The sequence below is a fragment of the Abramis brama genome (genome assembly GCF_963993115.1).
Source record: "Abramis brama genome assembly, chromosome: 6".
In the NCBI taxonomy this organism is placed as follows: Eukaryota; Metazoa; Chordata; class Actinopteri; order Cypriniformes; family Leuciscidae; genus Abramis; species Abramis brama.
In genome coordinates this window covers 35,190,340-35,262,428 of record NC_139968.1, presented here as the reverse complement: position 1 = coordinate 35,262,428, position 72,089 = coordinate 35,190,340, and the positions used below count along the sequence as shown (strand labels likewise).

The window sequence follows — 72,089 nt, the reverse complement described above, 5'->3', positions numbered from 1 at the left end:
TCACCACACCAGCAGTTACAGCTACAGCCACCGCCACCAGGATAACAACACCAACACATATTCCTGCTACAACACCTGAAGACAAACCTGAATCTGAAACAGATAAAGACATTCAGTCATCATTACGAGAGAGTGACTGATAATCCATCCAGTACGTAACATTGTAATAATATGTTTTTAACAACAGCAGTTAAAACAGCATTAGCACTGTGAACTCAACAGTAAACACTGTTCACAGGAAAAATAATATGATGTATTTGTTTCATGTAAACATTAGTCAATGTGTTATTAGGTCAAAGCTTGCTTTTTATAAACTGTCCATAAGCCAACATTTATTGGGTTGATTTCTAAATACTGAACTGTTTTTTTTAAGTTCTCAATGGAAATGCATTGATAACTGAATTATACACTCACCAATGACAGTAAGATTGAATCTCTTCACTCTAGTGATGCTGAAGCTGCTGTTGTTGATGATGAAAATCAGTAGTTTATATTCTCCAGAGTCTGTGTTTGTGATGTTCATGATGGTCAGAGATCCAGTCTGATGATCCAGCTTCAGTCTGTCTCTGAATCTCTCATCACTATCTTCACACTGAACATCTGTACAGGTTTTATTTGGATCTCCAGTGATTTCAGCGATGAGAGTATCATTAAAATACCAAGACATCACATCACTTGGTTTTCTTATTTCACCAGAATCTAAAGTGACAGATTCTCCCTCCTGTTTATTCACTTCATATAGTTCAGAAGCAGAAACTCCTGAAACACAAACCAACAGATGCTGGAGGATCTTTTTGGGGAAAACAAACTACAAAAGAACTGCACATGAATGTGATTGCACAAGCCCTTTCTTAACTATTGATCTGAAAAGAACCATTTATGCATGGTTTGTGCTTTTACACATTTTACATATTTTTATTCTCATTTAAACAGATAATAATCAGCAGATCAGAGGTGGTGTGATTAGACGATGTAATCTGAGCTCAACTGCAACTTCCTTGTTAAAATACTCTTAAAACCAATAGCTTGCAAATGGAAATTATTTAGTTTTAAATCAAAACGTTTAATTCTGTAAACTGAGATAATTCTAAAAACTGCCATTAAATAGCAAGTTTGTAAAGAGATTAACTGTATAATATATGCAAATTAATATACAGGTAAAGAAAATAACTTAATACGTTTAATTTTATTTGAAAAAATAAATAAATAAACATATTAACAATGTGATTTATACTACAGTTTAGTTTATATATAAACTAAAATAATAAACATTAATGACTCACCATGAACAGTAACATTGAAGATCTTATTACTGTTTCTGCTGCTGCTGATGATTAGTTGTTGATATTCTCCAGAGTCTGTGTTTCTGGTGTTTGTGATGGTCAGAGATCCAGTCTGATGATCCAGCTTCAGTCTGTCTCTGAATCTCTCAGTGCCTTCATTACACTGAACATCTGTACAGATCTTACTGAGATCTCCACTGATATGAGCAATGCGAATGTTTTTAAAATACCATTTAATATCTTCTTGTTGGTTTGTTTGAACACCAGTGTTTAGAGTGACTGAATCTCCCTCCATCACTGTCACTGACACTCTGTCTGATCCAACACCGAAAACACCTAGAGAAAAAATCAGTTAAATAAGTCAAACAAAAACATATAAAAGTGTTGTGATTTCAACAATGCCCCCTTTCCCTATATGCCTACATAGCTACATTTGTTCAATCATACAACCAAGTATTTTCATATCTCATTACGAATATTGACTATGGAATATTGATAATTTTATCGGTGACCCGGAAGAGAGATTAGTAACAAATCAAAGTCTTACCACGGTCGAGAAAAAACAAGATCATTGAGAACAAATGAATGAAAAGTTTCATTTTCAACACTTTTCCATTTTCAACACGGAAAAAAATGACCGCAAATTCCGATCCATACAAATGTTCTGTTCTTCTGCTTTAATGGAGACGGAGTTGTTTAAAGTGAAAGGGAGCATTTCGAACTTCCCTGAGGAGCGCGCGATGACGAGGAAATGGGGGTGTGGCGTTTTCTATCATGCAGCCTAGGCTTTTCGTCGCGTTCTGTTTGTAAAACATCGTATCATTTTATTGAATTAATACTATTAAATTAGACTACTGTCTGGTAAAGAGTTTTGAACACTACATTATAGTATTTTAATAAAAAAAACAAAGTCAGCAATAATCACTTAAACTAAATATGTCATAAGTTTAAGGGTTAGGTTATTTTAACTAACTGTATTTAAAAAAAAAAACAATGTCCCCATCAAGATAGCTATGCACATGAGTATGGACGTGTATTTAAAGTGCAGCGACTAAAATATTGTAGTAGCCTATGTTCATCTGTCATTGATTAATAAATTAATACAAGGGTAAACAAAGTTTATCTTTAGACTGCGTATCATGTAATGTTTGATTAAATTTATGTTAGATTTGGGGGAAAAAATACATAGAGAGCATATAAAATAAGACATAACATTGAGAATTTCAGATAACCATCAAACACATGATGCAAGTTTTGAAGCCGCAAGAAAGATAATTACATTCTGGATGAATTTAAACATTAAGCTTTCACAGACAGAGTTCTGTAACTTTACATTTACTATCATTAGTTAATACTGCCTGTCAAACAAAGTTATTTATTCAGTGTAATTGAGAACTTGAGTCTGACCTAATGGCCTTTCAGACAGAGCTCAGAGTACAATCCTCTTTAATATTTTTTTTATCACATTAGCACCTGCTGGTAGATGTTGTAACTACACACACTGCAATGAGCAGCTCTAATCATGATGTCTGGGCTATAGAAATATGACTTCTCAAAAAAGTTGCATAACAATGACCGCAGTCGCTAGCACGCCTCTCATCAGGGGAATGAGGTTTACACTCTTTTATTAGCCTACATCCGTTACACTCACCCCCCTAAACCTCACTCCCATCCGGGTCACAGCACCAAATGTAACCGTTCCTATTTGACATGCTCCAGGTGGGATACGAACCCAGGTCTTCAGCATGGGAGGAGGGCAATGCTAACCAGGATGCTGAAGACCACACCCAGCATCAGCTGCTAGGCTGCTATAGCACGCCTCTAGAGATCAGGGTTTCAATGTCTTACCAAAAGACGACACAGAGGACTAACATACAAACCACAAATTTACTGCTTTTTTTCTGGTGTATTATTTAGTGTTTTGTTTAGCTGTCAACATGTGTACGTTATCAAAGATGCATGATGGATAAGTGTGCAGTTGGACCTGTAGCTCTGATTTGACTGTTTTTGAAACATTATTAGGCTGTAAAGCTGTTCTTTGAGGGTATCAACTGTAAGTTTCATAAACAGCAGGACAGGAAGAAACTCTTTGCTTACACACTATACGCACATGCACTGAATAGCCAAGATTGTTGTCCACTCAAAAGATAAAAGTATGTTTCTATAGAAATCAGATTGCATCAGGTTTCAGTTTGACTCAGTTGAGCTGCTAGTGTCTCAAACTGATAAGACCGGCAATGTGAAATGGCAGATTGTTTGATCTATTTTGTCCCCCCACCCCCCATTTTGAAGTGAATTAAAAAATATATTTTAAAATCAACTTTATAATAGGCTCTCTAAACATGAAACTTAGGAAGATTCATTTAATAATCCATTCTAATTTTACATATTTATCATAGTAAGGAAACTACGTTTGAATAATTATCATAATTATCAGTGTTAAATGATCAAATGAAGACTGTTTTCCACTATTAGGTATAGTTTACGTCTTAAGAGACAGAAGAACATGTATATGTTATATATAAAATCATAACACACTTTCGGTGAGTGCATGTGTGAACTAGAAGGGTCAAGCGCTGTCGTGGGAGGATTCATATGCATGCAAGATTAATAAATTGATGGTTATCAGCGGATTGTTTAACTAGATCTGACTGTTCACTGAGCAGCTGAAGAAAATGTTTCACATGTTTGTTTTGTTCTGTTTGTGCTTCTGCCGTTTGATTGGTAAGTTTTAAATATGTATTTTGACTTAATAACAGTAGCATTCTTCACAGATGTTAAATCATTGAAAATAATGGACATTACCATAGTAATTTCAACCAGTGGAAGCTCAGAAAGAGAATCCTCCAGTGAGCTACTTTCAAATCTTCAGTATTTAAATGAATTTGTGTTTTAAAATATCCCCAGCCATCTCTAAAAATGATAACCATGACAAACAACAAAAGTAATATAAAATTAATTAATCAAAATGTGCAAGAAACATGTTTTATGCACTGATATATATGTTCACATATCCACAAGGTGTTAAAAATATCAATATGTTGTAACTGACTTTGTAGTGTCATTCATTTTGCTCTATGCCAGATGACTTTTAAAAACACCATAAAAATAATTTTATTACTTCACACACATCTGTCTGTTCATGTATCCCACCTTTCATTTTCTTTTGTCTGTTTGCTGCTGTTGTGAGTTTTTTTTAAATTCACATTTAAAAACTTCAGCTGATTTCAGGCTTTGTAAACCATCAGAGGCCGTAATCTGTGTAAAATCTGTTTGTTCATCAGGTGAGTTTGGTGCTGATGAAGTGAAGTCAGTGTCAGTGATGGAGGGAGATTCTGTTACTCTAAACACTGATGTTACTGAAATACATGAAGACGACGACATACTGTGGACATTTGGAGCTAACAACTGTCTCATAGCTAAAATGAAAAAGAAGAAGGAAATCTTTTCCACATGTGATGATGTTCCTGATGGGAGATTCAGAGACAGACTGAAGCTGGACGATCAAACTGGATCTCTGATCATCACAAACACCAGAACTAAACATGCTGGAGTTTATGAAGTAAAGATAAGTGGAAATATACTGACAACAAAAACATTCAGTGTTTCTGTCTATGGTGAGTAAAAAGTTCATTTGTCCTGTCCACATATTAGTTTTATTATACATCAAAAATGAAAATTCTGTCATTAATTACTCATCCTGGCCTGTCACACACTTCAACGGCACTACGGGTAGAAATGTTGAGAGATATAGGAAATGTTTCTGATCCAAGCTACCTGATGATGGCAGTAATGCACTGTTAAGTGCGATTGCCAATAAAAGGAAAAGAAGAAGTAGTTCAGCATCCGGTATTGTGCATATACCACACTGTTGTGTGTTGTTGGCTTTTTTTTTTAGTAGTACTTGTTTAATAAATCTTGGAATCGTCTTCGTCTTCTGTGAATTTTAGCGTTACAGAATACCGGACTTTAAACACAAAATATGGGCATTTCCCGCACCCATCAAAACCCAACCGTCTACTAACCTGTTTTCAGAATGGCTGCTCGATTGAAGAATATGTGAAGGAGTTTCTAGATATTTCACACCAGCTCTCCTGGACAGATGACATCCTAAAGAACGTGTTTGGACTTGGACTGGATGTTCCTCTGTACCAGCCAGTTTCAGCCACTAAACCATGTTCATTCATACAATACCTGGATCATGTGCTGTTGTTGAACGGTTCAGCCTTCACCGTGGGTGAGGCTGATAATTAGTCACTCAACCACCATCACCAGCCATCTTCCTTGCCACACAGCCTGAATGTCTTCAAGTCATACCTGCTGCCTCACCGCCTGAGCCCTCGGCAAAGATGGCCGCTGCCTCACCGCCTGAACCCTCGGCTAAGATGGCCGCTGCCTCACCGCCTGAGCCCTTGGCTAAGATGGCCGCCGCCTCACCGCCTGAGCCCTCGGCAAAGATGGCCGCTGCCTCACTGCCTGAACCCTCGGCTAAGATGGCAACTGCCTCACCGCCTGAGCCCTTGGCTAAGATGGCCGCCGCCTCACCGCCTGAGCCCTTGGCAAAGATGGCTGCTGCCTCACCGCCAAAGTCCTAAGCCACGATGGCCGCTAATGCCACGCCGCTACCATGTCTGAGCCTGTATCTGTTCCTGAGCCTGTATCTGTTTCTGAACTCCCATCCAGCCTCCCTCTCCCGCCTCCTCCAATCATCCATCACTCATCCCTGCCTCCACTGCTTCCTGTCAGCCCCTCAGCTCACCCTCAGTCCATCTTCGGTGACGTATGTTTGCCGCAGGTCTGCCAGTCGCCAACTCCATCAGGGTCGGTGGATCCCCAGTCTCCGCCTCCGACCTCCGCAACCAGGACTCCACTTCGGCCTGTCGGTCCATTAGCTCCACCTTGGCTCCTACCTCCCTCATTTCCACCGTGGCCCAACAGTCCACCAGCTCCGTCAGGCTTCCTCGTCCCCCGGCTTCGCCTTGGTCGTTCGTCGGCCTGCCCTTGCCTCGGGACTACACTCCTCTGGCTTCGACTCATCCCTTCGTTCCTCTGGCTCCATTGGGCTCCTCACTCCCTCCAGCTCCACCTTGGTCCTCTGTCGCTCCGGCTCCACCGCGGCCTTCTGGATCCCAGCCTGCGTCTCGGTTGCCAGAGCCGTCGGCATCGCCATGTCCCTCGGAATCCTCACCATTGCCTTGGCTCGTCTGCTCTCTGGCTTCATCCGGGTGTCCTCTTCCACCTGCTCCGCCTCCGCAGCCGCAGTCTCCCGAGATGCCGGCACCAGAATCTACATACCCTGCTCACCCTCCTGCCTTCTGTCTGCTCTTCACCTGCTCTTCGTCCTCCTCCTGAGTCCCCTCCCTCTGCAGTTGGTCCAAACTCTGCTTCTTTTTTTTTTTAAGTAGGGACGGATAGAAATTATTTGTTTTAATTAACATTATGCCACAAATACTGCCGTTTGAGCTTCAGATCGTTCCTTTAACTATAGTTTGAGATGACAGAAACACTGACACGCTACACTAAAACAAGATGGTTGTTTAGAATTATCCATATTTCTCTATATTTTCTTATATTTTCCAGCTCATCTGCCTGTTCCAGTCATCAGTAGAGACTATTCATCATCATCATCAAATTGTTCATTGGTGTGTTCATCAGTGTTGAATGTGAGTGATGTGACTCTCTCCTGGTACGCAGGAATCAGTGTATTGTCCAGCATCAGTGTGTGTGATCTCAGCATCAGTCTCTCTCTACCTCTGGAGGTGGAATATCAGGATAAAAACACCTACAGCTGTGTGCTGAACAATCCCATCAGCAACCAGACCACACATCTGGACATCAACACACTCTGTCACACATGTGCAGGTAGGCCTACCTTTGTGGTGATGTTATTTGCAAAGCTCAGCTCTGTCTTCTGTTGTACTGACACATTCACTCACAATAATGACTGTCTCTCTTTTCCTCTCCTTCAGTTCCTCCAGTCTCAGTGTCTCTGATAGTGTTGGTCTCTGCTGCTGCTGGATCTCTGATGATTGTTGCTATAATCGGGATCTGCTTTATCTATAAGAAAGGTAGAAAAACAGGTCAGGAGAGCAATAAATTAATGCATGTCAATGTTATTTATACAGTCCAGACCCAGGAGGAAGACAGAACCGATTCAGCAGTGTGTGATCCAACAACACCAAAAACGGTAAGATCATTTATTACTGTTGCAGTCAGTCTGATTGAAACTTGCTGATTGAAGTTTAGTATGCATCAGACGGTCAGTGAACATTCGTGTGTCGTCTTGGTCATTACCTTCAGTAAGGGAGGCTCATGTGTATGTATTGTTTGCAACTCAAGGTAAACACCAACATACAATATTTCCATTTTACAGACCTATACATTCCTTTACACAAATAAAAATGTATAAGCAGTCCGAAAACACAATGTCCATTACAATTAAACTTTCTGACTACTTGATGTTGGTGTCATAGATTTCATCATCTGAAAGCACGCTTAAAATTCTTTTTTAAAAATTTGGCTTATAAAGTTTCAAATTCCTACTATTAGAATAAAATCGAAGTGTTGAGCTATATTTCACAACAAGAATCAAATAGCAAAAGGATTGTGTTATTTAAATAGTCCTACACTATGTCTTATTTCATGTGCCATGTTGTGCCTCACGTTCACACTCTGATTATAATCAGATTAGATCAGCGTGTGAATGTGACATTATGTTAGTTATATTCGAATCGTATGAGATTGTGTGAGATTTGTTATCTACATTATTTGTTATCTAAGAGTATACTCTGACACTTCAATGATATTTCTCATCAAAACGCTAAAGCACTCAGTGTTTGAATAAAAAAAAAAGATTTTCACAAGCGGTAGCGTACATTTTAAAAATCGAATTAAAAATTTCAACATATGAGATGCACATTTAAAAAAAAATTCAGCATTTTATTTATTAGGTTGGTACAATATCAAATCCACAAAGTATTGGGCTGCAAACATTTATCCGCCTGATGCAGTTACAGCGTCAGGTTTAAGACATCTGCTAGAAAATACAGACTCTATAACGGGTGCAAAACTCAGTTTCTGTAAGGCCACAGTGTAATTGAACGCACCTGATCCAGCTAATTATAGTTATATACTCTTACATAATATATAGTTATACTCTTTATTATGGTGGACATATTTAGACAGTTTGTGAAACCTGTTTTGTTTTCAGACAGTTTAATGTAAAAAACTCTACAAATGTCCTGCCACTCATCAACAGAAGATGTTACAGTCGCAAGGCAACAACAAAAACAATCCTCCGTAGGCTAGACCGCCCCATTTTAAAAATGCTCAGTCTGACCTTCGCGTCCTTCGAGGGATGCAGCGTCTGAATTGGGACCAAGCTCGGCTCCAGCTTTCAGATGTAAGGGGGGCCAAGTGACAATCCTGGTGGACCGGGGTTTTAACATTATTATTATTATTTTTATTTTTTTCACTGTAACAAATGTTGTAACTTTATTTTATCACAAAAGTAGCAGGTCTTAAGGGACTCAATATAAACACAGAGCTCAACGCTAAGGAATTTATGGCGAGGCCTACTTGCCCTTCCAGAATTTTCACTAGCCCCACTAAATAAGTTAATAAATGAATAAAATAGCACGCAATACAACAGAACAAATAAGGTCAGAACAGGAATGTCTAACAGTATTCAGGTACAAAATACTATATGCATTAAAAATAATCGTTATTGAAGCTAAATAAGTTATTCAGTCAAGGTCAGCAGCAGGTGTATTAAGCTACTGTCACTTTAAGATCAAATGCACTGTTTTGACACATTTCAGATATTCTCCCAACTGTTTACATTCATTAAGACTTTTTATTTTACATCAGTTAAAATTGTTTACTTGGATACAAGCCAAAATGGGCATTTTGACGTAATCATTCGTTTAAGCACGATAAGACACAAAGATCTCAGTTCAGTAGTGCTGACTTGTGAGTATGTGCAGTGAAAACAAAGCGCGGTTACCAAGTTTCTTTCAAGTCTTCTTGCACGTGAATTGTTTAAAATCATTTGAATGTTTATGAAGACCATGGTCACGTTCTAATACTGCTTTCTAAATAACAAGTGGAATTTTGATATCAAGCAGCGAAAACCCAATCTCATTCAAAATCTGGAGCTGAATTGAACATCACACCAATTTTACAATCAGTCCTTGTTTGGCGTGGGGCCAGGGTGGGCCAAACTGCTGATTGGGTGGGCCATGCCAACTCTTGCCCCCCTGTGGAGCCGGGCCTGATTGAGACACAGCCTATATGTGTTTTGGAGCAGGGCTGGAACTAAACTCTGCAAGGCTGGGGCCCACCAGGAATTGGGTTTTGCACCACTGCTCTTTATCCTTGCTATTTTTAGCAAATCACTTATTTTACAGACACTTTAATAAGGTCTTGTTTTAAAGGTTGGTCTGCAATTAATGTTCACTTTGCATCAGCAGTTCCTGATTGTGTTTTTGTTTCCTTGCAGAAATCAAAGAAAGAGGTCATGTACGAAAATGTCCCTAAAAATTGATGATCAAAAACTGGATCTACTGGATCTGATGTTAGAGCTCGTACGGGCCCTGACTCACAACCTTTGGTTTCTCACAGAATCTCTGTTTTGCTTTTGATCTTTCTATGACATTGTTTGATCACATCTGTTTTATTTTTTATAAGTTGTTATTGTGATGTCTGATATTTTGTTGCTCTGTATTAGTACTGTAATGTAGTGGTTCACAAATAGTACAGCATCCAGAAACAAAATTTTGAAACAAAAACAAACATAACATGGAAATTTACTAACTTTATTGAATATTCACTTCACTTTGAGCTTACGTTTGTCACTTCTTTTTAAATTGAATACTGAATGCGTTGCATAGTGCTGTACAGTAGTCTGTAAAGGCGAGATTTTTTTTTTACCCCAAAAAAACAGTGGAAACTCGGCCCGCAGCCGATTCGAAAGATTTAATTGGCCATGTCAATCACAGTGCCGATCGCCTAATCAACACCTAACGCTTATTTGAGGCCTTGATATACTTAAAGTGAAATTGAAGAACGAACTGATGTGATGTCAATTCGAACAAAATCAGGCTTAAAAACAAATTTCGTTTTGGGAGTTCGAAACAGCTTGCCAAATGACCAATCGCCATTGGTCCGTGGCGATTATGTAATTGGTGTGCGCTGAAGCTCCTTTTACATAAAAAATGTACATATCTCCTGTTCAGTCTGTCTAGGTCAGACGTCTGCGAGTGAAAACATCAGCGCACTGGAACGCTGCCATAGAAAATTAAGTTGTATTTCCGATGAAAGACACTGACACTGTTTTTCATTATAATATGGTAAAGCTGCTTGATTTTAAGCAGTCTATTGTATAAAGTGATATATAAATAAATGTGACGAGACTTTAGTGGAGTGTAGAATTGCAGAGCTTGTAACATATCCATGTTTCTATGATTAGATGTTTTTCTTATGCTTTATTAAAATGCTCGCTGTTTTCTCAATTTTGTTGTGTTTATTTTGTTATTGAGAGGAAAGCTCACAGCACATATTTACATATTCATCTAACCCTTGCTCTCAGCAGTGTGAGCGGTGTCAGATGTTCAATTACAGTATATCACTCACGTATTCTGAACGTCCTTTTACCCCTGAATGAAGAATGAGAATAAATTACCTTTATTCTTTAAAGGTAAAAGTCTTTCTAATAGGAAAACATGATTTAACTTGAACATTAACAAAAGTTACAATCACTTTAGCTTTCAACATTATCAGTGTAAAAGAAAAGATTCTCAAAGCCTTTAAAGCAAGTAAAGTTGTTTATTAAGTTACATGTTTAAATACAGACAGAAGAATGAAACAACTTACTGTATATAAAGAGTTAGCTGAAAAAAATGATGCACTGTTTTACAGAAGAGGCCTTAAAAGCCTTTCTCATAGTGTGAGTTTACGTGTGTGGGAGAGACTGGGTTAAAGCCTTTCTCCCAGATCAACAGTTATCTTTCCTTCATATACCCTGAGTAAAGCATTGTTAAATATGAGTGAAATAACCACACCGAAACCGACCGACAGGAAACCAAAAGATACCCAGACAGCAATGGATCTGGGCCGACAGTATGTTGCTGTCTAGGTATGGCAAATGTGTGGTGATCAAGAGAGGAAGAAGAACATTAACATATTCTCCTCAATGCATGTTTAAACAATGTTACCTAGATTTTACCTTAGGATACTTTAATATTTCTATTAAATTCACTACTAAGGGCTGCACGATGTTAAAGAAAATGCGATATCTCATTAATAATGCAATATTCAATATGCGATATGATAATGTTTAAAGTGTGTAAAATAAACTTAAATTATCTTAAAAAATATATTTAAAATTATATAACCTACATACGTGTTTCACATTCTTTTTGTGACAAGAAAACATGCCTACAACTTCTGAAAGTGTCATCAGTGCTTTACTATAGCATAAGAAGTGTTATTTTAACATCAGTGTAAACCACAGGGTTTAGGGTTTCAGGTAGGCCTATTGTGCAGCCCTATTCACCACCATTCAGTTCAGTTTATAAGATGTCAGATGAGACTAAACATGGCATAGTTGCATGTTAGAACACACTAGTAGATAAACAGTATGTAGTTGAAAGCACATGTGTCCTGTGAAGCACCTGGTACAGAAATGGTCCAATCATTGATGTGCAAACTGTCTCTCCCGACAGAACCATCCTGTGCCTGGAGTGTCCCGTCAGTCCTCTATCAGCATATTGATGAATCCCTTGCATTAGATATAGGCATTAGTAAACTGTGATGATGAAGGTCATTGTGGCACATTTAATTCAAATATACACCTTTAAAAATTCTGAAATTTCACTTTCACAGGTATTGGTACCAACCACTGAAATCTTGGAATCGTGACAATTAGAGAGTTTCATCTGATCTTCTCTCCATCATTTCCAAATCCATTTCAAAATATCAAAATAATAAATGTTACATTGTTTTATTGGGAGCCTCAGGCTGAGTCTGATTTAAGGATGTTCCATGTCCTCCAAAGGAATGACATTTGGATCATGTGGGTTATCAGCATCACCCTCCTGTAAGAAAACACAGATTCACAGAAGGTAAAAGTAATGAAGAGGATTGATATTTCAGTTACACAAACACACAAATACCACAGACTTGGAATTGTGTTTTTTGTTCAGAGGTTTTCAGTTCCTAAATATTAAACTCTGTCTTTAAACTGCATGAAACTGTCATATCCTGTACTTCAGTATTACAAAATGTAAGTATTATAATTTCAATATCACATCTAAAATGCTTAAACTGTTGTATTGTTGTTTTCTAAAGCCGGGGACACACTGAACGACTAGCTGAAACATTCTAAGACTGAACTGGACACACTTACAGACTGTTTCCAATGACTGGAGCAGATTTTAAACATCAACTGTGAACACCGACTGAACACAACTCAAGTGTCCCTGACTGATGTAAGTATCAAATTACATTTATAATCAGCCTTACAGTTGTTTAGTGTGTTCCCGGCTTAACAAGAAACTTGCTATCTGACAAAGGTTACACTACGTTTTTATATGAATTGTTATTTAGTTATTTGTGTTTTTGATAGTTTTGACTGCCTCACTGGTGAACTGTGTTAAAAATAAAGGACACAAAATTACATTCTGTTGTATTGGCAAATGCATCTTGTGGCGATACTTAATCACACCAGCAGTTACAACTGCAGAAACCAGCAGAACACCAACAACTATTCCTGCTACAGCTCCTGAAGACAGACCTGAACCTGGAACAGATACAGACAGACAGTCAATGTCAACAGCTCGACTGAAAATACACCCAGTATTTAACAATATATTTGACTCATATTTACACCTTTCTACCTTCTACATACAGCTTTCTGGTCATAATTTGTATGATATTGATTTAACTTATAAATGGCACCGGCAGTTAAAATCACTAAAACACTCAACAGAAAACAATATTCACAGGAAAACTGCATTTTTCAAGTTAATAACTTTAGTCAAAGTGTCACTGAGTCAAAGTTCGCTTTTTTAAACTGTCCATACCCATCAGTTATTGGGTTGATTTAAAAATATTGAACTTTTTTTTGTATTCATAAAAGAAAATGCATTTAATGGCTGAATTATACACTCACCATGAGATAAACACTGAATCTCTTCACTCTTATGATACCAAAGCTGTTGTTGATGATGATCTGTTGTTTATAAAGATCCAGTCTGATGATCCAGCTTCAGTCTGTCTCTGAATCTCTCTTTACACTGAACATCTGTACAGATCTTACTCTGATCTCCAGTGATTTCAGCGATGAGAGTGTTGTTAAAATACCACATAATCACATCATTTGTGTTTTTTATTACACCAGGATCTAAAGTAACAGATTCTTCTTCCTTCACTTCATCTCATTCAGCAGCAGAAACACCTGAAACAACAAACCAACAGATGATTAAATTCTAGATGAAAACAATAAATGCCACAACACGAGAGAACGAATGAAATTGCATAAACCATTTCTTAACTTTCGATCTGAAAAGAAACCATTTGTTTTGCACTCAAACCCATTTTACATATTTTACATTAAATCCTCATTTAAACAGATAATAACAGAAGCTGATCAGAGATGGTGTGATTATACGTTGTCATCTCCCTCTGAGCTCAACTGCAGCTTCCTATGAACAAAATTAACTGTTAAAACTAACAACTTGTCAATGGAAAAACTGTACGAGATCTGAATACTATAAAATTAAAGCTGCAAGCAGCAATGAAAAGGGCCTCGCACCCGTGCCATCGTCACCTGGCGCCTTTAGGAAAACAGAGCATTGTGGGCAGTATGTAAATATAGGAGGACTATGTTAAGGTAATTTGTACTTGCCATACTTCCTGCTACCAGCAGGTGGCGCTATTAATATAACCAAATATGAGCAGTTCAGGACAGGACTCTTATCAAACAAGTGTAGTTAGGGGCAGATTGGACATTGTATGCCTGAGTTACTGCAGGCTGTTTGTTGTTGCCTAGCAAATTCAGAACTGTAAGCAATTTTAATATAGAACTTATCTGATGATGCATATATCACCCAAAGGCTGAAATTGGGTGTGCACATCTACATTTGTCAGGCCGCCGAGGACACGACATTCGACAAAAACTCAAGATCTTCGCAATTTAACGTCGCAAAGGCCTTAAGATTACACTCACCAAATTTGAAGAGGATCAGACAAAACTGTAGAAGTTCGTTAAAGTACAACATCAGGAAATGGCAAAAACTGCTCAAAATCTGACAGGAAGTTAAAAATAGCTGACTTCCTGTTGTGTTTAGGGCTACGCTCCAAGAGCACCTGTTTTTAAAAATGGCTTATCTCACACCGTACCAATCGGGCCCCGACTGTTATATATCATATTACCAGTCTTAAACTGGGAACGGAATGCCCGGTTACGCAGGGTCTGGAGTTATGTACGGAGGCGGTTTTGCATCAGGAATCGGTGGATTGTTTAGAGGTCTTTACTGAATGGCTATACCTTTTCTTAGAAGAGGATTCAGAATAGCAAAACCCCACATAAAAATAAAAATTGCGCTCCTATTCTATTGCGCTCCGTCTGTTCGGCGCATGTACGCGGCGGCGCTCGTTCACGGAAGTTTAGCTTGCAGAAAGCTCGCCCACTCATGACAGCAAACTGGAAATATTGACAGACTCATCACCGGTTGAATTTTTCATAGCAGGGACTGGTGATGACTACACAGATCTGAATAACACGTTGTTATATACCCGTGTCAAAATAACTAATCCGGATGGATCAGACATTGCAGACGGTGCACCTGTGGGTCTTATCAATTATCCTGGAGCGTCTATATTCTCACAGGTTGATGTATCTTTAGGAGATCGTCTAGTGTCACAGTCGTCCAACACGTATCCCTATAGATGCATTATCGAAGCGCTCAATTATGGGAAAGATACCCTAGAGGGTAACTTTTCTGCTGGACTTTTTTACAAAGATACAGCGGGGCATATGGATGCCACAGATCCTACTGGCGCTAACTCAGGATTAGCAAAGAGGGCCGTGTTCACCAATGCCAGCAGCGTTGTGGAGCTACTAGCACCAATACACAGCGATATATTCTTTCAGCCAAAATTATTATTGAACGGCGTTGATATTCGTCTTCGTTTAACTAGAGCAAAAGATGCATTCTGTCTTATGCGTGGTGACGCAGTCGATTATAAGCTAAAATGAATCTCTGCCTCACTGTTTGTGAAAAGAGTCAGCGTTATCGCCAGCCATGCGTCTGGGGCACGCACAAGCGTTTCTCTCGGCCACGGCCAAATATTCTATAGATCGGGTCTGTGTTAAACATTTCTCCATACCAGCAGAGGCGCGAGTCTCCAACCATGAAAATCTTTTCCTCAGAACGTTGCCAAAATATTTCATTTTAGCAATGACTGATAACTCAGCGTTTACAGGAGCCTACGACAAATCCGTTCGCCTTTAAACATTTTCATCTAGAATATCTGAATCTCACCTCTGATGGGGTTCATATGGGGACACTCCCCTTTCAGCCACAATATAATTTGGGGAATGCCGTAAGAGAATTTTATCAACTGGTGTCCGCAACAGGCAGACAACTAAAGAATCAATCTATCGCCATTGACAGAGAGGATTTTCTCAAAGGCTACACCCTCTACACATTTAATCGTACACCCGACGAAGAATGCGGACAGCATGTGTTGCTGATTAGATAGGGAAATATTAGATTAGAAGCCCATTTTCGAGAGCCTCTAGAGCACACCGTTAATTTTTTAACTTACTCAATTTACGATTCTCTTCTTGAAATATCAAACCGGCAACAGGTGTTAGCGGAGTACTACTGAACGGCTTGAAAATGAACACGGTGCAGCTGACATTATAGATAGCATTTCCTGTAATGTAAATTTTTAGGGGAGCTCGCCTCAGATTTCCTCCCCAAAGAACCTTTGATAGATGTACGGCCTTATTAATTTGTAATACGGACGAATCGGATGAACCGAGACAACACTGGCTAGCCGTATACATAGATCGAAAAGGTTTCGGTTGTTTTTTTGACAGCTTCGGTAATCCACCGATTGTTTCCCGCCGACCATTCTCGATTTTTTAAAAAACAATTCTACACAAGTTCATTATTCTACCTGACAAGTCCAAGATTATACTTCAGTCACCTGTGGACAGCATTGTGTCTTTTTTCTGTATTATATATCGCAAGGTTTTGAGTATGAAATTATAATGAAATTTTACCATAATCTGTTGCTTAGCATCACCAAAATGATGCTATGGTGTCTCTTTTTGTGAAAAAAATTAAACCCATTGTCTGTGATAGTAAAACATTTAAATGTATCCAGTGTGTACAATCAGGTAAAATGTTCCAGTTGTATTAATTTATGTGTAACAAATAAAAGAATATGTATGTACATGTATGTATGTATTGTTACATTCCGGCTCAAGGAAGTAACAAAATAAAGGGATCAGAGTTCAAAAATGAATTAGACAAAATATTTATTTACGTCTAGGGATTACGTAATAAAGAAAGTAGATGTTCAACAGAAAATAAGCAAACAATAAAGAAAAAAACAATATGAAGGTCCAGCTCCTGAGCACAACTGCAGGATAGGGGTCAGCACTCCCTCCCACAAAGGACAGCCATCTTAAATACTGCTTTCCAAATTCAACACAGGTGTGGATCCTTATCTGGCAACCTATAAGAAAAAGAGAAAACAACAGAACAAACCCAAAACAAAACTGAGCCGTAACAATGCTATGTTGTATTATTTATGTGTCAATGTAACGAATAAAACGACTCTTAAACAGATGAAACATTGCATTCTTTTTTTATTTTGACATCAGAAAACAATAACACAATATACATCTTTTAAAAAATAATTTAAAAAAAAACACAAATCGCACAAAACACAAAAAGATTTTATGAAATACACTAAAATCTCACACATGGTAATATTTGTAAAACAGATAAACATATCCCATCATCACATATTTTTGTTAAAAATTTAACCATTGACTTGCATCTAGTATAGGCAGAGAATGTCTAATAAGGGGAGAACTTCCACTCTCAGTAAACTTACGGCTTCTGAACTGGTTGCAGTTCCACTCTGATTCCATATGAGGGCGCTCACAGGACGAGTGCAGAATGAATGGAGGTCTATGGCGCTATACCTCTCAAAATCCACTTTTCTCAAGATATCATTTTTTGTCTAGTAATTTGAATGTTGTATAAGGAGATGCAAAGAAATTACACATTGCTGGGTGTTAGATTTTTTAGAGTCACTTATTTGCTTTAAAAAGTCTTTTAAAATGTCAATGACATCAAACACATCGTACGACCAGAGATACTGCTTTACGGCAATCCTTCAGTCACTTTGGTGCTTTCGCGCTCTGCACTTTCTTTTCTCTCGAGGCATCGACAACACAGCTGACACAGGTAAAATACACGTGCTAGAAGAGCTTTTGTTTTGTTGTTTTAAAAGACCACGCCGAAAATAAATAAAATGCCACGATGCCATCAAGCGGTATCTCTGGTCATAATCAGTCCTTCACTGACCAATCAGCGTTCATGCTGAATGCTAGCCTGTTATGGGCAACAACAACTCAACCTGTAAAAAAATCGAAAGGACATAAGTCGTAATCAGTCCTTCACTGACCAATCAGCGTTCATTAGCTGAATGCTAGCCTGTTATGGGCAACAACAACTCAACCTGTAAAAAAATCGAAAGGACATAAGTACTCGTTCATTCAACTTTCGACCTATAACCCATGTTGAACTTGCAAAACCTACAGTCACATCTGAGATTTCGCAACGGCAATCGGGTGAAAGAGACAAATTTAGCCGTCTAGCTCCATAGACTCCCATTCATTTTGCACTCATTGGCGATCGCCCCTAGTGGAACTCTGGTGGAACTACAACCAAAATTCGGTACAATAGGACTTAATAGGGAGTGGCCAGGCTGATTAAAAACATTAGGCTTGTTCAACTTCATGCAGCTCTGCGCAGACCGATCGGCGGCTGACTTGAAGCAGTGCATGCCGGTTAGAAATTTTGTCCGACTTTCTCAAGTCGGACAAGAGCTTCTCAAGAGCGGCTGCACGAGGGCGGATGACGACAGAGCTGTTCCACGATTGGCCAGATCCATTGCATGACAACGATCACATGTGTTGCGTGTTTATTCAAACACCTTTAGTTCCTCTAAATCTCACAAATCAGTTTTTTATAACAGTAAACACTCTTTTCATGTAGTTGCGATGTTATATTGTGACATGTTTATCAAAATAAAACTGATTAAAAAACGTAGACTCCACTTCATTGATAGTAGCTTATGTTGAACTTTATTCTTGTTCAAACAGACGCTGTGTGAAGCAGTACATAAAGTATTGAATGAAAATGTCTCTGAAACATTATTTGGCAAATATTGCATTTATTTCACTTCAGCTGTGGCAAAGTATGCAAACACCACGTGAGCGGTCACCACAGGAAATCAGAAAGTGTCCGACTTCACGTCTCCGTTTGCAGCTCCTCCCCTCCTGCACGCGGCTACTCTTGCCGATCGGGTGCATCCAGCCGCAGCCGATGTCGAACACACCTAACATCATCACTGGTGTGAGGTGTTTTTTCAAAGTTTTCGTAGCTACACTGCCAAAACCATCCCCGGTTGTTTTTCATTTAAGCGATTCAATTGTGCGTCTAACTTGCCGATTGGTCACGGTCGAGTAAGGTATGTTTTATCCTGCAAAGCATCCAGAAATTCACGCCAACCTATCGGACGTCGGTCGACATGTATCATCTGAGGCAATGTTACGCTTTTCAGCAGATCAAACACGTGGGATCCCGGAATGATTACTTCCAAATCTCTTTTGCCGTAATTTTGTTCTAGGAGTAACATAATAATAATTAATTATACAAATGATTTAATAGATAAAATATGATAGAGCAAAAAAAAAAAAAAAAATGCATTGTATCTTACCGGTATCTTCCAAAGAGTTTACACATGAGCTGAAACACGAATAATCTCTTGCGTGTAAATCCGAGAATCGCTTCTTGTATGGTCCGCTGGCTGACTCTTGACAATCCGTCGTAGATATACACTCATCCGGAAAGTTTTGTTCTGGAAAATAACATTTATTATTTAAAAAATTCAACAACTAAAAATTATGATGAGACAAAAAAAACAAAAACAAAAGTTAGCCATCACACACCCTCGCCAGGAAAGCTTATTTGCTCCCCATTGAGTGTATCATATCCCCCGTAAACTTCTCTGAGGCGCTTTATCCCTCTTCCGGTAGCACAGTGTTGTGTTCGCGCGGTAGAAAACGTAGCTCTGTCACTGGTTGGAGGTTCCTGATTCGCTTCGCATATGTCAGACACACTGCATTCAACAGCTGGAGAAGTTTCTGTGTGTATGCAGACATACTGTTCAGGCGTACTCCAAGGTGTGATGTCATCGTATGTGTCATTGGACAATTCTGGTGACGCATCGGGGGTGCTGTCCAATGGTCGTGTAGATACCTCTACTGTGTGGATAGGCGTCTGTGATGGGGGGGCTTCTGGAATATCTGCCGAATTATTGTTACGACTGTTAGGTCTTTTTCTTTTTAAAGTAAAAAAAAAAAAAAAAAAAAAAAAAAAACGATATAACAAAATATATCACTCACCTTGAAAAAAATCCACCGGCGAGACACCCTCTGGAAAGGTTTCATCTAAACCCAAACAAATATGTATATATATTATTGTCGGAAATCATCCATACATTTTTTAATAAAAGATTGTTGTAAAATACTCACAAAGCTCATTCAGAATTTGTGGCAAATCTTCATCAAAATATAGGTCCGATAAAGTCCCTTCCATTTCATGTTGACCTCCAGCCATTTTTGTAGGGATTGCGATCCAGTGTCTCACTTGAAGTAATACTGCTTAAATGAGAATAGTCTGGCTCATTTTTAAAGATCGCTCGACGCAATTTCAAAAACACCTTTTTCCCGCCTCATCTTTCTTTCAAAGAAAGCCTTCATCTCCACATATAATAAAACATACAGGATAACACCACATGGGATCAAAACATCAATGTAGACATTGCGACGCCGTGTGTGTGTGTGGGATGAGGTGAAACAAGGAGAATTAAAACATTTATAAAAGGAAATAAAAAAAAGATATAAATGATACAGTTTTCAACTGATTAAAATGAGTTAAAGTAGTAAAAAACATTATTTTGCATATAGTTTCACGCCACGGAGGTAACTATCTATCTTAAATTATAATCAACCTCTCAGGTGAGTGTCACTCTGTGGGGGTGGTATGGGGGTGTGATGGGTATGTGCGTGTGTGTGTGTGTGTGTGTGTGTGTGTGTGGCTGAGCCACCGCGAGGGCTGTGCAACCCTTACAGATCTTAAAATGTTAGAAAACAGGACTGTACTTGTCTGATTTTTTTTAATAACTTTTAGAGAAATGCAATTTAAACTTTTTTTCATTGTTGTTTTAACGTTTTTTAATTTTTATACATTGTTTTAAAAGTGATTTTGAACACTTCAAATGTAATGAAAGTACAAGTGTCTTCTTTAATATAAGAAACCCTGATCTCACCTTTGACCATGTCTTTATTATACATTTCTTAAAGTTAATATATTGTTTTTGAACAATTTTACATTGAACAAAAACAAAACACACATAAAGAATGGGGTTGGGCTGAATGGGGGAGCATGGGAGGGACATTAAAAAATACATGAAAAGAACATTTCAGTAATCACACTGGTAACTTCTATAACAAAGTAAAATCTCCAGAGAAGTCATTTAACTCATTTGATATTTAGAACGAAAAATATTGATTAATACCTTGATTATAACATATATATTGAAGCAGCAGTGGATTCCAATCCACCCCCTTCACTACCATTGACAGCGCTGAGGAAAAGGGCTACGAAAAGCTCCCTCCACGGGACAAAGCCATTGCCGCCACGTCCAGTGGAGGGGGATTCTCGTAGCCCTTTTGTAGCTTTCCATGATCCAGTGGCTGGCCAGTCAGTGGACAGGAACAACCTGGTTGTTCGCTTTCTGAAGGACTCTAAGCGACTAAATCCTCCTCGCCCTGTCACGATCCCCACATGGGACTTGTCCACTGTCCTGAGGGCCCTCAAGGGCCCTCCTTTCGAGCCACTCCAGCTGGCCGACTTACGTCCCCTCTCGCTAAAGACTGCCCTCCTGCTAGCTCTAGCATTGGTCAAGCGAGTGGGTGACTTGCAAGAGCTCTCTGTGAGCCCTTCCTGCCTTTAGTTCGGGCCTAACGACTGCAAGGTCATCCTCTAATCAAGACACGGATATGTGCCCAAAGTACTCTCGACTCCTTTCAGAGCACAGATTATTTCTCTCTCTTCTTTTTCCCCAACTGTGGAAGAGCAGGAGTCTCACTTACTCTGCCCCGTTCGGGCTTTAAGCACTTAAGCAATTAATCACTCATTTGATCAAACAAGTTGGCAAAACTGTCTAAATTGGTTCACGAATCAGTTTGAATTATTTGTTCAGTTCCCTGCATGAACTGAATGGTCTGAAGCGGTTTCTCACTCGGAGTCGTAACAGGAAATTTAAACGTTATAACGTTGTTCAAACACAAACGACACCTATTTACAATCACAGTAACCTAGACAACGAACGTTATTTGCGAGGGAACGCAAATAACTTTGCGAGGGAACGGAAAAGTTTTGTGAGGGAACGCAAAAGATTTGGAAAAAAAAATTCTCCCATACTAAAAACTTTTCCACCACCACGTCCCTTTAGGGGCTCCGTAGCCGTGGACCTAGGGGTGTGCGATATCACGATTTTTTAAATGTCTGCACAATCTGCTTTTTAAGAAATATCATAGTATCGGGCTACAGTGCAGTTGCAGTTCTGCCGCCTCCATCTCAACAATGCGACATACATTCACATTACATGTTAACACAGAGGTAGAGTTACACTCACGGGACACTGCAATTCACAAAAGTTCATTATTTGCATGTGCTTTAAAGCCTTGCCGGTTAAACATTTCAGTCATGTGCTGATGCGCTGTTCTAACATGCGCTTTTCTGAGAGCGTACACCCTAAGCACACAGGTACTAAAAGCATGTCAAACAGTGCATGGTTACTGGACTAAGTTATCTTTCGAGTCTTATTGCGCTAATACTGTCAAATACACACAAGGTTTACATAAACACAGTTGATTATGTCTAAAGTGAAAGCAATCATTTGAGAGAAAATCTGGTGCATGTCATATGTGTGTACACTACAGGCCAAAAGTTTGGACACATTACTATTTGTAATGTTTTTGAAAGAAGTTTCTTCTGCTCATGAAGCCTGCATTTATTTGATCAAAAATACAGAAAAGAAAATGTAATATTGTGATATATTATTACAATTTAAAATACTTGGTTTTCAATTTATTATACTTTAAAGATAGGGTAGGTAATCCTGTTCAGAAACACTTTTTTTTATACTGGGTGAAATGGTCCTTCCATCCTGAGAGTAGTCAATACATTATGTGTTCAGAAAAAGGAATGAAAACAATCAGACCTCTGTAGCAGCTGCAGGACAGTAAAAACTCTGACCAATCACTGCCACTCGGTCCGAGTGTAAAGAACCAATCAGATGCCTTCAGAGCCAGGAGGAGTGTCTTAGCAGTGTCAATCAAGTTTGCGTACGCGCTGATCGCCCCTCTCTTGCACAGCGCATACCGTCATTCAAAATCAAGATTGCCAGTGTGCCGAGCAGCTGTGCTAATGGCGGACAAACAACCAAAACTACCAATTTCTCGAGTGGAACCTGCTCATACAACAAAGACAGGTAAACGGGAAAAGACCGATGACGATAAACAAGCCCGTCGGAGCCCATTGACTCAGTGTTAAAACTCTAGCCGCATAACATACAGATAAAATGTCACGCACTGTGCAAAGCAACAATTGAAACCTGCTAATTCGCTTGTCATGTTGCTAAAATAATGTACTAGCAAACCTTATTTAGCATTACATATCGCTAGAATAATTATTTACATAGCCTACTGCAACGTTAGTTACCGTTATATTATCTTACTAGCTATTTATAACTCATAGAAAGAGTGCAACGTTATAAAGTTACATTACACGTATTGCATAATACGTAATGATTTGAGGACCAAGTTTGTAGTCAAAGTATGGGCAGGCCAGTCAATGTAAAGCATTTCGTCCCTACCAGTGAATGTGCCATAACTGTTTATCCGTCGTCATCGGTGACCCTGCATGTTTACTAGCCTGCGCGTTCACGGCAGGCTCCGCTGTGGGGGGAACTTTACATAACAAAATACATGTTTAACAGCTAGTAGGCCTAACGTTAAATGTTATGAATCTTACACGAAATTCATCTTCATCACAGTGCAACTAATGGAAATGGAAATGGAAAAACGTGTATCAATGCAACCTGTTTTTAGCTTTGCCTTATAGTTATAACTAGCTCGTTAGCGAATCAAAAAATATATATTTTAAACTTTACCAATATCGATATGATAGCTTGATAGTGAGTAGGCTACTAAAATACATCTTATTTGTTTATATTCATAATGATAAAGTTAGATTTTTTTATTACATGTGATTCTGACATGATGCTACATGCACTGCGCTCCTTCCTCTCCGCTCGTCTCAGGTAAATAATGCGTCTTCCAGCTCAGCTGTCGGAGTCGCGCGTTCATGTGTTTTGGGGACGTGGCTTTGGAAGGACCCCAGAAGGGAGGGGGTGGAGTGAATGGAAATAATGAGCTGTCTTTAAAACAGTCGTTAGAGGTCTACATACACTCGATTTTTATACTTTCTTTTTCAGAATACTTACATTTTAATTATGTATTGATATATGCATAAAGTTTAAACAAATTTGAAAAATAAGTTTTTTAGACCATTCTTACCTACCCCAGCTTTAAATTATCATTTATTTCTCTGATGCAAAGCTGAATTTTCAGGATTATTAGGCTACTCCAGTCTTCAGTGTCACATGTGACATCATCATAATCCTTTAGAAATCATTGTAATATTCTGATTTATTATGAGTGTTGGAAACAGTTCTGCTGCCTAATATATTTGATGAATAAAAGGTTAAAAAGAACTGCATTTATTCAAAATAAAAAAAATATTTTCTAATAATATAAATCTTCTTTACTATCACTTTTTATCAGTTTAACCCTCTGATGGTCCTCGGTCACTTCTGACCGAATCATTTTCTGTTTTGAAATTTTAAAAATCACAGCTTCATCGGAAGGTTATGATACTTGGTGACTTTTATGGCATTAGGTATGTGAATACAAAAAAAAAAAAATTGAGGTCATGATCCGAGCATGCTAAGTGGTCGTAAAAAAAATAGTCACACTCGTGGTCTTCGGTCAAAAATGACCGACCCATAGGAAATGAATGGGAAATTTACAAAAACACAAAAATTCTCTGAATTTTTGTCTGTACAATCTACAAATCGGACACGATTCTAAAAAAAAGTACACCGCAGTAAAGGGATGACACTCTACAACATCAAGAGTGCAAAAAATTCACACCCACCCACACACACACACATACAAACACACGTTTATACACATACACACCAATAAATTCAGATTACAAAAATCTGTTTTGAATTTTTAAAAATCACAGCTTCATCAGAATGTTACGAAACTTGGTAACTTTTCTGGCATTAGGTATGTGAACACACAAAAAAAGAGTGTGAGTTCATGATCCGAGCATGCTAAGTGGTCGTAAAAAAATTAGTCATGATTTTGGTCTTCGGTCAAAATGACCCCCATAGGAAATGAATGGGAAATTGACAAAAACACAAAAATTCTCTACAAATCAGCCACGATGCAGAAAAAAAGTGCTCAGACAAAAACACAAAAATTTTCTACAAATCAGCCACGATGCAGAAAAAAAGTGCTCAGCAATGAAGGGGTGAAACTCTAAAACATCAAGAGTGAAAAACATAACATAATTAATAATTATAATTAATATATGTATATATAATTAATATAATAATTATTAAAATAATAATTAATAAAATGTTATAAACCTTGGCAAAAAGTATTATTTGAGAATTTCTAAAAAAAAATACATTCAATCCACATCTTAAAAGTAAGTAATTTGGTCCAAAAACAACTAGAATTCACAAACATCTCCATTTAGAGCTATACAGGCATCTAGTGGTAAACCCATGCAATAACATGTTTTATTTAATTTTTTTCTGAAAGCCTAGTCTCTATTTTACCCGAAAATACTGCATAGAATTTTTTTTTTTTAATCAAAAAAAAAAAAAAAAAAAAAAATCATTATTTTCAATGGCAAAAAATGGACTATAAATATTGCATAAATATTAATAAGTTCAATCAAATTGTCTCAAAATTCTAAATTAAAAAGAATAAATATTATAGAACAAAAATAAATTGCATTAACACATTGCTGAATAAAAGTATCGATTTATTTCAAAAAAAAGAAAGAAAAAAAATTACTGACCCCAAATTACTGACCAGTGTATATTGTTGTTACAAAAGACTTCTATTTTTAAAACATTTGCTTCTTTTTTTTTTTTTTTTTTTTACTTTTTATTCATCAAAGTATCCTAAAAAAATATCACAGGTTATGAAAAAATATTAAGCAGTAGAACTGTTTCCAACTTTGATAATGAATCATCTTGAAAATACCCGAGTACCCGAAAGTACCTAATTGTAAACATGCTGCCGCTTGTCCTTAAAGGGATAGTGCACCCAAAATATTCTGTCATTATTTACTCACTCTTATGTTGTTCCAAACCTGTATTCATTTCTTTCTTGTGCTGAACACAAAAGAGGACATTTTGAAGAATGTGGCTAACCAAACAGTTGCTGGTTCCAATTGATGTCCATATAGAAAAAAAAAAAAAAAAAAACTATGGATGTCACTGGGGACCAACACTGTTTGGATACCCACATTCTTCAAAATAACTTTTATTTTCAACAGAAGAAAGAAACTTATTTGGGTTTAAAACAAATTGAGAGTAAATAATAACAATTTAAATCAAATTGCTCAAATTGCTCACTCACTGTTCTGGAGTGAGAACTTTAAAGGAACACGCCGACTTTTTGGGACTTTATCTTATTCACTGTATCCCCTGAGTTAGATAATTCCATACACTTTTCATCTCCGACCCACCGCTAGCCTAGCTTAGTATAAAGACTGGAGGTAAACGGCTCCAGCTAGCATACTGCTCCCAATAAGTGACAAAATCAGTCAGCATTTTCCTATTTAACGGATGTCTACCTCATACGAAACGATTTCACTGCAGAGTTTTTGAGATAGGCCTATGTCACATTATTACACTTCAGAGGCATGTACAAAATATCTAATTTCTAATAAGTAGAAAAAAATAATGGCCAGCTCTTATTTTAAAACATCAATTTTAAAACAGCGTGCCATACCTGAAAGTGATACACAGGCTTAATGTTGCGGTTTCTTCTTTTCAAAGGTATGCTTCGTCATTTGTGAGGATGGAGTGTTTGTGTCTTTGTCCTTTTATAACCAACATGCAGAAATCCCCAGGTCTTCAAGAGAGAATTTGCGGGACTACCTTCCTTGGCTATCTTTAGGCTTTGTGTCTTTGTCCTTTTATAACCAACATGCAGAAACCCCCCAGGTCTTCAAGAGAGAATTTGCGGGACTTGGCTTTCTTTACTGAAAACAAAAGTAGCATAGCATGTCGGTGAAACTTGAGGATATCTCCAATTCGACGCTTCACCCATTCCTTCAGACCGTCACTGTTAACGGACCTGAACTTGAAGCATTTGCCATTTCGTCAGGGTAAGACAATTATGGTTTTGTCTTTTTATAAGTTGAAGTGCAGCTTTAAACAAAAGCGGCTGCTATTTCAAATTTTGTTATAATCAGATTCAAATAGTTTTGAGAGTTACCTTTTTTTTAAACGAAAGCCCAAAACTAATTTTGAAATCCGCAGTTGCTCTATTGAAAGTTTTAAAACATTCCATCTAATAACTACATTTTTAATGCATTCTGTGATACGGGTAGAGAGGACAAAAGCGAGAGTGACAATTACAGTTCTTTAATAGAATCAAAAGTTTGACCACAGGTAATCCAAACTGAAAGTTCAATAATAAACAGCAACCGAAGAAACCAGAAGACTTGTAATATAACGTGAACACAAATCTCCTCTCTGTGGCTGGGATGAACAAGGCTGGTGATCGAAGCAGCGGTTCTTGTAAATCACGGAGAAACAGATGGAGCTGGATACAGACGGCGAGCACCAAGCAGGTAATTAGCCTTAGCCTTAAGCAGGTAAGGTTTTGTAGATGTACAATGACGAGCACAAAGTAATACAAGCAGTAGAAGTTATTCCGTAGAACACACGGACAGGACAGGACAGGACAGTGAAAAAACTCTGGTCAGTGTGCACGCGTCTGAGACATTAAAACATCTGACAACAAGACAGGGAAAGAGAGGGTTAGAAGAAGCCAAGATAATGAGAGGAGATAAGGAACAGGTAGAGAGGAATGAGCATAATGGAAAGTGAAACCAGCTGTCAGTAATGAAAGTGAGAGCGTGATGGTGAATTGTGTGTGTGTGACCAGCAGAGGGAGACAGAGAAAGAGGCAGGATCATGGCACATTCATTTTCTGAACAGAACTCCTACATTTTTCTTGCCCGAGCTAATAATCAGTCAGATTCTGTTGCTTGTTTTGTGCATAAATGTTGCTGCACTAATCTTTTATTATCCTTTTTTTTTTGCTTTTTTATTGCAAGAAAATGCATTGAATACATTGACATAAAATGAAAAGTAAAGAAAAAGAAAAAAAATACAGAGAAATAACAATGACACCTCAACCAGTGAGAAAAATATGATCATAATTCTTAAGAAACTTGTTGTTCTTATTGTTATCAATGAGTTTAAGAGATTTTACAATAAGGAAATCTCAGTGATATAAAGACATCAAATCTATTACCCCAGGGTTCAGTTCTTGGACCCCTCCTCTTCTCCATCTACACCACATCACTGGGACACATCATACAAGCACACGGCTTCTCCTACCACTGCTATGCTGATGACACACAGCTCTTCCTCTCGTTTCAACCAGATGATCCCACAGTAGCTGCACGGGTCTCAAGCTGTCTGGCGGACATCTCGGCATGGATGAAGGAACATCACCTGCAGCTCAACCTGGCAAAGACTGAGCTTCTCGTCCTCCCTGCCAATCCGTCTCTACAGCACGACTTCACTATCCAGCTAGATTCATCATCAATCACCCCATCAAGGTCGGTGAGAAATCTTGGAGTAACGTTTGATGACCAGCTGACCTTCACAGATCACATTTCAAAGACAGCTCGATCATGCAGGTTTGCACTGCACAACATCAGGAAGATCAGGCCTTTCCTAACTGAGCATGCAACACAACTTCTCGTCCAGGCCCTGGTCATTTCTAGGCTTGACTACTGCAATGCTCTTCTGGCCGGACTTCCTTCAAGTGCAACTAAACCTCTACAGATGATCCAGAATGCTGCAGCTCGTCTTGTCTTCAACGAGCCCAAGAGGGCCCACGTCACTCCTCTGTTCATCTCTCTGCACTGGCTACCTCTCGCTGCTCGCATCAAGTTCAAGGCATTGACGCTTGCTTACCGATCTATCACAGGCTCAGCTCCCTCCTACTTTAACTCATTCCTACGAGTCTACATCCCTACCAGACGCCTACGATCAGTCAACGAGCGACGTCTCGTGGTTCCATCGCAGAGAGCCACAAAATCACTTTCCAGAACATTCTCATTCACAGTTCCATGCTGGTGGAATGCTCTCCCCACCCTCATCCGGAATGCAGAATCCCTGACAACCTTCAAAAAGCATCTGAAAACCCATCTCTTCCGTGAGCACTTAACCACATAAAAAAAAAAAAAAAAAAAAAAAAAACCCTCCCCTTTCCCTCTAAAAACCTCACTTATCGGGCTTATGCTACTCTGAATAATGCCTGAACTTTGTATCTTGAGCACTTCTTGCGTAGCTTTGGTTTTTGCCTCTTCATGATGATTCGCTTAATCTAGTCCTGCTTTGTAAGTCGCTTTGGATAAAAGCGTCTGCCAAATGACTAAATGTAAATGTAAATGTATTATGTATAAGTATTGAGACATCTGTTTTTGTGAATAAAAAAATTGCATAAAATATGAATAAAACACAGAGAAATAAAGAACAAGATCAATAGCATAGTCACTCCTAAAAAAAATAAGAAATATATCTTTAGATTAAAGCTGCAAGCAGCAATGAAAGGGCCCTTGCACTCGTGTCATTGTCACTCGGTGGCTTTAGGAAGACAAAGGATGGTTGGGCAATGTGCATTTAAGGAGGTGATGCCAGAGCAAGGTGAGCGGCTGCTTATGTGCTCCTTCAGTTAATTGAATGATTAGATGGGTTCACCCCTCCCGAAATTACGTTGTGAACTTCACTTAAGGTATTTTAATTTCAATGAGTACAAATGCAAAAGGAAATCATCCTAAGAAATGTCCAACATTTTTTTTTAAATACTTCTGCAGTAATCATAAACAACTACAAAAGTATTGGAAATTCAGCAATTAAAAATGTGTTGAAAATTCAGCATATTTAAAAGTTCATGTTCATGTTCATCAGGAGTGTTTGCTGCCGAAACAAATGAAATACAGTCAGTGTCAGTGATGGAGGGAGATTCTGTCACTTTACACACTTCTGTTGATAAAATACATGAAGGCTACATACTGTGGAAATATGGAGCTTAAAAGTACATTATAGCTGAAACCTGTAGAAAATATGGATTCTTCACGTTGATGTTACTGATGAGAGATTCAGAGACAGACTGAAGCTGGACGATCAAACTGGATCTCTGACCATCACAAACACCACAACTGAACATACTGGAGATTATCAAATTGAGATAATTGGAGCGAACCTGACATCAAAACCATTCAGTGTTTCTGTCTATGGTGAGTCGAGATATTATTACTCTTTTTCTTCTTGTTTTATTAGATATTTAAATATTGAAATGTTTAAATATGTTATAGTTTGAGATGACAGACACAATCAATGCTCATACACACAATGAACCAAAAATAACACTGTAGATTTATCCATATTTCTGTTTATTTATCTCATCTTTCTCAGCTCGTCTGCCTGTTCCAGTCATCATCAGTAACTCTTCACAATGTTCATCATCATCATCATCATCATCATCATCAAATTGTTCATTGGTGTGTTCATCAGTGTTGAATGTGTGTGATGTGACTCTCTCCTGGTACGCAGGAATCAGTGTATTGTCCAGCATCAGTGTGTGTGATCTCAGCATCAGTCTCTCTCTACCTCTGGAGGTGGAATATCAGGATAAAAACACCTACAGCTGTGTGCTGAACAATCCCATCAGCAACCAGACCACACATCTGGACATCAACACACTCTGTCACACATGTGCAGGTACCACAGCACTGATGATATATGTGTGTATTTACTGGCCTGATCTCTGTCTTCTGTTGTAGATCAGACTGATGCGTTCACTTCTTTCTTTATCATTACAGCACCAGACACACTCTCTCCTTCAGTTCCTCCAGTCTCAGTGTGTCTCTGATAGTGTTGATCTCTGCTGGATCTCTGATGATTGTAACTGCAGTTGTGATCTTCTGCATCTGCAAGAAAGGTAGAAAAACAGGTTAGAAGAGCAAGAAATTAATGCATGTTAAAATATTTATCTTTTTCAAAGCTCACATTTGATATAAGATTGAAAACGTTGTAGTTTTAACACATCTGTGATATTTATACAGTCCAGACCCAGGAGGAAGACAGAACCGATTCAGCAGTGTGTAAACCAACAACACCAAAAACGGTAAGATCTTTTATGACTGTTGCAGTCAGTCTGATTGAAACTTGCTGATTGAAGTTTTGTATGCATCAGAGTGTCAGTAAACAATCGGGGGTGATCAGTCTTGGTCATTATTACCTTCAGTAAGGGAGGCTCAAAAGAGTTTTTAATTCTATTTACACCAAGTGTATGTATTGTTTGCAACTCATTGTAAACACTAACATACAATATTTCCATTTTGCAGACCTATACATTCAATGTCCATTAGGGCCCAAGCCCTGAAAGGGCGAAGGCCCTATTGTTTTCCTAAGGATTATTATTACAATTAAACTTTCTTACTACATGATGTTGGTGTCATCGATTTCATCATCTGAAAGGGCGCTTAACATAACAAAACAAAAAAACACTTATAAAGTTTCGAATTCGTACATTTAGAATATAATCAATGTGATGTTGAGTTGAGTGTTGAGCTATATTTCACGAGAATCAAATAAAAAAAGGATCTTGTTATTTAAATAGACCAGACTACTACACTGTCTTATTTCATTATGTGCCATGTTGTGCCTCACGTTCACAAGCTGATTATAATCAGATTAGATCAGTGTGTGAGCGTGACATTATATTGGTATGAGATCGTGTGAGATTTTTGTCATCTAAGTTATCTAAGAGTATACTCTGACACTTCAATGATATTTCTCATCAAAAAGCTCAGTGATTGAAAAATAAAGATTTTCACAAGCGGTAGTGTATACCTTTTAAAACTCTTACCAAAAACCACAAAGTATTGGGCTGCAAACATTTATCCGCCTGATGCAGTTACAGCGTCAGGTTTAGAACGTCTGCAACAAAATACAGATTGACTCTATATCAGGGGTGCAAAACTCTGTAAGGCCACAGCTTAATTAATCACACACCTGATCCAGCTAATTATACTTATATACTCTTATACAATATATTTATAGTTATACTCTTTATTATGGTGAATATATTTAGAATATACTTAAAAAAAACTCTACAAATGTTACTGCCACTCATCAACAGAAGATGTTACAGTTGCTAGGCGACAACAAAAAAAACAATCCTCCGTAGGCTAGACCGCCCCATTTTAAAAACACTCAGTCTGACCTTCGTGTCCTTTGAGGGATGCAGCTTCTGAATTGGGACCAAGCTCGGCTCCAGCTTTCAGATGTAAGGTGGGCCAAGTGACAATCCTGGTGGACCGGGGTTTTAACATTATTTATTTTTTTCACTGTAACAAATGTTGTAACTTTATTTTATAACAAAAGCAGCATGTCTTAAAGGGGTGGTATAATGCCCTTTTTACAAGATGTAAAATAAGTCATTGATGTCCCCAGAGTGTGTATGTGAAGTTCTAGCTCAAAATACCCCACAGATATTTTTATATAGCATTATAAAATTTTCACTTTTTGAGGGTGAGCACTGTTCCTTTAAATGCAAATGAGCTGCTGCTCTCGGCACAGAGGGCGGAGCTTCAACAGCTTGCACTCACACAGACATGCACTGAAGATTTCAAAAACGTTTAGCCTTTTATGTTCAAACCGGAGTCAGGCAATGATGGAGAGACTCAAGAAGTGACAACATGTAGAAGCAACAGGACATTTCTGAATTGTTATTATGAATTTATGTAGCTTATGTGTAGTTATCTTCTAGTCATTAATTAGCATAATCTATCTTGATAATCTATAGAGCTGGTAAGTCCCGCCCCTTCCGTAAAACCCCGCTGGACCTCAAAGTTGAAAAACCGTCAATGCAAGTGAATGGGAGAAAATAATTATTTTCTGGTCCCGTTTGAATTGTGTCATGAATGTGAACATATGTTGTCTGTGAATTTTTTATATAATCTTTCATGTTACGAGTTTGACAGTATATGGTATGATTCTTCGGCTAGCAGTTGTGGAAGAGACATAACGAGAAAGACTACATGTCGCCTATGTGACGTCACCCCATAAAGTTGACTTACCCGTGGTTTTCGCCAACCTCAACGATTTTGTCCTCTCCCTGAAAGAAGGCGGTGAAGTGCACCAAAGACAGCCATGTTTAGCGGGATCCGTGAGCTAGTGTCCGTGTGCTAGTGGTGGTGACGTTTCAAACGCGTCGAAAGCAGCGATGAGTTGTAGTCCACAAAGTGCTCTCACACAAAGTCTAACCGTATCAAACTTCTACCCGCTAAATTGTAGCATTCTTCACACGAAAGATTATATAAAAAATTCACAGACAACATATGTTCACATTCATGGCACAATTCAAACGGGACCAGAAAATAATTATTTTCTCCCATTCACTTGCATTGACGGTTTTTCAACTTTGAGGTCCAGCAGGGTTTTACGGAAGGGGCGGGACTTACCAGCTCTATAAATCGAGTTCCAGGGGTGGGGTTTATGTAAATTCTAGGGTTGGTGATGTCACTAACTAGTCCTTAAAAAAGCTATTTCTTTAAAAGCAAATATCTCCCTTTGCTTTGAACTTTGAGCGTTGTAACTTTGAAGATGTTGTTTATGCTCAAACAGCAACATAACACACTTACTAAAGTTAGAAAAGTGAAATCATAATCAACCACCCCTTTAAGGGACTCTATATAAACACAGAGCTCAACGCTAAGGAGTTTATGGTGAGGCCTACTTGCCCTTCCAAAATTTTCACTTGCCCCAATAATTTAATAAATAAATAAATACATACACAAAACAGCACAAATAAATACAACAGAACAAATAAGGTCAGATCAGGTATGTAGTAACAGTATATAGGTACAAAATACTGTATGCATTAAATATATTAATCCTTATTAAAGCTAAAGAAGTTATTCAGTCAAGGTCAGCAGCAGGTGTATTTATCTACTGTCACTTTAAGAACAAATGCACTGATCTGACACATTTCAGATATTCTCTCAACTGTTTACGTTCATTAAGAAATTTTATTTTACATCAGTTAAGATTTTTTACTTGGATACAAGCCAAATTTTGCGTGTACTCATTCGTTTAAGCGCGATAAGACACAAAGATCTCAGTTCAGACTTGTGAGTATGTGCACTGAAAACAACACGCGGTTACCAAATTGAGTTTCTTTCGAGTCTTCTTGCACGTGAATTGTTTAAAGTCATTTGAATGTTTATGAAGACCGTGGTCACTTCTAATACTGCTTTCTAAATAACAAGTGGAATTTTGATATCAAGCAGCGAAAACCCAATCTCACTCAAAATCTGGAGCTGAATTGAACATGACACCAATTTTACAATCAGTCCTTGTTTGGCGTGGAGCCAGGGTGGGCCAAACTCCTGATTGGGTGGGGCCATGCCAACTCTTGCCCCCTGTGGAGCCGGGCCTGATTGAGACACAGTCTATATGTGTGTTAGAGCAAGACTGGAACTAAGCTCTGCAAGGCTGGGGCCCACCAGGAATTGGGTTTTGCACTCCTGCTCTTTATCCTTGCTATTATTAGCAAATCAATTATTTTACAGACACTTTAACAAGGTCTTGTTTTAAAGGTTGGTCTGCAATTAATGTTCACTTTGCATCAGCAGTTCCTGATTGTGTTTTTGATTCCTTGCAGAAATCAAAGACAGAGGTCATGTATGAAAATGTCCCTAGAAATTGATGATCAAAAACTGGATCTACTGGATCTTATGATAGAGCTCATACGGGCCCTGAGTCAACATTTGGTTTCTCACAGAATCTCTGCTTTGCTTTTGACCTTTCTATGACATTGTTTGATCACATCTGTTTTATTTTTTACAAGTTCTTATTGTGATGTCTGATATTTTGTTACTCTGTATTAGTACTGTAATGTAGTGGTTCACAAACAGTACAGCATTCAGAAACAAAATTTAGTTTTTTAGCTTAACATCACATGGAAATTTACTAACTTTATTGAATATTCAATTCTCTATTTAAATTGAATATTGAATGTGTTGCACAGTGCTGTACAGTAGTCTGCAAAGGCAAATTTTTTTTTTACCCCCCCAAAAAACAGAGGAAACTCCGCTCGCAGCCGATTCTAAAGATTTAATTGGCCATGTCAATCACAGTGCCGATTGCCTAATCTACAGTCGTGGCCAAAAGTTTTGAGAATTACATAAATATTGGAAATTGGAAAAGTTGCTGCTTAAGTTTTTATAATAGCAATTTGCATATACTCCAGAATGTAGAATATTGTGGCTACTAAGATTGCACCTAAATCAACAATTTATAGGATTATCAAGAACTTCAAGGAAAGAGGTTCAATTCTTGTTAAGAAGGGTTCAGGGCGTCCAAGAAAGTCCAGCAAGTGCCAGGATCGTCTCCTAAAGAGGATTCAGCTGTGGGATCGGAGTGCCACCAGTGCAAAGCTTGCTCAGGAATGGCAGCAGGCAGGTGTGAGCGCATCTGCACGCACAGTGAGGCGAAGACTTTTGGAAGATGGCCTGGTGTCAAGAAGGGCAGCAAAGAAGCCACTTCTCTCCAAAAAAAACATCAGGGACAGATTGATCTTCTGCAGAAAGTATGGTGAATGGACTGCTGAGGACTGGGTCAAAGTCATATTCTCCGATGAAGCCTGTTTCCGATTGTTTGGGGCATCTGGAAAAAGGCTTGTCCGGAGAAGAAAAGGTGAGCGCTACCATCAGTCCTGTGTCATGCCAACAGTAAAGCATCCTGAGACCATTCATGTGTGGGGTTGCTTCTCATCCAAGGGAGTGGGCTCACTTACAATTTTGCCCAAAAACACAGCCATGAATAAAGAATGGTACCAAAAAACCCTCCAACAGCAACTTCTTCCAACAATCCAACAACAGTTTGGTGAAGAACAATGCATTTTCCAGCACGATGGAGCACCGTGCCATAAGGCAAAAGTGATAACTAAGTGGCTCGAGGACCAAAACGTTGAAATTTTGGGTCCATGGCCTGGAAACTCCCCAGATCTTAATCCCATTGAGAACTTGTGGTCAATCCTCAAGAGGCGGGTGGACAAACAAAAACCCACTAATTCTGACAAACTCCAAGAAGTGATTATGAAAGAATGGGTTGCTATCAGTCAGGATTTGGCCCAGAAGTTGATTGAGAGCATGCCCAGTCGAATTGCAGAGGTCCTGAAAAAGAAGGGCCAACACTGCAAATACTAACTCTTTGCATAAATGTCATGTAATTGTCAATAAAAGCCTTTGAAACGTATAAAGTGCTTGTAATTATATTTCAGTACATCACAGAAACAACTGAAAAAAAGATCTAAAAGTAGTTTAGCAGCAAACTTTGTGAAAACTAATATTTGTGTCATTCTCAAAACTTTTGGCCACGACTGTACACCTAACGCTTATTTGAGGCCTCGATATAGGCCTAATTCAAGTGAAATTGAAGAATGAACTGAGGTGATGTCAATTCGAAAAAATCAGGCTAAAGAACAAAGTTCATTTTGGGAGTTCGAAAAACAGCTTGGCAAAGTGAACTTCCGGGAAAAACTTCCGGCTGGTAAACACCTTTGTACTCCCATTGGTCCGTGGTGATTAGGTGTGCGCTGAGGTTCCGCCTTTTACATTAAAAATTTTTCATTTATGTTTGTATTTTTTCATATCTCCCGTTCATCTGTCAAGGTCAGACGTCTGCAAGTGAAAACATGAGCGCACAGGAATACTGCCATGGAAAATTAAGTTGTATTTGTTGTGGCAAAAACAATAATTAACAAACAGCATCAAGGCATAAGAAACATCAGAGTCAAATTGAATTAAAGAGAAAAAGTTTTATTCTCTTTAAGAGGTTTGTTCACAAAAATACCACGACAGCTACCTCGTGATAGGAACAAAAACCTAATCACACAGAAAACAGACAGTCTTTTATACCTATAGTCTCTTCTCCTGTAATTTTCCGCTCCCCCAGTAAACCAGATCTAGCTGGATTTAAGAAATACAGTGGTCCTTCTAAACAACCCTGGGGTTTTACTGTTTTCCCACCCGTGAGGCCAAAAGGTCTTTGTTTGTGGCTAAATAATCCCTCTGTCTTTCCTGAATGCAAATTACCCATACCCATGAGTTCAAAGACTCATCTGACCATTTGTTTCTTTTTAATTTTTTTTTATTTTTTTTGTTCCTGCCAGGTGCATACATACATTCCAGGAGAGAAAACACATGATTGAATTGAAAGAAAACTCACATAATGTCTAAATGAAATAAATAAGGAAAAAGTAAACTATTATTTTTTTTCCACAACATATTTCCAATGAAACAAGACACTGACACTGTTTTTCATGCTAATATTAATATTAATTATAAAATTAATAAATACGGTAAAGCTGCTTGATTTTAAGCAGTCTATTGTATAAAGTGATATATAAATAAATGTGGCAAGACTTTAGTGGAGTGTAGAATTGCAGAGCTTGTAACATGTCCATGTTGCTATGATTAGATGTTTTTCTTATGTTTTATTAAAATGCTTGCTGTTTTCTCAATTTTGTTGTGTTTATTTTTTGTTATTGAGAGGAAAGCTCACAGCACATATTTACATATTCATCTAACCCTTGCTCTCAGCAGTGTGAGCGGTGTCAGATGTTCATTTACAGTATATCACTCACATATTCACTTAGTTTTTCCCCCTAAATGAAGAACGGAAATAAATTACCTTTATTCTTTAAAGGTAAAAGTCTTTCTAATAGGAAAACATGATTTAACTTGAACACTAAAAAAAGTTACAATCACTTTAGCTTTCAACATTATCAGTGTAAAAGGAAAGATTCTCAAAGCCTTTAAAGCAGGCAAAGTTGTTTAAGTTACATGTTTAAATACAGACAGAAGAATGGAACAACTTACTGTATAGAAAACTTAGTTGTAACAAATAATACACTGCTGTGCAGAAGAGGCCATAAAAGCCTTTCTCATAGTGTGAGGTTACGCACCAGTGAGCGGGAGTGACTGGGTTCAAATGGTACAGACGTGTCATTGAGGTGCAAATAACTCTGTCTCTCCCGACAGATCCATCCCGTGCCTGGAGTGTCCCAACAGTCCTCAATCAGCATATCCCTTGCACTAGATAGGCATTAGTAAATTGTGATGATGAAGGTCATTGTGGCACGTTTAATTCACATGTACTCCTTTAAAGGGATTTCTGAAGTTGTAGGGCAGTAAAGAGTTCTACTCATATTCGCTCAGCCCTACAATCTTAGTGTTTAAGGCTAAATGTAAACTTCATGTAAATCTCAAAATTCAGACACTTCACTGGTATTTGTACCGACCTCCGAAATCTTGGAATCGTGACAATTAGAGAGTTTCAGCTAGGGCTGGGACGGTTACCGCATTACCGCAATACCGCGGTCACGTGACGCCTACCGCGGGTCTGAGCTTGTCACCGTCATCACCGCAAAAAAAACAACAAAAAAACACTGGCCTTCACATGTGTTCACGTTGTGTCTAATGACATGGATTCATTGATTCTAATGACATGGATTGTGTCTAATAACATTGTGTCTTACATGGATTCAAGGTTTTCTAAACAAAACATCATCAAAAGATGGAGCAAATCTGACCGTTCGCAAGTTGTTCCATGACACATAATAACATTCCATTCGTAGGCTATTGACTATAACCCCTTATTTACACTCTGTGGCGCGTTACGGCTGCAATATTTGCCAAAGAATACACTTGTATGTTCACAGTTTAACGTTCTTTCCATTTGTTTAATTTCAAGATCTGAGGTGAATTATCCATTGTTGCTTTTACAGCTACAAAGCTGAAGCACTAAACAATATTCAAAGTCACATTGCATGCTTTTAACATTGAGTCTGATTTAAGGATTTCCCATGTCCTCCAAAGGAATGTAATTGGGATCATGTAGTGGGTTATCAACATCACCCTCCTGAATGTCACTGGGATCAGGTGGTGGGTTATCAGCATCACCCTCCTGAATGTCATTGGGATCAGGTGGTGGGTTATCAACATCACCCTCCTGAATGTCACTAGGATCAGGTGGTGGGTTATCAGCATCACCCTCCTGAATGTCACTGGGATCAGGTGGTGGGTTATCAACATCACCCTCCTGAATGTCACTAGGATCAGGTGGTGGGTTATCAGCATCACCCCCCTGAATGTCACTAGGATCAGGTGGTGGGTTATCAGTATCACCCTCCTGTAAGAAAACACAGATTCACAGAAGGTTAAAGTAATGAGGAGGATAGATGTTTCAGATACACAAACACAAAAACTACTACAGATTTGTGTTTTCAGTTCCTTAATATTAAACACTGTCTATAAACTGCATCAAACTGTCATCTCCTGTACTTCAGTATTACAAAATTACGTATTATGATTTCAATATCACATCAAAACTGCTTAAACTGTTGTATTGGCATTTTCTTACAAGACTTGCTATCTGACAAAAGTTGCACTTTATGTTTTAATATGAATTGTTATTCATTTAATATTGGCATTATTTGTGTTTTTGATAGTTTTGACTGCCTCACTGGTGAACTGTAGTGTTAAAAATAAAGGACAAAAAATTACTATTCATTCACAGTTTACATTTATGTTTGTATATTCAGTAGAATTAAATTAATATTCCTTGTTAACTCAGCTATTTGTAATAATTACGTGCTGTGGTACTGGTGCATGGGTCCTGCGGTGATGATAGTAAATCACACCAGCAGTTACAAATGCAGAAACCAGCAGAACAACAACAACAACTATTCCTGCTACAGCTCCTGAAGACAGACCTGAACCTGGAACAGATGAAGACAGACAATGTCAACAGCTCGACTGATAATACACCCAGTGTTTAACAATATCTTTGACTCATATTTACACCTTTCTACCTTCTGCATACACATTTCTGGTCATCAGTTGTATGATATTGATTTAACTTATAAATGGCACCAGCAGTTAAAATCACTAAGACACTCAACAGAAAACAATATTCACAGGAAAACTGCATTTTTCAAGTTAATAACTTTAGTCAAAGTGTCACTGAGTCAAAGTTCTCTTTTTTTTAAAGGGTCCATTACCCATCAGTTATTGGGTTGATTTAAAAATATTGAACTATTTTTTGTCCACAAAAGAAAATGCATTTAATGGCTGAATTATACACTCACCAACGACAGAAACACTGAATCTCTTCACTCTAGTGATGCTGAAGCTGCTGTTGATGATGATGATCTGTAGTTTATAGAGTCCAGAGTCTGTGTTTCTGGTGTTTGTGATGTTCAGAGATCCAGTCTGATGATCCAGCTTCAGTCTGTCTCTGAATCTCTCTTTACACTGAACATCTGTACAGATCTTACTCTGATCTCCAGTGATTTCAGCGATGAGAGTGTCATTAAAATACCACGTCATCACATCATGTGGGTTTTTTATAACACCAGGATCTAAAGTAACAGATTCTCCTTCCTTCATTGACTTTTCTCGTTCAGCAGCAGAAACACCTGAAACAGTTGATTAAAGTTCTAGATGAAAACAACAAACGCCACAACATGAGAAAACTAATGAAATGGCACAAGCCCTTTCTTAACTTTCGATCTGAAAAGAAACAATTTGTTTTGTACTCAAACCCATTTTACATATTTTACATTAAATCCTTATTTAAACAGATAATAACAGAAGCTGATCAGAGATTGTGTGATTAAACACGTCAACTCCCTCTGAGCTCAACTGCAGCTTCCTATGAAAAAATTAAATGTTAAAACTAACAACTTGTCAATGGAAAAACTGTACAAGATCTGAATACTGTAAGAGTTATAACTGAGGGAAAAAAAGAAGAAAATAACTGAATATCATTGGGGAAAAAATTAACAATATAGTTTAAACATATATAAAATGCATTTAACATTCACTAACTCACCATTGACAGTAACATTGAAGATATGTCGACTAATCCTGCTGCTGCTGATGATGATCTTCAGTTCATATTCTCCAGAGTGTGTTTTGTTGATATTTCTGATGGTCAGAGATCCAGTCTGATGATCCAGCTTCAGTCTGTCTCTGAATCTCTCAGTGCCTTCATTACACTGAACATCTGTACAGATCTTACTGAGATCTCCATTGATTTGAGCGATGCGAATGTTATTAAAATACCATCTAATATCTTCTTGTTGGTTTATTTTAACACCAGTGTTTAGAGTGACTGAATCTCCCTCCATCACTGACACTTCTTCTGATCCAACACCGAAAACACCTGGAGAAGAAATGAACAGTTTTTCTACAATATATTTTTAATCCTGGTGTTTGAATCTCCCACATAAATAGTGTTTACATTACACTTTATTAATTTGGCAGAAGTTTTTATCCAAAGCGACATTCAAGCTACATTTGATCAGCTGATGTAAAATACATCAAATAGGGCTCTCAAAATCAACGCTTTAAAGCATGCAATTTATTTGTTCAGTTTACGTACGTACTCGTTAAAAATATTTAACGCAGTTAACAGCATCTGTTTTTTTTTTTCTGGCATTCTTTGGCTAGCGTTACATTATATGATGATGCTATAATCAATTTAAACCATTCAAGCACGCTGCAGAAAAACCCAAATATGTACTTGCGCATCTGTGAAGCGTCTCTCTATAAATAAACACCCGAAGTGTGCACAGAAAGTCACTTCAGATAGTGTGCCAGCACCACATTGAGTTCTCTTTAGCTCTTGAACAGACAAAAACGCAACAAAATTATTATAATAATAATAATAAATGCCCGTTATGATTTAAAAAGGACACGCAACAGGAACGAGCGCAGTTGACAATTGAAGGAGACAAGCTTTACATTTTAACATGCCTCTGGTCGTAGAGATGTTTAGATGGATACTGAGGCTTTTTAGGTTGGGTAGAATCTGTGATCTGTTACATTCAAAGTTTTAGTATAACCTTTTTGTTACAAGAGGTTGACAAGGATTTAATATAGACCTTAACATCTTCTTGAAAGTGAGGAAAAATTGGGGGTCACTTTCATTGTTTTACATTGGTGGATAAAGTATTTTGCAAGCAAAATAATAATGTTGGAAAGAAAATACACTCAAAAATTAATTGTTGCAATGTTCAATTTAATTAATCAAAATAAGATAAAGTAACACGATTTTTAACATTTTGTTCCAACTTAATTTTATTTTGTTAAATCAACTTAATATATTTAAAACAAAATAATATATTATTTTGCTTTGCATGCCCAGCATGCTTTGCAAGGGACTGCATTTGGAGGGTAAATTTGGGGATTAAAGTGTTATTTTATATGTTTTTCAGTAAATTGAAAGATGTTGTTAGTTAATGTTAGTGTTTAATGTTCAGTTATGTTAGAAACTTATAGGACTTTCTGTAATGTTTTTGAATTTTGTGGTTACATTATGCAGAAAAGTGGTGACTGTGTTTGGGCCTTGGGCATCAGTAGACACTATATATGCATTCAACCTCACACCTAGACCTACATAAGTAAAATGTATTATTATTATTATTATTATATAAAGAGAAGCCATGGCTTATGGATCCAGTGAATTACCTACAGCATTTATTCAGGGGAATGTTCAACAAACATATTTATTAGCTAACAGGTATGAAAGTAACAATAACAAAAGGAAGAAAAAAAAAATAGGAAAAAAAAAATAGGCAAATGTGCATGCATGCAGGACAGCTGTATTTGCCAACAGTGGAAGATCTGACCACACAGTCCCACCTTCCACATTCTGAACATTCAATCTAAAGAAGGGAGAACAAACTATAGACTTAAGTTACATATTAATAAAGAACAGTTACTTGTTTTGCAATGTATGTATAATTTTTTCTTACCCATTGGCCAGTTTGGCCTTCATACCTATGCTGCTCTCCATCTAATATAATCATGTTATATTAGTAAATAAATGTCACAGTTATATTATCTTTTTAAGAACAATTTAACACACCATCACCCTTCATTGTGAAATTTTCACATCTCCTCTTTATATAATCACGCTCCTTTCTTGAGCAACGATCAGGATATTGGTTATCCTGCAAAGTTTTTGATTTGTCTAACTTTAATTGCATCCATTTGCTGTGGCAGTATATGGCCTAACAACAATGACACTTAAAGGTATTGCGGAGGATTTTTTACTTCCGGGTGGGTGACCTATTGGTCCTCCTAATTGTCAGTCATTCTGGTGAATCAATGAAACTTTTCAAAAAGTGGAGAGGGCGGGTCTTATCTAAAATTCGGAAAGATCCTCCGCTATACCTTTAATTTATAGACCTTTTAATCTGTTCCTAATGGTTAGCAGACAACAATAATGAAAGCACATGATGTGATGAATAACAAGTAAAGAGAATATGTTAATGAGATTCATGGTACCAGTCAAATGAAGAGAACTGGCATAATTTAAATTTATATTACATAAAAAGTTTCTGTCATATTTCTTTTGTTAAAGCTCCAATATGTAACAATTTTGTAATAAAATTTCTGAAATTAACTTGCACAGTGTGATATATTTCCTCCAGTTGTGTACTTAAACAGGGAACTACACTAACCTTTTCCACTGGTGGCACTTGCGCTACTAACTTTTTCAGTTACTGGCGCAAAACATGATTTGGTCGCACAAATTATTTATAGTTAGCCGCTCTGGATAATAATAAACAATAATGAAACTGTATTACATACAGATGTGCTTTTTATTTTACTTGCCATCTTTTAAACCACATGCCTTCTTGTTTTTGTTTTCTTTAACATTGGTTGGGATAGATTTTCTCCTAAATGGATTTCAACATGCTATAGTTGGCACAGATGGGCAGACTCCTGAACTCTTAAGTAGTGATGCACCGATGTGAAAATTGTGGTCGATACCGACAATAACCGATATTAATATTGCTGTTATGGCATAAAACAGTAAAAAAAAAAATTAAAAAAAAAAGGAACATTGTGTACAATTAAGATAGGCTACTTAATTTATTATTCCAATGGCAAAAATATTGTATCACGATTTTTTTCAGGAAAATCACGATTTTATCACGATTCTTTTTTATGTTGGTTTTACTATTTTGCGACTGAGCATTACAGCCAAAACTTATGTCCATATTTTAAAAACAAAGCCTTGGGTAACAAAACATATATAAAAAAATGGCAGACAGGGGCGAAGATAAAAATATTTGTCATTATTTTCTTTGTTATTAAATATTAAGATCAAAGATGCACATTACACATACACAACTTAATATACAAATTAAATAAACAGTGTTTTATGTTTTCAGCTTCAGTAGGTGTATTTAACAGTAGCATTGAAGAAAGTAATTAAATGAACAAATATGAAAATAAAACAAAATAGACTTCACTGTATAAATTATACATTGATACTTATTAAAGATACTTCAGTCAAGAGCAGTGAGTGATTTTCTCTTTGCATTTTGTTGTTTTATTAACATTAAATGAATAGTTCTCCTAAAAATTCAAATTGTCATAATTTACTCTCTCAAGTTGTTTTAAACTCGAATGAGTTTCTTTCTTCTGTTGAAAATAAAAGTTATTTGGAAGAATGTGGGTAACCAAACAGTTTATGTACCCCAGTGACTTAGTATATTTTTCTCCTTTGGAAGTCAATGGGGACCAGCTACTGGATAGCCACATTCTTCAAAATATTAATATTAGAAAAATATTAGAAGGAAATTAATACAGGTTTGGAACAACATTAGAGTGCGTAAATGATTTTTGGGTGAACTATCCCTTTAAGGACAAGCGGCAGCGTGTTTACTATTGCTACTGTCTCTTTAAGAGTTGCGCGCGACGCGTCTAATATACATAGTTCCCACAGGCCAATTAATGTCACGTGACCTCCCCGGAGACGCCATCTTTCATGTATGTATCGCTGCAGCCCGGAGACCTGCAGGTGGGAGGAGCTTATGCCGCAAGTAGGAGGGATTTCACAAATGTGCAAGTAGGAGGAGTTTACGCCGCAAGTGGGAGGAGCTTATGCGGAAATCCCCAAGCTGTCATTGCCGAAGACGGCGGTGAATGAGTATGGCAGGAAGTAGCGACAGTAATGAAAATAAACTATCAAATATTACTTCCTCATCATGGTCTGATTTCTTACAGCTTTGTTATTATTGTGTGTCCAATACCACTCACTGTCAATGATGAAGTCACGTCTTTACACCTTTTACCGTACTTAAAGTGATGGTGTTTTAAATTCATCAGGCTGTAGGCCTTACTCAAGCATATTTCTGAATATTAGATATATATTCTACAGTATCAAGTAAATGAACATTAAAATGTGATGCAATTGGACTCAGTGAAGTGAATGTGTAAATAGCCTACATGAAAAACATTTGGCTAATGTAAAAAAATAAAAATAAAAAAATAAATAAAAAAAGTTACCATCCATCTTTACTGCATATTTTTTTTTAAATAGCAGACTAATGTTCTTCTGAACGTGTTACACATATTACATTTAAATCTCAGGGTGGATAAATTATTTCTCAATGAATAAAATCATGTACAAGTCACTCAGAATTGATTGCAAAAGTGTTTATTTTATTTTATTATTTTTAGTCTTTGTTATTTGTAAAGACACTATATCAGCTCATTAGAACTGATCTGCATGCAGTGAAAACTGCAAAATCCAGGGTGGAAGGTTTCTGAATAAATGCCCTGGAGCTCGCCTCGCTTTCCCTTCCCAGCATAACCTGGTGGATACACAAGAAGCACAATAAGAACTAGGGTTTGTAGTTGACATTGAACATTTACAAACATTAAGAATAATTTCTCAGCTCTGTAGGTCCATGCCATGCAAGTGAATGGTGTCCAGACCTTTTAAACTCCAAGGGATGACATAAGTAAATTAGATTTTTAGTTTTCCTTTAGACTAACAACTAGTTTATTCAACACCAATTTACACAAAACGTACCAGGTGTGCAGCATTTGTACTCAAACCCACACTCCAAACAAGTGGAGATTGAGTACATCCTCCAGAAGAGCTGTTTGTAGTGAGACGACTTATTTTTCCAGCATGCAACACCTGAGGTGAAAAAAAAAAAAATTATGAACATAACATTTAACATTATCAATGATGTTCTTGTTATGCGTTTTATTTTTTAATGTCAATATTTATTTTCTAGCCATAAGAAGCACAATAACATGACATTTATTTCACTGATTGTTATGAGTAATACATTTTATAAAATAATTATATTAAAACAATGTTTCAAATTACATTACATTGTGGATTACGCAGAAAAAAAGCATAAATACAATAAAAACAAGTTTTAAAAGAATTGCATGCATTGTACAATTAAGTTAGGAGTTGTATTCTAATATCAAATCCATTTACAAAACGTTTAAGACATTTACAATTTGAAAATCAATGCAGTCCTAAAACGTAAAAAAATTACACTGCCACAATACCTTATTATGGTCTTCAGAATCCATAATCTGGAGAGCAAATTGTAGAAATGGAATGCAGAAAAGATCTTGTCATGCACGTTACAGATTTTGTAATTTGTGTGCTACTAAAAAGGCTACAGAAATTTATTTGGATACACTTTACCCTTATTCTTTAATACATCAAGACTAAAAACAGTGTACAAACGCCATTATGAAATGGTCTTTTTCAGAACTTATGCTTTTTCACAAAACTAAAAACTGTACAACAAGCTTACCCCTTCATCTCAACGGCACGCTGACATGTGAAAGCGGTTTTCTTCTTTGTTTTCTGATGGATCGCAACAAAACTTACACATTACCGCCACCAACTGTGGAGCATAAACCAATAGCTACTACAACACAGGTGATACTAAATAAACCAATCAAAATCCTCTGGAAGTTTGTACAGCCCACTTGCGGCTAAAGCTCCACCCACTTGCTGCTAACCCACCCATTTGCAGCTGGCTCCGACCTCCGTTTATACCCTACTCCCATCTTTGAGGGCAAAAGCTGCTGTGTTTACAATGTTTTACCATACTGTCTATGAGTTTTACAAGCAAATTTCGAATATTTCTTTCCATTTATAATGTTACGAAAATCATGAAGAGACAAAGTGACAGAGATTATAAAGAGACTCTATTAACACAAGACAGAGAGAGGTACAATGCGAAAATTTCAGTCATAAATGGTGTGGATCCGTATGCGCTAACAAAGGAAGCACTGAGCACTGATTATGCAGCAGATACAGTATTATCATGTGTATCATTATCTGGTATTGGCTAGGAATTTTAATACATGTGAGCAATTCCGAGCCTGGAAATATGTGCATGAATATGAATATACACGGTAATATACACGGTATGAAAATAAATAAAACTCGCGTGCAAATTAATTAATGTAATGCGGAACTACTTTATACGCGGGTTCTTTAGGGACATAATCTGAGATTGCCGTGCTGGAATGTGTGAGTGTGAGAGTGAGAGAGTCACGGGCGCGATCGAACAGTGGAAACAATGTTGTTTTTGTATGTTTTTAATATCTCGTCATTTTGTTCATACAGGACATAATTCAAACTGCAAAGTGTTAACTTATATTTGTGTACACTCGCAATAAAAAACAACAAATTCTTGCGTGTTTTGAGGGAGTTTCTTTCCTGTTTGTCCTCGCCAGCCATAACCTCCATCGTTGTTCTGACAAAAGCTTCGTCTTGTCACATTCATGAAGTCTAATGACAGGTATACTGTAAAATCCAAATTTAACTGAACCTCCGACACGATTTAAACATCCATTGACCCAGCAGGAGATCACCATTTTCACTTTTTATCACGAAATTAACTCGCTTCAGCTTCTTCTACTATTGTTCTGCCCACAGAAATGGCGCCGGGTCGGCAAATGCTAAAAAACTAAATTTAACTGAACCTCCGGCACGATTGGAACATCCATTGACCCAGCAGGAGATGACCATTTTCACTTTTTAATCACAAAATTTCCGTTTCAGCTTCTTCTTCTCATGTTCTGCATTGAATGTTGTGTTCTGCCCTCAGAAATGGCGCCGGGTCGGCAAATGCCCGTATGTTGTGACGTCATGTAGGAACTATGTATACACGCATTTGACAAGCAGATTTACTCAATTTTCTCAAGTTTGCTTTCACTTTAGACATAACCGACTTTGTTTATCTAAACCTTGTGTGTATTTAACAGTATAAGCACAATAAGACTCGAAAGATAACTTAGTCCAGTATCCAGGCGCTGGTAGACAGGCTTTTAGTGCATGTGAGCTTCACATGTATGCGCTGAGGAAGGAACGCACACGTTAGAACACGTTAAAATATAAAACGTTAAATATTAAATGTAAACTATAGCCCGTCAATTTTCATTTTACAATTATCTTCTCTCTCTGTGTGTGCGCGTCCGTGTTTGTGAGAGAGAGAGAGAGAGCCGCTCGCGCAGCACTGATACAATGGTAGGCTACGTTTTAATCTGACGGTGCGTGTCCACTACAGCGGCAAAACTCCGCTCAGTGCCGCTGGCAACGCTGTAACGTCTCCGCTTTGGGGTGTGTCTGTTGCGAGTGTGTTTAATCTAAGTTTTTTTCAACACACGGACAGTATAATCATCAGCGATGCACGCGATTACATTTAGAAATAGACAAGCTTTGTTTCCAAATGCACCAAGCAAAGATATCCTTTCAATTTTATAAACTTTTATAAACCCAGCCAATATAATCACAATGAACACATCCAAAATAAAATCTTTAACATATTTATAACAACTGCAAGGGGTCTAATTTGTAAACAAAATGGTTTAAGCACTAAATCCAGCATAAACTCCGGCACAATTTGCATATTTTTAAACTCTCAAAACAGACGTCACATCCCGAAGCTCACAGCAATTGGCTGCCGACCGCGTTTTTCGCTTGATATTTGCATAAAGTCGAGAACTGCCCAACCTTTTGACGCTCTTGGTCGCTCTCAACGCTTTCTCCGGTCCGCTATCAATCCCAAAATGCACTGCGCGAGCGTGAAGCTCGACTTCTATAGGAATGAATTGAAAACACTCGCTCCGCTCCGCTCGCAACGCGCCAGTGGAAACGCACCAGTGGAATTCCTGCGGCGCGGTAGACGCGAATTCGCCTCATTCGCGCGTCAAGTTCACGCGAATTGAGCGAATGACGCGAATTGAGCGTCTGGCGCGTTTTAAGCCTTGTTTATACTCGACGCAGCCGCAAGAGCGCGAGTCACCGCAGACCGTTATTCTTTGAAACGACAGGGGGCGACTCGGAGTAATTTACCTCTAAACCACCGGGAAACAGCAGTGAAGAAATAGTTTGCCGGGAAAACGGTAGGGAAAACATGGCGTCTCGCGTGGACATGTACAAGCTGAATGCTGAAGAAGAGTTATTGTGTTTGTTAGCTTTAACTAAAAGACTAAGGAGAAGAAGATGGTATGTCCGCCCATTAAACGCCACCAGGCAAATAGATGGAGAGTACAGTGTACTTGTTAAAGAAATGCGTGCAATGGACGAGCAAATGCACTTTGGCTATTTTAGAATGTCTGCTCAGCGGTTCGACGACTTGCTACATCGTATCCGACCGTATTTGGACCATAAAAGAACCCACACCAGCCCAGTAAGTTTGCAAGAAAGACTGGCAGTCACGTTGAGCATACTGGCATCTGGAAGTGCCCAAAAATGTGTTGCCTCAAGCTACAAATTGGGATCAACCACAGTTTCAGTGGTGGTGAGTGAGGTCTGCCAAGCAATATGGACTGCATTAAAAGGCGATTTTGTGTCTCCACCAAAAGGCAACGAGTGGCTTGACATCAAGCATGAGTTTTGGAGAGTGTGGAACTTTCCCAACTGTTTGGGGTGTGTGGATGGGAAACACATCCTAATCAAGGCACCCCCAAATGCTGGAAGTGACTTTTATAACTATAAAGGCACCCACTCAATTGTTCTAATGGCAGTCTGTGATGCCAGGTATTGTTTTACTATGGTGGACATTGGCTCTTACGAACGTGAAAGCGATGGTGGGATTTTCAAGGACAGCATTTATGGTTCAAGACTTCTTAACGGCACTCTTGAACTCCCACGACCTGAAAACCTGCCAGGCACCAACATCAAACTTCCACATGTGTTCCTAGGAGATGCTGCATTTCCACTCCATGTGAACCTGATGCGCCCATATCCAGGTAAAAACAAATTGTGCCACATTAATTAATATAACATGTATTTGATATGATTGTGAATAATGTAAGAAAGAACATTATCTTAAATCTGTTAAATTGTTTGTTTTACAGGTGCCAACTTGGATGAAGCCCGTAAAGTCTACAATTATAGACACTCGCGGGCCAGACGAGTCATCGAGAACTCTTTTGGTATCCTTGCGGCACGCTGGAGGATTCTAGGGCGGCCAATGGAGTTTCATCCGGAAAAGGCTGTGGATGTTGTGAAGGCTTGTGTGGCTCTTCACAACATGTTAACCTTCACTGATGCTGCAACATCATCTGCATCCAAGTACATTCCTCCAAATTTTGCCGACGGTACATCAGCAATTGGGGAACAGATGCCAGGAGAATGGAGAAGGCTTGTTTCTGGGGACAGCAACTTGCTTGCTGCAGGAAGGATGTCAACTGCACGAGCATCCCGGGCTGCCGTTGCAGTGAGAAATGACCTGAAGTCATTTTTTCAAACACAACAGGGACTTGTACCATGGCAGGAATCTGTTGTCAGAAGGGGCTGTTTACAGTAAAGTTGCGAACTAGCAACAAAGTTATTGAACAGTGTTGTTGTCTTGTGTTTGTTTTGTCCTTTATTATACTAATTTTAATTTTAATAAAGCAATAACACATATTATACATGTTGTGTTTTCATTCTTGTTATATAAACTGTATCAAAATGCTCATGTAACAATCAATGATCGATTTAAAATAACAAAAAAATATAGTGGTGAGAAGATATACATAAAACCCTATTGATATTTAAACATTTCATAAATGTAATGTCATTCAAACATGCGTTACCTTTTTACTCTTTGGAAATGTTAATGAAAATAGTTTTTATTTTTTGTTAATATTGCATTTACAGTAACTGAGTTTGTAATTGCTGAAATTCATATAAAAAAGGTAATACATGCAGTATAGGCTTCTTGTTCTTTCACTGCATCCAAAGTAGTTAAAACAACTGGAGCCTTATTGAAGAGTGTTAAACTGTAATTTTATCAGCCGGGCTAACTTCTGCTATTGTAAATATAAGCAGTTACTTTAGACAAGTGCAAACTGGGTGATTAATGGAAATGTGTTTCTATTCACAAAATGAGAGGCTTTTAATGGTCGTCATCAATGCAAATGTTTCTTTTCACAAAACGAGAGGCTTTTAATGGTTGCCATCAATGCAAATGTTTTTGTGTATAGAGACAAAAGAATGAGGTTAATCACTGTCTGTCAAATCAAATCAAATCAAATCAAGTATATTTGTATAGCGCTTTTCACAATACAGATTGTATCAAAGCAGCTTCACAGTATTAAAATAAAATAATACAACAAAGTTTGTTTCTAGTGGAATTTATTGATTGATAGAATAAACTGTCACCATCAGTGTACTGCAGCACTTCTATTTATGAAGACAAACATGATATAAAATCTTTAGTTTTTGTTTTTATTTCACAGCAAGCTATAAATACAATGTCATTCACCTCATTAATGGCTTGGTAACAATTTACAATGCACTTTCATTTGTTGATGATAACGTACAGTTGTCAACATTTGAAGTGGATCAAAACCTTTCATCAAAATTCTACAATTATTTTTGAATGATACCTGTTGCTGTCTTAAGACAACTTTGATAAACTTTTAAGATCCACTTAAAATGTTGACTAATGTAGTCATGTGGCATTAACTAACATAAAAACATGCGTTACCTTTTTACTCTTTGGCAATGTTAATAAAAATATAAGTTTTTATTTTTTGTTAATATAGCATTTACAGTAACTGAGTTTGTAATACAAAAATACATGCAGTAGGTTTATTGTACTTTCACTGCATGCAAACTAAACAAAACAGCTGAAGCCTTATTTAAGAGTGTTTAAACTTTAATTTTATCAGCAGGGCAAACTTCTGCTACTGTAAATGTAAGCAGTTACTTTAGACAAGTGCAAACTGGGTGCTTAATAGAAATGTGTTTCTATTCACAAAATGAGAGGCTTTTATTGGTCGCCATCAATGTAAATGTTTCTATGTGTATAGAGACAAAAGAATGAGGTTAATCACTGTCTGTTACCATCAGTGTACTGCCTCACTTTTATTTATGAAGACATTTATGAATGCAAACACAAAATAAAATCTTTAGTTTTTGTTTTTATTTCACAGCAAACTATAAATACAAATCTCTTTTGTAAATGAATTAGAATTTTAAATAATACACAATAGATAAAAAAAAAACGTTTCTGTTTACAAATTTTTAAGTACTTTGTAATGTGTGTAATGGCAAACAAAGTCTATGCATCGTTGTCCCTCAGTGCATCAAAAAGGACCTGATTCAGATTGAACTTTACATCAAGCTTCTTCCTTGGGTCCACTTTTGCAAGCATGTCAGCTAAAACTAATGTAAACCTGTAGTCCTCATTGTCCTGCTGCATGGCACTTTGTCTCTCTTCGTCCAGCCTCTCCAGTCTTTTTAGCAGGACATCTTCAGTGCTCCGTTTTCTTTTACGGGATAAAGGACATGGCGACTGGAAGGGATGCTGTGGATTGCCTCTCGGTGATGGTGTTTGTAGGGAGGACAAAGATGGCGTAGGAGATGGTGGAATATGCAATGTTATAGGAAGTGGAGAGATGGGGGGTGGTGATGGCGTAACTGGTGAGGAGCTGTCCGAAGTTGTTGTCTCTGGAGGTGAAGCAGATGTTGAAGATGTTCCAGGTGACTGTGTGGCCATGGAGATATGATCATCTCTGGTGTTATCTTCCTCCTTAAAAAGGCAATAAGTCAAAAAAATCAATAAAAAGTCTTTTAAAAAACACAATGCTCCAGAAATATAGAATGCCTATGTAAACACAATGTATTCAAGTTCCTCAGGCACATTACTATATACTTACATGTTCAACACAGTAAAAGTATTACTTTGCTAATAACTTAAAAATTAAACATACAACTTAACTTTTAATTAAGTAATTACGTTATACAACATAGGCCTATCATACAATCTTACGCCTATTTACGTCAAAACAAAATTAAATTACCAAAAAAATACTAGTTAAATTCCTTAACTTTTAAAAGAGAAAAGGTAATTAAAAATATTGCTCACCTCAACTTGGAATTCCATATTGGAATCGGTTTCACGGTGCTTTACATACTGGGACAGCCAACTTAGTTCGTTTAATATTGGCGGATTGTTCTTGTATCCACCTGGGTCACCGCTTCTTCCATGGACTTTTTTCTTGGCTGTGACAAATTTGTCTCGAAGATTTTTCCAAACTTTTCGACAAAATACGTCTTCCTTCCCCAACGTCTTCGCAATTTCCCTCCAGGAATTCTGTGCCATCTGACTGTCTCTATGGTCCCGCATGGAAGGATCATAAACATGGTACAGACGTACCAGCTCGGACAAAGTCGCCTCGAAATCGTTCATCTTCGGATGCGGCGCCGCGCGCGATGTTACAAAAAGTGCCGTGCACACCGCCAGGCGAAATTGGGTCTTGCGAACCCAACGCGCGAGACCGCCCACTCCGCAATGACGTCATTTTTGCCGCGCGCGCCTCGCGATCTTGCGGCTGCGTCGAGTATAAACAAGGCTTCAAGCGCGTTACGTGCGAATGATTTTATTAGTGCTATTTGTGCATTCACGCGTTTGACGCGAATTCGCGTCTGCCGCCCGAGTTGAAAAATCTGAACTTCTGCGTCAATTCGCGCCGCGTTAACCAATCAGGAGCCTGCTTGCATGCTGCTGTCACGTGGTGAAGTGAGTTTATATTGTTATTTTATGTTTGGCCTCAATAAATTATTTTGTAATATGACTAAAATGCACAATAAAGCAAATAAAAACATAAAACTCGATTTCAATATATGAGAGATACTCATTTTGTATTGAATGCTATTTATTCCATATCTATTCTAGATTATATGAAACATTATTAATCTAATGTAAAGACAACAAACACAATTTAGTGTATAAAAACAAAAAAAACAAAAAATCACAGGACAGGTTTCACTTTTGAAGGCTGGCTCCATTTATTATCAAAACAAAAATAAATCACAGATTAGGTGCGGGCGAGGGTGAACCTCGCGCCGGGCTGTACAGCGTGGGCTCGTCAGGCCGCGACCACTCGAGGCCGAGGCTTATACGGCCTACGCTGTCCTCGTCAGCGTCCTCACCGTTAGGTCCACCAAACCTACCTCCTGGAGCAAATTGTGAAACTCCTGAAACCCTCCGGAGGGTTTGGTGGACCCGAGTACAACCACGATGTCCCCTACGCAGCTGTTTCTGCTCTCCAGAGCATATACGAGCGGTGATTCTCTCGATTAATGCTAATGCTCGATAAACATCTAAAAAAAATATGGCCGCCAACAGGTTTCTAAACTTTCGCCTCTGACGCGCGTGACGCGCGTAAATTTCGCTTCAAACTTTTGATTTTGACCACAAAGTGGTCACGCGTATAACTAGACGCGGCAGGCGCGAATTTAGACGCATTCTCGAGGTAGGACATCCGGGACTTGTGCTCCCATAATGCACTGCGCACGCATAGCAACCGCGCGAAGGGTAAAACAAACAAGCGCCATTAAGCAACACACGAAGCGGAAGACAAACGAGCGCCTAACTCTTTTCCTTTGGTTGCAAATCATGCCGAAACACTGTTGTGGTGTTGGTTGCACCAACAACAATCTCAGCTCTCAGATTCTGTCACTTTTATTATGAAATTCAGACAATAAATAGCATTTTGGCGCTTGTAAATGTGACGCGACAGATCCCTAGCGGCACGTGAACCGATCTTCTCTACTAACAGTAAATAAACACGAATGAACGATGTTGAAAGATACAGTACAACTTACCGAAATTTATATTCCTCATACATAATATGATGATCATAATATAGGCTAAAGCACGTAGTTGGCTAGAAAAAGAGCTATAGGGAGTATTTTGCTAAATATAAATAATACTGCCAGCTGATAGGGCTCTCTGTATGTTTTCAGCATTAGGCGAGTTGTTTTTTTCTTGAGAAAAAATAATGCCTATCTTGCGTAGCCTACCTAATATTTATCCAAATTAGTCAATATTAAATCAAATCCCAATAATTGAATTGAAATAATAAAAAAGCGTAACGTTAGCTTACCAGAAATTGTACCATGTAAACATTGTAACATGTTGTCACTAACGTTAAACCTAATAAAATTCAGTTTAGTTACTAAAATGTTTTGACAATCAAAATACATTTAATGTGATGCAATATTTTTTTTTTACAGACGCTAGGAGTAATAGTAATAGAAGTAATAGAAGAAGATCTGTATTCATATAGCGCCTTTCACAGACATGTAGCTAGTCACAGAGCGCTTTACAAGAGTGTTATTACATTCACTTCTCACCACCGACATACATTCGCATACACAGATATCATTCATCATTAATACAAAGTAGTCCGTTAGTATCCATAATTGACAATCCACAGCAAAACTTCCGTAAATAGATACCTATTTGATTTGCCTCGGGCTTTGCCTTCGGTTTGTTTTACCCTTCAAACACGGCGGCTGCTTGTTGCTACGCAGGTCACATGATTTGTGACGTAACGCCGACCAAGAGAATATTCGCGTTTGGTGTGAACGCAGCATAACGGTCGCGGGGCTGAAGTTAACTTGATGTTTTGAATGCTCAGAGGCAGAGCACGTTATAAAACGTATTCTTAAAATACACATTTCTGTTTTAATAAATGCTCATAGTAAATCATAGCATATTGCCTAAAACATAGGTACAAAAATAATCAGTGATACATTTGCGACCCATTAAAAATTAGGGTCGCAATGGCATTTCAAAAGGTCGCATATGCGACCATTTTGGTCGCAGTGTAGTTCCCTGTTAAAATATCTCAAAAGTCTCCAAAGATTTTTTATTTCAGAGAAATTCTGATTTTAAATAACTCCGTCCTGGAAAAGAAATGTCGCCTCTCAGTGATGCAATGTCCGCACTATCCTTTTTTTCCGGTGTGGACCATGTGATATTCCACCACACCGGAATATCACATGGTCAAATGCGGAAGTGGTGGTTATAGCGTTATAGCCATAGACTGTATGGTTATAGCTGTTATGGATCACGATTACTCTTTGGCGAGTATTGAAGTGCCAACAAAACGAAAGCGTCCATATTCGGATACACGCAGACTGTGTGACAAACGGAGGAATAAAACCAGGATAAATATCGGCCAGGCGTTTTCGAGATGGAGAGAGCTGCGCGACAATCTTGGACTTGACAGAGACTCTGCTCTCGCGAGTGTATTGATAGACAGGTAAGCAAATCAAAAATTTTTTATTGTACAAGTAACGTTATAGTTACAGTAAAGATGATTTTAATAGATATGAATTAATGACAAATAGCTGTAAGTTGTAACGGGATAATACAGCATAACATTTCACATTCCTTGCAGTTCATTAATTATGATGACATAAAATAATACGATCAGACATACAGGTAATACAAAAACGAATAAATTACCTCATCCGTGATCATGATTCATTAATTCCAGTTAGATACATCGCTAGATGGTGAAAATGCATTAAAAACGATCTCCCATCGTCACCTCCTTCATAGCATCATCAAGCTTCGCCTTTGTTATTGTTGGAAACTGCGCCCTCTTGTGGTGAAAAAATATTACATATTGGAGCTTTAAAGAGGTCAGCAAAAAAGTAAACAATAAAGCATTTCCTATTGTTTTAGAGAGGATCATGCTATTCGTGTGAGGTGACAAATAAGGTTAGTGATGTAGGCCTATATGAGAATATTAGCCATAGAGAATATCAGTATATATTTGTAATAATTCATTATCACTATATCATATGTTTTGCTTATTTCAGTAATACAATTTGTGGTTGCCTCTCAGTGTTTTTCACAGGACTTTAATCACTAAAGACAACATGTTCTCTACATGTCCAATTAGATTAGATTCACAACATTCAAGTTCATGCTCCTACTGAGAATAATGTACATGTACACATTTGGCAGACACTTCTATCCAAAGCGACTTACATTGCATTTCAAACACATTTACATTCTTATCAGTTCTTACTTTCCCTGGGAATCGAACAGTCTAACTGTCCGAACAGACAGTCTGATGAAGGGCTTGGGCCCGAAACGTTACATGTGGTGAGCAACCATTAAAATCGCTAAGGAGCATTTTCTGGTGTGCGGACTCATTGTTTACCTTTGCAACTACTTGTCTGCCCAGCACCCAGTTTTATTGTTTTGGATGTGCGTGCTGTACCTTTGAACTTGGCATTGTAAGCGCCAACGCACTACTGTTTGAGCTACAGGAAAGCTCGACACAATGTACAATTCAATATTACTATATTTGCTATATAGAATTGTTCTGAAAGAAGAGTCAAAATTAGTTGTTTTTTTTTTATAAATCTGTTGAAAATGTTACAAGTTCATGAGATAATTACATGCTTCATGACCCTATAAGCATAGCTGCTTTATGTCCAGGGAAAAGGATGAGGTGTCAGAGCTGGTTATACAGAAAAGAGATCTTAAAGGTGCTCTAAGTGATGTCACACGTTTTTTTAGGCCAAAATATTTTTTGTCACATACAGCAAACATCTCCTCACCATCCGCTAGCTGCCTGTCCCCTGAACACACTGTAAAAAATGCAGTCTCTCTAGACACCACAGGCTCCACAAACAGCAACAAAAACAAACTGGGCTCACCCATACCACGAAACATAACAAACTGTTCCAGCCAATAACTGACAAGAATGATTTGGGGGTGGGGTTTGGGGGGTTAGTGCACGGATGAGGAGGAGGGAGGGTCTAGCTAGCCTCCGTTTTGTTTGACAATACTTTGAACGTCAACAAGAAGTGACGTCACCCAACATCACTTAGAGCACCTTTAATATAATCAGCAGAGTAAAATAAGCTGATACGTGTTTTTATATAAAAAATAATACATCCATTATAAAATTAGGCTACATGCAGAATTGCAGATCAATAAATGCAACTTTAAAAAAAATGTAAATGACTTTGCAATTTATGTTTCTTTTAGGTAGCCTAGCTACTTTTATTTAATCTACATCTGTTGTTATTTGTGATTAGAACTCATGACAACACACTACAGAAAATATGATACACTAATGTTGAGAAGATTCTTACACGTCTTCTGAAGTGCGCTGACAAGTCTGTTCATCCAATGAAACAGAATGCCCCATGTTAACATAGGCGTGGTTTCTGAGCTTGACACTAAAGTATGTTAAACGTCTTTGAAATTGCGTCAAATACGCAGGAATATACACTTCAAAAACAAATCGCTTTATTATGCATACCAGTGTGTATACAACTGGTGAAACATAAGTTTTTAATCATGAGCCGCATTGCCACTGTCGGGCCAGTGCGAGCCAGGGCTTTAAACGGGCCGTGCCGGGCTAATAGCACCGGGGGCCGGTTTCACAAAGCTATTTTAGACCAGTCTATAGTGTTAGACAAGTCTAAAATTTGCTCATAGACTAGTCTAATGCAAGTTAGACTGTTTCACAAAAATAAAGACTGACTTAATTTAGACCTAAAAAATTAGACACCTTACCCCCAGGCTAACTTAGGTCTAAGACTCTATGTTACCTTGGCAACCAGCAGTAACAATCAGTTACATTACAAACTGCCAAAAGAAAAGGGAAAATGGCTCATAATTTAAACATTTCTTCTTGTTACTACATTCCCAAGTAAAATGTCCTTGTAACTGTTAGGGCCGTTACATAGTCAACGCGAGCAACGATCGACGCGCTCCCTTTCATACGCAAGCGTCACGGGCGATGCGTAAAATCAAAGTCCTTTTAGGCAAGTCGTGCCACTCGGCCGCCATCTTGGCAACGCCTCCGGGCAGCTATTTCGAACTAACAAGACCAGGCTCCTATCTAAATAAATGGGCAGAGAGTCAGAACTGCACTTTCACTGGTCACTGGGACATATAAAAACTGCATGTATAGAAACAGCAGTAAAATATGATAAAAATCGCTGAAAAAGTTTGATGACTTTGCCCCAAAATAAGGTTTAAAACGCCTTTTTCCCCACAGGTTATACTTTTACTACGCATGCGCAAGGGTTCACGACACCAACTTCATTTACGTCTCTATCCAGAATGCCGGTGTTGTGCATATTCAATGTCAATATTGTTCTCCTTTATTTAAATATAAGCAGGTTTGCACTTTATCAGTAATAACAATGTAGATCTGTAGTTTTAACTATTCATTAAAATGAATCGGTTCAAATTAATCATTAGTTCGCGAATTGGACGTGTCATACGGTTGTGTGATTATCCCAGCAGTTAGGACATGGACATCCCACAAGGTTAGTGTCAACACAGAAAACATTACATCACTGGATAGGTTTTTTCGTTTATTTAGAGTAATTTTATGTCAGCTGAATGTGCGGAACACATTTCAGAGAAGATAAGGCAACGTATTTTAGCACAGTTCACACCCAGCGGTAATTCAGGGGGAAAAAAATCTCCTAATGCTCCAACATGAAACTTTGGTCTTCCGACCTTTTACCATCATGTCGTTTTATTTTGATTAATATGCGTGCGGGAGAGAGAGCAAGACAGCGCTTAATTTGGAGACGGTGAAGTCTTATTTACACTTTCGCCTGGCTTCGGAAAGAGAGAGAGAGGGTGCGCACGCGCGACCGGGGATCTCCCTCTCTGCTTGTCCTTTCCATATGGTTCAGTTAAATATGCGCCCTGTCACTGATCTTGCACACACAACAACTCGCTGTCCCCAAATCGTCTCCGCTGTCGCAAAACCTCAAATGTGCGCATGCGTCAGTGGAACCAGACGATAGGTTTAAATGTTTCGCGGCTTGACTGTTAAAAGCAGATGATTGGATTTCCAGCGGGATGGGCGGGACATGTTCATACAACCGCCATCTTTGCCGTTACGGGTTTTCCTTATATAGTTCTATTGAGGATTGAGGAAGTGGCATGTCTCTTATATAAATTGTCTCTGGTAAAATGCAATACACCGTGACTGCTCAAACAGGGGGTAGTAGAGTCATAGCTCTGAATGCTCGTCTATTTCGCTTCAAACGCTCGCTTTATACGCGCGTCCTATTCGCCTTGGACGCGCAAATGGATTCAAAATGTTCAAGAGTCGAACTAGACGCGAATTTGACGCTACTCGCGTTTGGTGTGAACGATGCATAATAACAGGCTGCGATGTCAAGATTGCAATGCTGGAATGTGTGTGTGTGTGTGTGTCAGAGAGAGAGAGAGAGGCACGGGCGCGATCGAACAGTGAACATAAAAACATACTGCGTCATTTATACTCCTCCAACAAACACATGTTTTCCGCTGGGGTAAACTGCACTAAGCGGTTGAATGCGCTTATCGATCCGCCATGTTTTTTGTTTTGAAAAGTGTCTTATTTTACCCAGAATGCATTGCAGTGTAGTCCTACTTAAGATAGTCAGAGTCTTAAAGGAGAACTCCGGTCAATTTTAACATTGAGCTCATTTTTTTGTACATTTGGAGTGCTGTCAATACAGAGAACAACGACAAAAATCGGTGTTGCCTACACCGAGTTATTCTATTTTTAAAATTTGCACCCTGTTATCTACGAAAGCAGTTCTGACAAAGCAGCAGAACTCCGTCTCTTGATGTTGTTTTCACTGCTTTCAGGTGAGTTTAGTCTCTAAAATCACACAAATAATACACACAACTAGTGTTGTCAAAAGACCCGGTACTTCGGTACCAAGTCGGTACTAATTTTTTTTTAAACGTCACGGTACCAGGTTTTCTCAAACCCGGTACTTGATGCGCGTGCATGCCCGAAGCGCGTGCAGTTGCGTCCTCTTCATAAAAGCGCTGGCGATCGGCGGTGCTGCTGCTGATGTGGTGCTGATGTTTTTGCGCGTGCAGATACGTTATTTCAAATGGCGCGCGGCAAGCGCGCTCATAATAGAAGCGGCGCGCTCGCTTTTCCATGCGCGTTCATGGATGCATAGCAACGACAGACGCCACGGGAGTACAAACGCTTGTGCGAACTGCGCTTTCCATGACGACGAGGAAGTGTGACATAGGCCTATTAATTGATTTCTAGCCCTTGCATTAGCTTTACTACTAAATATATTTATGGAGATGAGAAATAAAAAGCCGTCATTAATATCAGTCCGTCAGAAAAGCAGTTCTAGTCTTATTCTTGGCTGGATAACTCTTAGCAGGTTTAAAAAGCCCCTTTAAAGTTAAATATGAATACAGTTTTGGATTAAATAAAAGTATAGTCAAGTCAAATAAAACATATTTTATCTCCTGTATAGTTTGGTAATGCTACAATAAGATACCATTCATTAACATCACTTAATGCGTTATCTAACATAACACATTGAGTGAACAATATATTTTTACAACATTAATTAATGTTTGTGAATGTTATTTAATACAAACACTTGATTGGTCATGTTTGTTCACTTCATTCATTGTGCATTAAATAATGTTAACAGAAATAATGTTAACTTTTGATTTTAAAAATGTATTTTTAAATTAACCCCTAAAGGAGAATAATTGCGACAGTATATAACTATAGTTTTTTTGTTAGGTCATTTTATCTAATGTTATCTAACAAATGGAATCTTATTGTAAAGTGTTTTTAATACTACAGTTTCCATCTTTGTAACTGTGATATACACTTTAATATAATTATGTAAATTTAATCTAAATTAAGCTTTGGTACCGAAATTGGTACCGAGAACCGTGGATTTTCACTGGTATCGGTACCGAATACTGAAATTTTGGTACCGTGACAACACTACACACAACTGTTCTTGACACTTCTCGTACTTGTAATTGACACGCTTCTGTTGAATATTTGCTTTATAGAAATGGTTTAGTGCCTTAGGAAAAAGCCCGTTAGCATCTCAACCGTTTTCAGAAGAGATAACGTTATGCTAACTTCATAGCTTGAGCTTTTGATATGAAAGTTTAGGATTTTAATCACATCTTATGGGTAGATGAGAGGTTTTGATAGTTTTGTAAAAAATAAGTTAGTTTGGAAGTGAGCTAATTTATTTAACATAAACGTATTTAACATAAACGTACTCGATGACGTCACTTAACGTTACGTGGAGTGTGAAAATTGGCTGAAACTAGCTCAATGGTAAACACAAATTGCTAAAACTAGTTCTGTGATTTCAGCAGCAACAAAATAATCCTTCTACAACAGAGGGAAGCTCCACGACTTCAATATTTCTGAAGAAAGCTGCTGCCAGAGAAGTTGGAAACAGGTGAAGTGAGGAAGCTCATTAAATAACTTCATATCCATTTTCTCACAATATTTTGTCACCTACTGTACATCACCATGCATCTGTTATTTTCTTATTTTTTAAATTCTCATATTTACATTTACATTTATTTGTTTAATTTACTGTTTAAAGAAAGTTTTGACATCCAAACTGAAGTGACACTGTATGAGCAATATGAATAAGTGAATAAGTAAAACTAAAAACATAGATGAAACATTTATGATTATTATCGGTGTTGAAAACAGCAGTGCTGCTTCATATTTTTGTGTTTTTCAGGGTTATTTGATGAATGAAAGAAAAAAAAGCATAATTTATTTGAAACAGAAATCTTTACTCTCTCTTCTGGTCAATTTAATGCATCCTTGCTGAATAAAATATGATTTTTTTATTTATTTTTACTCTATTGAACCCAAACTTTTGAACAGTAGAAAGTTTGAAACAATGAATCCTGGAGAGAGAGAAAAGAAAATGGATTAAACTTTTACATTGGTTTACACAAAAAGATTAATCAGCACAACTGTTTTCAACATTGATAATACTCAAAAATGTTTAGGACGTTTGCATTTTAAGAATGTATAGTATTCAAATAGATTTATATTACTTATTATATACGAATAGTATTCAGATGATTTCCTATTAATTCAACAGAATGTAAGGGAATAGGCTAACTCTAGAATAACCTTCCTGATAATGTTTGGGGCCCAGAAACACCATCCTAATTTAAATCTAGATTAAAGACACATCTCTTTAGCCAAGCATTCAATTAACACATCTCATAATCTTGCACTATATGTGATGAAATAGTAAAAAGTGCACATGACCATCTTTTGCCTGAAATAATATGAACAGTAGCAATGCTAATCTTTCTCCTGTTGTCTCCTTGTGTCTATCTCAGGATGCTCAGCATATTTTACTAGAGATTACAGCAGCTCCAGTTTGGATCCAGCCTCACTTGGGAAGACTTCTAATGACATCAACACTCTTGAAGACAATGTGTTTAAAAAAATTTCAGATGTTAAATGATATTTTAAAGTGTTTAAACTAATTTAAGTTTTTATGTCAGGTGGTACAACAAAAATATTATGTATTGTAGTTGTACCACCTGACATGGAAAGTGTACCACCAACCTACCCATACTTGAAATTAGCAGTTTTTATCAGTATTTGAAAGAGCTCTACAAACTTTTTCACTCTGCCAAAGAGATCAGTTAGGCTCCTCTGGATGATGCATTATCATGTTTACTGTTATTACCTTGTAAATTCATAGTAACATTTGAGAATATACAAATGGCCGGACAAAAGTTTCTCAATTATCTCAACAGCTTTAAAACTACTGATATTTATAAAAAAACAATTATATGAAAGGCTTCAAACCTAAGATGATGGCATAGTTTTTATTTTGTTATTATTAAGACACCATTTTAAATTGTTTTCTTAATCTGTTTATTTGTTCGGACAGTTGCACCATCACCTGACATTTTAGGAGTTTAATGCTGCCTTCAGGAATAATCATAAATAGGCCTAGTTTCCTAGTAAAAAAAAAAAAAAAAGACAATGTAATCACGACTTCAGAAAAAAAAAAAAGAATATGTATTAAATGTTCAAAAAAAAAAAATGATTTCAAACCAAGGTTTTATAGAATATAGTGATACATGTCATTAAGTTCTCAAATTATTTTAAAAGGAAATAATGCACTTGCCACAACATAACTTTGTGACAATGTTTAGAAAAATATTACGAGCGATTTTTAAACAAAACTGTCTGCTTTCAGATTCTATCTTTCAGTGCTACTTGCTTTGTGTATTTAAATGTTAAAACACTTGGGAAAACACTCAACTGTTCTTTTTTCTTGCATTTTTCTTTTCTTATTCTTGCTTTGTTATTAGGGCCACCAAAATGAAGACGTGTAGGAGTAGTTTGATGTTCAAGCTTTTGAGGAAAATCTTGTTCATTTAAATGTATAACCTGTTTTTGCTGTTTGTGCTTTCTATAGTAAATTAACTGAATTAACCAAATTTTGAGTATCTATCGTTCATAAGTCGTTGAAAAAGTCTCTAAAATAGTTTTGGGCCAATGAGGACAGGTTAAATTAGACCACTGCATGTCCACCCATATTATTAAAAACTAAAATGACCAACTGGTTACCAACACACGACTGTCGATCCACAACGTTGCCACGACGTCGCCGTTAACTGCTGACAACGTTACAAAGTTACGTTGTAGCAACGCATCTGGGAATTTCACTTTTCCGGTTGCCACGACGTAACTAATTACGTTGCCACGAGAGAAAGTTTGGTCACCAGATTACGTTGCAGTTACGTAACAGTCACGTGTGTTAGCTGGGAGGACACACACTCACTTCTTCAGTCGCGTCTGTTTCTGTTAATCTAGTTACAGGACTTTACATCACATTTAGAAAGAATGATCATTTCTACAAATATATGCCACCAAAAATACGACCTGAGGAGCTTTAGCACTCTCTCGACTCCCATACAGATATTTTCAGTCAGAGAAACAGGCGAAGCTCCCCCCAAAAAAGTTGCTTTATTTTATGATAGTCCGGTATAAAGAGACGAGACGTAGGCTACTGACAGATAAAATAAAAACATGACTGTGATAGCTTTTATGATTGGTCTGATTTCTTCAAGCGTTCACTGTGTTTTTTTACTATGCGTATTTTCAAGCTTTTACTATGGTAATGGTTAGCGCGCATAGTCTTTTGCATCACAAACAGAAGGCATTCAAACATGAACGCGAGTTAAATTATTTTTAAAAGTCTTTAATGCTGACAGAATCATCCGGCGCTGCCGTCTCCCGACTCAGGTGAACTCCGCCTCTGTTCGTAACCACTCCTCTAGCCCGAGCTGGCCCGCTTTGGCCCAAGGAATTCGACGGGCCAGAATTCCTGGCCGTTGGCCCCGATAAAGCCCCGGAAGTGACAGTGGAAACGCGACTGGCCCTGGCACGCAATAGCACGGCCCGGCCCTGGCCCGACAGTGGAAACGCGGCTATGGATCCGTGAAAATGGCTGCGACGAATCTGTAGCCGTCTAACACCCAGATAGCAATTACGTTTGGGCCACATGTGGGTATTATCTGGCACATATGGCCTAGATGTGGCATGGCTGAACAGATATGGGCCAAATTGTAGCCATATTTGTTTTGCCATAACTTAAAAATCTGCGGGAAATGCTCTCTTGGTTCACAACTGATTTTGAGGTATATGGCCCAGATAACAACGAACACATGAGAACCATATGTGGTTGAGCTATGGCACACAGTGAGAAACACCGACTTGTGGTAAACATTTGGCTTATACGTGGAAAAACACAGGAATCCTGAAATCGAATGCGGCAAACATCCGCCGTTCCACACCTCAGGTTGCTCTGCATCTTCCCTCCTATTGGTGGAGAGACTACGGCGCGAGTTTGACTGCGACGCTGGGCAGCTGACGCCATTTACTCTGCTTTCCTCACGACTGTGTACATTCAGGTTAGGTAAGTGATGTTTTGGCATTTTAAAGTCATATAAAAGAAATATGCAGCATTATGTGTCAATATTGCATGTTATTATGCGTTTAGTTATTCGTTTCATCGAGGAAGGGGTTGAACTAGCTAATATTTTCCTCTGTTTACTGCTATAACTTAAAATAAAGTTTAATGTAACTTAACTGTTAACTTAGGCTATAGCAGTTCGCTGGTTTGCGTTTTAAATTAAGATGTTTTTGTTTATAAATCAACAGCTCACTGCCGTACACATATAAATAGTATAGTTTGTCATTGTGTAGTAGTATTTGTGAATTTTAGGCGACGCGGTCCAATGTCGGTGTTACTGTTTGTCAAAAAACCTAAATCCTAATTTGTGTTCACAATCATTCAACTAATCATAATAATATAAAAATGCCAAGAACAATTAATACGTGTGCATTATTGTATGTATCTTTTTATCTTTGTATTTATCTAACTCTGAAATGATGTTATTCATCCAAGACTTTTTCTCATGACTTTTCCCTCTTTAAATTTAAAGTTGTAACGTCTTTCGATACAATACCTGATTAAAATAACTTGTTAACATGAACTAATAATGAACTTCACTTCTACAGCATATATTAATATGTGTTAATGTTAATTTCAACATTTACTAACACATTCAAATAAAAAATTGTACTTGTTAACTTGGCCTATGCACTGTGAACTTACATGAACAAACAATGAATTGCTGTATTTCTGTTAACTATCAATTAATTGAACGGCCATTCACTGTCATTATAAAGCTTGGAAGAGGCAGGAAATTTTTATAATTACTCTGATTTCTAACGATAGAGATTATATATACCATGCTATGGTATACTGTCATACCGCCCAGCCCTAATGTGCGGTATGGGTGGGGCAATGACAATAATTTCCATATTGAAAACCTAGAAAATATGGTTTCAGATGGAGTAAGTAATAGTTTATAGGGTGGTCTATTTAAATGCATATTTCAACCACTTACCCAATTTTTTTTTTTCCTATCAGATTACCTATCTGGGTCTGGTTGGTGGCTCTGACCTGGATAACACCATGTGGAGAGTGCTGAAAGGCACTTTTACAACTGCTGCGGCACGTTGATGAATTGGAGAGAAGTCAATGGGAAGATTGGTGTCCAACGCCTGGTCGTAAAGGAAGTTGTCATTGGTGAGACCTTTTTTAGAAGTCCCTTTTATTTGTATTGCACTTTGCACAATACACAACTTTTCAAAACCGCTTTACAGAACATTGTATTTTTATTTCCGTTATCTCAGTAATAGTAATAGTCAAAAATTCATTCCCTATGACTTAGTGCAGGCGCTAACGGCTCCAGGTTTATCTCGTAAATTACTCCACTAATAATGCCCAGAATGGCACCAAACTTATACAGTAGTAAAAATAGGTTCTGAACTCAAAAAACGAGGCATTGGAAAGTTTGTAAGTACATCAGGAGTTTATTTAAATAACACTTGCCTGACGGCGAATGCTACTGCTAACTCGGACGTTGGGCTCACAGAAAGCGATGCGCAAGGATGAAGTGTATTATTGTTTATCAGAAGCAATCGAAATATTATTGTAATGTTGTTGTTATTATGAATGCATTATAAATAAATAAAAATTATTTACAGTATTTATAATTATTATTTAATAATAATTACAGGGGATGGGGTTAGCTATTCTGGTTTTCCCTCTTTTTTTTGTCATTACCTGATCACATCCGTGGCTCACTTAAGTGACTGTTATTATTATTGAAATTATTATTGAAACTTGCCAGCTCAGAAAGTTAGTAAAGACATTGTTAAAATAGTCCAAGAATACAGTGGCTCAATCTTAAGTTTATCAAGTGTTGAGAATACTTTTTGTGTGCAAAACAAGCAAAAATAACGACTTTATTCAACTCTTCATTTTTTTCTCTAAGTGAGTTCACGTAGTGTAACGGCAGAGCGCTTCTTTGTTGTACGTCAGAACGTAGGCTCACGATTGGCCAGGATCCCGCACATGACCAGCGTCTGTGAATAGTGAGTCTATGCTCTGACGTACAACCCAGAAGTTGGAAAAACTTGAGGGTAATTACAGACAGAATTTTCATTTTTGGGCGAACTAACCCTTTATGTTCCTCCTTGCATTCAGTACTTGGCCCATTATTGTTTGTGTGTTTCTGCTTCCAAATTGTCTCGCATCATTGCGGATTATCTTGAGTTTATTATGTGTTATTAAAAACACTTATTTTTGTAGACTCTTTGGACTAAAACATGACATTAATGCTATCTGTGTTGGTGTGTTTTTACATTAGAGTGTGCATGTCTTTAAAAAAAAAAAGCAGAATACATGCAGTGCTGTAAATTTTAACCGGTTGTTGGTGCAAAAGTATTCTAAAAAAAAAAAAACTTTCATACAGTGGTAATTCAGAGGTGTTTAATTTGTTAATAATTGCAATTAAAATATTAAAGGAAATTTACATTAATGATTTTTTTTTTTCATTCTCCTGCAGCTCTAGCTTCCAGGTTGTATTGCTGCTAACATTATTTAAATTCTTCTTTATTGCAGGTGCAGTCAGGCAGAATCCCCTTACTGGAAAAGGTCAACACATTGCCGACCCTCATTGGAGACTTCTCTGCACATCAACACACTTCTCAACTCTTTACCTTTCAAGTTTGCTTTAACTTTCTCAATTTCTCTTTAAAGTTCTCTTTACCAAGTTACTGTGATTTATTTGTATTACTCTCATTAGACTAATTGAACATAACATTAATACACGCTTTGATCGAGTGTTTTGAACTTTGGTGTAAAAAAATAGCTTTGAATGCTATTTATATTATTAATTTGTATTCTTCAATGTTTTCAACTGAATTCTACTTAAAATAAGTACAACTGAGTAGCTGTAATTCTATGTATTCTTAAATGTTTTCAACTGAATACTACTGTAATTATTAAATTCAACTGTTGCTGTAATTATATTTATTTTTATGAAATGTTTTCAACTGAATACTACTGTAATTATTATTCAACTCTTGCTGTAATTATATTTATCTTTATGAAATGTTTTCAACTGAATACTACTGTAATTAAGTACAACACTTTAGCTGTAATTATTTAAATGCTTGTAAAAATAAATACTTTTGAGTACATTTGTTGTTGAGTGTTTAATTTACCTGTGAGTTAATAAGACTTTAAAAACTGTCAGCTGCATGTGGGCCACATAAGGGCCGTTAGATTTTAACAGAACTCAACCATACTAAAGTTGCATACCAGGCTCACATATGGGCCACATGAAATTGTAGTATTTGGTTCATGCTTGGTGGAGTTATGGCAGTCCTTTGGTTCAGTTCTGGCAAAGGAGATGTGGGCCATATCTGGGCCGGCAAACACAAACTAATCTGGGCCACAGCTCAGCTGTTTATCTGGCCCACATCTTTGCCAAAGGTAATTTGCTGACTGGGCATCTGCTGGAAATCCAGGTAAAACTATCTGCGTGCACGCGCGTTCCCCCAGTTAGCATGATCCCCAGTTGATCCGTAACACCCTGGTTACCCAATTCTGTGAACCATCGAATTCTGTAACCGTAGTCGTTGTTTTCACACTATCCCAAATTTAACCCTAATACCTCAACACCGTTCACAGAAAACACCGGGAGAGAGATTGTAATAAATAAAGTTCTTACCATTGTCGAGTAAAATCAAGATCACCCAGAGCGAATTAAAGAGAAGCTCCATCTAACTTAGCAGCTTCACGTTTCCCCCATAACTTTTCCAGTTGAGTAAAGTTGGCTATACATTAACAGTTTCGGACTTCCCGGATTAATAACTCTTGAGCTAGACGTTGTTTCTACACAAATGCCACCTATTTTCAATCGTAGTAAGCAGCTACAATCTAATTTTCCCCGAAACGAACTTTCCTTTGCAGTCTTCTTCTTCTTGCTATTTTACGGCGGATCGCAGACATATACGTGCATTACCGCCACCTATCTTAGAAATGGACCATTGACACTTTCCTCCTGCTCCTCCTTCTTCTTCTTCTTTTTTTTTTTTTATTGAGATAACAAAAAGGGGAATACAGAGACATTTGAATCCGTAAAACAAAAAGATCAAAATTCTGCATCCTATATCACATATAAATCATGTTTCTAATACATTAAGTATGCTTTTCAACAGTTTAGATGTCTTTAGAGCTTTTCGATTGTTTTGTATTGAAGTTAGAGAGTCTTAAAAAATCTTCAGATCAGTGGAACATTTGGTACAGTCGATATACATTTTTCTTTATGTATATGATATTTTCCAAATAGAATAAGGAGTTTAATTATATTATCCATTTCCAATAAACCAGAATCACAATCCATAAACAAGACCATTACATCAGCAAACTTTTAAAATAACTCAAAAAGAAACCAAGAAACTTGGGACCAAAATAATTTAGTAAAATTACAACTGAAAAATAAGTGTACAATTGTTTCATTTTCTTACAGAAACTGCATAATGGCGAAAACCCTTCTTTAAACTTACTAATAAAATCATTACATGGATAGTATCTGTTTATTATTTTATAGTGAGTTTCTTTGACTTTATTAGGAATTACATATTTATTTATATCGGACCACAAATTCTTAAAAACAAGGAAGTGGTAATCCTGTTTCCACTTCACCATTGCCTTAGGTGAAGAACTTTTTTCTTTGGTTAAAATTCTTCTGATATATATATTATTAATTTTTTTATCTCTAATGGAAAGGCCCCCAACAGTCAGACTAGGAAGAGAACCAATTGCAGGATTATAGATCTTTTCGTTTTTTATAAGATAAAGTAGTTTCGGGGAGACAATGAATGAGTTTAAAGTATTCTTTTTACATACATATTTGCAAGTATTTGTCCCAAGATAATTAACAAATTCATTATAATTAAGTAGGTCACCTGATTGATTTATCCATTCTGTAACACAAATTACACCTTTGTTAAACCAATCGTTCCAAAAAATGGTTTTGTTTTTGAATAATATATATGGGTTATTCCAAATAACACAGGAATGGGGAGAGAAATTGTGTTTGTAAACTAATTTCCATGCATTCAAAGCTTGTTTTTGAAAGTTAGACAACTTAATTGGGAGTTTAGTACATTTAAAATCACAAGCAAGTAGAAAATTAAGACCACCGCATTCTTTGAAGATTAAATTGGGAATGAAAAACCATGGAAGGTTATTTTCACAAAGACAATGTTTGATCCAATTAATTTTAAATATATTATTGATAGTGTCAAAGTCTAAAGCATTTAGTCCTCCTTCTGATACACTTCTGATTATGGTTTTCCTTTTAATATATTCTGTTTTACCTCTCCAAATAAATTTAAATAAGATTTTATCAACTGCGGCACACATTTTAGAATCTACATAAAGAGATAACGCTGGATATACAATTCTGGAGATCCCTTCAGCCTTTGAAATCAATACACGACCTTGAATAGATAAATTTATTTGGAGCCAACAGTTGAAGATATTTCTTGTTATAAATCTCTGTTACCGGTAGTCTCTCTGTGTCTGATTTACTTATTACAATACCCAAGTATCTGACTAATTGTTTAACCTGTATTCCAGATATACTTGAGTCTTCAATTTGGTGTACAGCCATAATCTCACTCTTAGACTGATTCACAGATAGACCTGAGGCATCAGAGAACAATTTAAGTGCCTCCAAAATAACAGGGACCTGGGGCTCGTTCTTCGTACGTCGCTAACTCAGTTAGCTGGATTTGATTGTTGACGATTTGGCATGATCTTGGATTGTTTGGTTCTTCGAAGCTCATCCTGGACTTGCTGTCATAGCAACAGGTGCGCAATCTTAAACCTGCTCGGGAGCAGGCTTATTTCATGTAAACAGGATTAGATTGCGGCTTCACAAGCGGAGCTGATACGGGAAGTCCAGCGCAGTGCGATAGTGCACTTTCTGAGATATATATTTTTTCTCGTGACTCGTGAGATTGTCGTTTACATTATTAATTTGTTGGAAACGCACATTTATTTTCGACTTGTCAGAGTCAGGCTTTAACTACAGCACACACTGTGCCCTAAGATTATTTGCGAGTGGCTCTTTCCTTTACACTATTGGAGATGCGGAGAACTTGATGGAAAGTGCTGTCT

General features: G+C 37.6%; 3 protein-coding genes and 3 long non-coding RNA genes across 7 annotated transcripts in view; 2 read left to right on the top strand and 4 right to left on the bottom strand.

Annotated features, from left to right (window-relative positions):
- LOC311084656 (uncharacterized protein) overlaps positions 1-2,020 on the bottom strand; it is a 4,636-nt gene extending 2,616 nt beyond the window's left edge. Inside the window, exons 1-4 of the mRNA XM_084116841.1 lie at positions 1,831-2,020; positions 1,284-1,619; positions 415-759; positions 1-93 (exon numbers count right to left, since the gene is read on the bottom strand). The exon at positions 1-93 is cut by the window's left edge and continues 41 nt beyond it. Coding sequence (XP_083972967.1) covers positions 1-93; positions 415-759; positions 1,284-1,619; positions 1,831-1,882 — 826 coding nt within the window. The 5' untranslated portion in view covers positions 1,883-2,020. The remainder of the gene's footprint in view (positions 94-414; positions 760-1,283; positions 1,620-1,830) is intronic.
- Positions 2,021-18,943: 16,923 nt separating this feature from the next.
- Positions 18,944-19,815, bottom strand: LOC311085280. Its single transcript, XR_014606774.1, has 3 exons — positions 19,546-19,815; positions 19,314-19,454; positions 18,944-19,219 (listed from the first exon to the last, which is right to left on the bottom strand). It is a non-coding gene; the product is annotated as an uncharacterized lncRNA (long non-coding RNA).
- A 17,155-nt stretch (positions 19,816-36,970) lies between these two features.
- On the bottom strand, positions 36,971-69,909 carry LOC311084781 (uncharacterized protein). 2 transcript variants are annotated; one of them, XM_084117051.1, is made up of 5 exons: positions 69,631-69,909; positions 40,968-41,300; positions 40,222-40,551; positions 39,725-39,852; positions 36,971-39,263 (listed from the first exon to the last, which is right to left on the bottom strand). In XM_084117051.1, the coding sequence occupies exons 1-5, from the start codon at positions 69,680-69,682 to the stop codon at positions 38,925-38,927; spliced, it is 1,182 nt and encodes a 393-aa protein (XP_083973177.1). In that variant the 5' UTR covers positions 69,683-69,909; the 3' UTR covers positions 36,971-38,924. The 2 variants fall into 2 exon arrangements, with proteins under 2 accessions (XP_083973177.1, XP_083973178.1); XM_084117052.1 differs by lacking the exon at positions 69,631-69,909 and adding an exon at positions 56,680-56,770.
- Positions 45,579-47,276, bottom strand: LOC311084826. Its single transcript, XR_014606624.1, has 3 exons — positions 46,469-47,276; positions 45,972-46,082; positions 45,579-45,750 (listed from the first exon to the last, which is right to left on the bottom strand). It is a non-coding gene; the product is annotated as an uncharacterized lncRNA (long non-coding RNA).
- LOC311084780 (putative nuclease HARBI1) lies at positions 49,233-50,836 on the top strand. Its single transcript, XM_084117050.1, has 2 exons — positions 49,233-50,176; positions 50,285-50,836. The coding sequence occupies exons 1-2, from the start codon at positions 49,339-49,341 to the stop codon at positions 50,734-50,736; spliced, it is 1,290 nt and encodes a 429-aa protein (XP_083973176.1). The 5' UTR covers positions 49,233-49,338; the 3' UTR covers positions 50,737-50,836.
- Positions 64,276-68,978, top strand: LOC311084830. Its single transcript, XR_014606628.1, has 3 exons — positions 64,276-65,957; positions 66,978-67,136; positions 68,517-68,978. It is a non-coding gene; the product is annotated as an uncharacterized lncRNA (long non-coding RNA).
- Positions 69,910-72,089: the final 2,180 nt, after the last annotated feature.

Coding starts and splice junctions, on each gene's coding strand:
- LOC311084781 (XM_084117051.1), bottom strand. CDS start 69,682: ATGGAGCTTCTCTTTAATTCGCTCTGGGTGATCTTGATTTTACTCGAC. Junction 40,552..40,967: donor CTTCAATGTTACTGTCAATG/GTGAGTTAGTGA, acceptor CAACTGTTTCAG/GTGTTTCTGCTGCTGAACGA. Junction 39,264..39,724: donor ATGCACCAGTACCACAGCAC/GTAATTATTACA, acceptor GTTTTCTTACAG/GAGGGTGATACTGATAACCC.
- LOC311084780 (XM_084117050.1), top strand. CDS start 49,339: ATGGCGTCTCGCGTGGACATGTACAAGCTGAATGCTGAAGAAGAGTTA. Junction 50,177..50,284: donor CCTGATGCGCCCATATCCAG/GTAAAAACAAAT, acceptor TTTGTTTTACAG/GTGCCAACTTGGATGAAGCC.